The following is a 72,089-nucleotide window of genomic DNA, read 5'->3' as shown; positions in this document are numbered from 1 at the left end:
TGTAGATTTTTTTTTATTGCCTATAGATGTCTATTCTTTTCAAAGTACCATTTGTTGAAAAGACTTTCTTTCCTTGATTGAGTTTATTTTTCGTCTTTGTCATATAGAAGTTGGGTATATCGGGGTGGATCTGTTTTGTTCCATTGATCTATGCGTCTATCCCTTCATCAATACAAAGCAGTCTTGATTATGGAAGCTGTGTATAATAGGTCTTCAAATCAGATAGGGTGACTCCTCCCACTTCATTTTTCTTTATCAAAACTGCTTTAGTTATTTTAGTTCCTTTGCTTTTCCCTATAAGTTTTAAGGTAATCTTGGATATCATTTTGGGGAGAACTGGTACCTTTATTATGTTGAATCTTCCAATTCTTGAATATGGTATGTCTCTGTTTATTTAGATCTTTTTTTAAATTTCTTCCATCAGTATTGTATAGTTTTTCAGCATACAAGTATTGTACATGTTTTGTAGATTTACATGTAACTTTGTATGTGTGTGTATTTATATTTGTAATTTTAATTTCATTGCCCACATATTCATTTCTAATAATAGAAATAAAATTGATTTTTTATGTTCATCTTAAATCCTGTGACCCTGCTGAACTTACTTATTATTAGTTCTAGGAGTATTTTCTGGATTCCTTGGGATTTTCAGTGTAGAAAACCATGGTATCTGCAAGTACACAATTTCATTTTTTCCTTTCCATCTGTGGAATAAAATTCTATCCTTTTCATATAACTAATTCTTTTGGCTTGAACTAGTGAAATCATTTGTGCTCCCTTCTCCCCTTCCTCCACCTCCGTCTGCTTTTTCTATGTCATAAGTGAGGTATGTGCCATTTCAATATATAGAGCAATAAGAAATATAGTAATTAGTTCCAAAATGCTTCTCAAGAGAGAACTTCAGATGATCTACAGAGTTTTTAAATGCAGACTTGCTATTGAATAAATATGCACTTTGGAAAAAATTTACCAAGCCAATCTGAGATCTGTTATGGCTATTGACAATAAACATCAATACACAGTTTTAACAGAGAATTGGGGTTAGATAGTAAAACATGCTTACATTCTCACTGGTTCTTTTTCTCTTATGAATGCTGAATCCAAACCTGGTGGCTGATAAATAGGGAGTGGAAGAAAAGAAACATAAACTAATGACAATTGCAGAACTATTTAAGGGTAGTGACAGATAATTAAGATTGGAGGTATACTTAGGGAACAAAAGCTATGAGTACCAAGATCATAAGATAGTTTTAATAGTAATATATTTTCTACAAATTATTTAGCATTTCAAAAATGCTTCTCGCTGAGCGCAGAGACCTATGTGGGGCTCCATCTCATGACCCTGAGATTGTGACCCAAGCCGATGTCAAGAGTGGGAAGCTCAACTGACTAAGCCACCTGGGTGCCAAACAAAGTTTCTATAGTTGAGTGGTTTTGAAACTTGACTGATAGGGTATTTTTTTTTTTTCTGAATAAACTCTAAGTATTACCCATTTTGCTAGTCAATTGAATTTTAAGATAGTAAAAAGACAGTTCAGTAGACATTGAATGCTTAATTTACCATGTTTCATGAAAGTTTTTTTTTCCTTCTCTCCCCATATGGTGGCCAATATGTTATAAATCAAACCATATTAATGGAACACCTTCAAATGAAAAGAACAAAGCTAAGTAATCTAAACCCTGATAATAATTTAAAAAGAAGTTCTTTTTAAAAATGTTTCTGAATTTCAATAGGAGAGATAATAAGCTCTGATAATAATTAATTTTAAAAAAAGGAACATTGTGTTTTTTCCTCCCCCAAATAATCTTAAATTCCAATAGCAAACTAACAAAATAACGTTAATTTTAAGATTATAGTTATCTGCATTCTCTTCTGGTTTCCCAGACCAGCCATTATTATTTCATAATTACTTCTCAACCAGGAGAATCAGTGTAAATATCAATTCTTTCTTATGTGTGATCAAAGTATTCATTCATTTGCTAATATTTTATATAGATTCTAGTTGAATTTGATAATAAATACTTGAGAAAAATTGAAGAAAAGAAAATATGCTCATTAATTTATACCAAGGAAATAAACCTTTAATGACAAATAAATCCGCTCTGCTGAACACTTAGACATTTTAAGACACCCACCATATTGAACCATTCAATTGAGAATACAAAACAGCCTCAAAGCTAGAGAGGTGCTTTAAAAAATAACTCTTCATAATCACAATGTAGATTTTTTTTTTAAGATTTTATTTATTTATTTGACAGAGAGAGACATAGCGAGAGAGGGAACACAAGCAGGGGGAGTAGGAGAGGGAGAAGCAGGCTTCCCCGCAGTGCAGGGAGCCCGATGTGGGGCTCGATCCCAGGACCCTGGGATCACGACCTGAGCCGAAGGCAGACGCTTAACGACTGAGCCACCCAGGCGCCCCCACAATGTAGATTTTTTAAATGGAGGTTTCAAACTTGATTGGACTTTAAAGTTTCTTTCTTTCATGTACCATTTTGCTGAGAAAAAGTCAAATGTTTGTCTGTCAATAGTGGATTGGTTAAATCAGTTATGGAACATCCCTGTAATAGAATACCATGAAGACTTTAATAATTGGAAAGGGAATGTCTATGTCAATGTTTTTAAGGTGGTAACAGCAAAACAGAATGTAGAAGGTGATGTGATTTTAGTTTACAAACATGTACCTATTTTTCAATCAATCTACTGATCTGTTTATCATCTACCTATATACAATGTGTGAAACAACAACAACAAAAGCCTACATCACTGAAGGAAATACACCAAGGTGTTAACAGCAGTTATTTATATAGGTAAGGGGTCGGGTTATAGGAGTCTGTGCAGGAAAAGAAGCTTAAAGGGACTTTTATTTTTTACTTCATATACTTAAGGACAATTTGAATACTTTATGATTAGCAAGCACTGCTTTTATAATCAGAATTTTTTGTTTAAAAAAGAAAACAGAAGATGTTTGTTGTACCTTTGTGAGAAGGTACAACAAACATCTTAGCTTCATTTTTAGTGCCTGTAATCCTGATGTCTGAATCAACTTTGTTTTTAAATGTTTTTAACATCTGGAAACTGTTGGGGTGCTCTTTTTTACTGCATAAATAATATTAAACAATAAGTTATTCTGAATGTAATATGAGGTAGGAAGAGGAATCAGAGCCACATGAATATGATATATTTTTTGCCTGTGTTCAAAGGTGTATCAGGGGACCACTAAGACAGTGGAGATACGGAACTCTTTGTGAAGAGGCTAAATTACTCTCAACAGAAAAGAATCAAGTATGGTTTTCTCTGAGGGAATTATGGAGGAGAGATAGGATTAAGTAAACGTCAGGATTTACTATCTCCTCAAAGGCAACATGCCAGGCCTACTTAATTTAATTGGCAAAGTACCTAGCACAATGATACATTTTCATAACTGTGTATGGGGAATCCCAAACAATGAATTAGTTGATGCCTTTCTTTATTTAGCAGTTCTGCCTCACATAATTTTACTTATAGTCCAGAAGACTTTTTTCTAAGCTCTGTGTTTCTGGAAAATTATGGGAGTTTAACATTGAAAATGATTAATGTTTTTCACTTTGTTTTGTTCTGGTATGATGACAGCATTTTCACTCACCACTTTTGCAGGCTTTCTCAAAGACTATTCAGGCCTTCTCTACAAATAGTTGACCCTACATTTCTAAGTCTGCTCTAGGCTCTGCTCTTGAATCCTTCACTCCTTTCTTCTCCTGACAATATTGACATGATCTCCCTCTAAGTCTGAGAACAAGCCACACCCTATTCCAAAGTGTGAGATAAGTGGAATTTCTCTTTAGTGCCCTGTCCCCACAAAGAGCATCTTCGAAGGGTCATCTTTCCTTTCCTTCCCCCAAACTCATTAACTGTAGAATTTTATTCCCTAATGTCATTAGAAGAAGGTCCATACTTGGCTGGCAGGTGTGTTTTTTGCAATGAAAAGGTTTTTCTTTGCTTTTCTTTTTTACTTTTCTTTCTTTTTTGCTTGCTTGTTTTCTACTATTATTATTTTTTTAGTTGAACCAACATTTAAATAGGAATTCTTTGGAGTATTGAAGAAAAAACAAATAAGCAGTCAAACAGTAGGTTATCACTGGGCCCCAATCTTGGACCTAACAATCCACCTCCCTGTACATAGTCTAGTTCAACATCATGTCCATTAGTCCCTCTTGTCTAACGTCTATCCATTGGGCTCATTTGTGAATTTCAAATTAAGTGAAGGGTATTGAATTATAAAACTTTATGAAATTATTGAGTTCTTAAATCAGTCACATAAGAGAGAAACAATCTCCTCTGCATAAAAAGTTGTTAAAAAACCAAGTTTTTGTTTACAAAGTCAAATTATCTCCTAGAAAACCAAGGGCAAATCTTAGGAGATCACTAGAAGCAAACTGTCAGAAGGGTTTGTTGGCTTTCAAGTTCTTTGTTTATACCTTCACCTATTCTGTTTACTCAACTTCCCATACTGAAAGATCAATTCCCTATGTTTGAGACCTTAATTATATGCTTATATCCTTCTCTGCCAAATTCACAGGAGTAACTATACTTTCAAGTCATGTTGAAGACCCTCCAATCCATCTTTTTGTCTTATGTGATAAATTTATACTTTCATTTTCTTCAACTGGAGACAATAGTTGTCTTTGAGGTAGGCTTTGGCAGATAAATTTCCAATGCAAAAGAAGTAGATTTATATGATGCATAAGTCACTCACTTATTCAGGTTGAACTTCTATAATCTATTCAGAGTTTGGGACATTTCTATAGCCTTTAATTATTTTGCCTGGAGTGTGGCAAGCAATGTCTGTGAACCTAATAACTTCTCATTTTAGGGCTGCATCTTTTATGATTTTTTAAAAGAGGTTTAAATTGGTAGTTAAATGAGAATTTTAAGTTAAATTACAATCTTATGTGATTCCATAGTGCAAATAATTCAATTGCATTGATAAGCGGCACATGGCCAATTTCATGTGCATGCAGAGAACTTAGGGTATTGTCTGATAGTCAGCAAACAATTCAAAACTGTAACTATGACATGAGGCTGTCATTGAAGATTTGAGCTCATTGTAATTTAGAATTTTCTTTAATATGACAAAGAAACTAGGAGGACCAAAGTGATTTGAATTGAATTGCTTGATGTAGAATGATACAATATATAAGAGGTTTATCTATACTGTGAAATATGTGGCAGTTTATTTTGGCAGGTTCATCAAGTCTAAAATAGAGCTAGGGTGAATCTACTTTTTACTTTGACATCAATGCAGTCTTTTAGAATAAGAGACCTTGTTTGTTTGTTTTTTTCTTTTCTTTGCCCAGTTTCTTTTTTTCCCCTTTTTTATTTAAATTCAATTAATTAACATATAATGTATTATTTGTTTCAGGGGTACAGGTCTGTGTGATTCATCAGTCTTATATAGGTGCTCATTACAACTTATACCCTCCCCAAAGTCCATCACCCATTTACCCCATCCCTCCACTCCCTCCCCTCCAGCAACCCTCAGTTTATTTCCTGTGATTAAGAGTCTCTTATGGTTTTAGGAGCTGCAGCTGATATCAGGAATTGATAATGAAAATAAACTATTCTGAAAATGAGGCTACTGTACCAAGGCAGGGTATATAGTGGTCTGGAGAACTGAATATGGAGCTGACTCCCTGATTTCAGATTCCAGCTCTATCTCTTATCAACTGTGTATCTTTCAGCAAATTATTCAAATTTCCATGCCTCAGTTTCTTCATTTGTAAACTGGGGATAATAGTACCAATTCATAGAGTTGTTGGTAGGACTAAAGGAATAATAAAGTCTCTGGATCAGCGCTTACACATAGTAAACACTATATGAATGTTAGCTACTATTATGGTTTGCCTCGCTGGTTTGCTTCCTCTCCCAAATACATATATACAGTTGGAGAGTTGTATTCATCTAATCACTTTTATCTAGTTATCTACTGGGTAACAAAAAACCTCATATTCACTGTTGGTACCTCCTTATATTTCACTCACATGTCCAGTGTATCACCAAGTCCTATCAACAACATTTTTTTTGATTAGCAAACTCTTAAATATGTCCACTTCTCTTTATTGCCATCAAAATCGTCCCTGTCCCAGCTGCTATCATATCTCACCTAGATATCTGGACTAACATGTTAACTTATCTCCCAGAATCCACAGTTTGTCTTGTCATATTTATTCTCTACACTGCAGCCAGAGTTACCTTCTCAAAATGAAAATCATCTCATACTTCCATGGCCACCTTTTATTATTCCATAATGACTTCCTATTATCCCAAGGATCAAAATCTAAATCTTTGACACTGTCTTTGTGGTCCTCCATGGATGGACTCTACTTCAGATTCATTTCAAACCTTCTTTTTCCTGTGCTCCAGACATCCCAGACTTTCAATTCCTCAAATTACCCATGTGTTTTCCTGCCCCCAACCCATTTGAACATGCTGTTTCCCCTCCAGAATAAATTTCTTCTACCTACCATCTATCTCACCTTCATGTAGATGATCCATTGTATGGATACTAAGATAAGCCATCCTCAATAGCTTCCCCATCTCAGTTAGAGTCCGAAGGCTTTTGTTCATTTCTCAAAGAATCCTATTCTTTTCCTTCTTAACACTTGGATTAGGTTGTAAATTGATGTTTGTTAATGCAATTATTTAATTAATGTCTGTCTTTTTTAATGAAAATAAGGATTTTGTCTGTTTCCCTCACTATTTTATCTTCAGACTTTGGCATACATTGTGAACTATAGTGACAGGCTGAGTAAATACTGAACTGTAATGTGTTGTCTTAAATCATGCATTATACCTGGGGTGAGGAGACCTCCATTCTCATTTGGTATCTTCTGTTGTTTGGTGCATGATGTTTTCAGGAGACTTAGCTTCTACATATTCACTTATTGTGTAACTTTGGGGAAGTTACTTGACTTTTATTGAGATCATTTTTTTCATCTTGTGAAAAAGGACTAACATTGCCTATTTTGCAGTTGTCATGGATATAAAATGAGGTGATAAACATGAAAGTGCTATATAAAAACATCGTGGTTTTATAGAATATAAGTTATTAACACAATTAAGGCATGGCTCTGCCCTAGATTGTTCCAACCAGAAATAATTCAATACTCACTAAAGCTTGATGATATTATTTTCCCTAAGAGTTTTTAAAAATCTTTGTAACATTTCTCTAAAATAGATTTTGAATATAGGCCAATACCTCTGGTAATTGTAATCTAGAGTAATAACACTGTTATACTATAAAATTTGAGAGTTCAGAAGATAATATATTTTAAAAATAGTCAAATAACTTTAATAATATATGTCAACTGGGTATTTTCCTTAGTGAACAGTGCTAGAAGATAGTCATTACTAAATTAAGTGAAATGGCCAATATATAGCTGACACTATTTTTATAGACCTCTAAGTATGTAATTTATTGTGCTCACCACAAGTATATGATTATGGTCTATCAGTAATTACCAAATGAGTGTGCAGTTCTAATATCATTATTTTTGTTTTGAACCTAATATTCTGTTTATTTAGCTGATGTTTAGGCTTTTCCTTGTTAGAGTTTTCTCCTCAAGTCTAACTATTTTTGGCAACATGTTGATGTTCCAGAGGCATCTAAAGATAAGTTATATAGAACAAAACAACCATTAGGTAATAGGAAAGTATCAATGTGAGCATAATGTATTATTTTATGAATCATCGACAGATACCAATTCATTTAATAACATTAACTACAACGTTGATTGCTCAAGATTTCTTAATGAGAAAGGGATTTGTAATTTATGTATTAAAAATTTGTAAAAATGATATTGGTCTAAACAGATGATTTTCCTGGCATATTATCCACTTAGTGATTGCCAAATTCTGAATCATAAGATTAAAAGTCAGGACAGAAATTGGAAATCCAAGGGAAAAAAAATAAAGCTGAGTAGCATTATCCAAAAGATAAACCTCAGATTGATTAATGATATTTACCAAGAGGGATGAGAGGAAGAGTAAAGGGAACTCCAGACATTTTCCTATAATATCTTCAGAAATGACAAAATCATTAGAGTCTCACAAATTGAGATTATTTGGGGCGCCTGGGTGGCTCAGTTGGTTAAGCGACTGCCTTCGGCTCAGGTCGTGATCCTGGAGTCCCTGGATCAAGTCCCGCATCGGGCTCCCTGCTCAGCAGGGAGTCTGCTTCTCCCTCTGACCCTCCCCCCTCTCATGCTCTCTCTATCTCATTCTCTCTCAAATGAATAAATAAAATCTTAAAAAAAAAAAAAAAAAATTGAGATTATTTGGCACTTGGAAAAAGCTCTCTTTCACAGGAAAAGCAAGCAAGAAAAGACCATTAAACAAGAAGACAAAGTAAAATAATTTCCTTTGGTTTTGCTAATTCAACAGAAGATACTTATAGACAGGTACTTGAAGAAAACACAAAACAATATTTGCAGCAAAACTAAACTCCAAATAAAGGAGCTTCAGAGAAAAGCAATCATGACTTTGATTAGATACTTGCAAAAAGAAGTTATAGTAGACCTTGGAAAATATATTTTTATGATAGAACTACATCTTATTTTCATTTCTCTTTTCTCTGTCACATACATTCTCTACTTAATACAGTTGTCCTTAATAATGAGGATTTGGAGGATGGTGAAAAGTATGAAGCAACTCTTATATTTGGGATTCAAAGAGATGATTGTATCTAAGCATATTTTAAGAAAAAATGGATGGGTTCTACTTAACCCTAATTAAAATATTTATTTCAGTTGCAAAGATGGACGGTGTCTGGGTTGTGGGTAACATTAGGTAAAATTTAAAAAGAAAAATGATATGATACAGTCTCTGCTTTTTTCCCCACATTGGTTTTTATTAATTTATATTATTGGTTATTTATTTTTATTGTTAACTTCCATCCATCTTTTCTTTAATACCAGGACTATACATTCATAATAATCAAATTCATCTGGCACTTCAATTCTTTGATCTCACCTCGGCATCTATTTCTTCCATCACTAGGCTGCACCACTGTCTTCAATCCCTGCCTAAGGGTACTTACTCGCAGCAGAATATCTGGGAAAGCTTGTGAAAGTTCTTCATGCTTTAATGACATAAGACTTGTCCCAGAAGCCTTAGCAGATCACACTGAAATTCAGAAAAAGTAATCCATCCAGCTCATGCTGCACTTCATGCATTTCTGGAACAGCACACAGAGAGTTTTAGATGATGATATTTATATCTTTGCCAATAGAAAGTTTCCATATCTGGATGCTTAATGTGGAACTATTTCAAAACAGAAACACTGAGAACCCTCTATAATAAATATTTGTTAATATATCACTGAGACCAATAGTATATGGACTAGTTTGAGTTGAAGAACAATGTGGCAACAAACTGTAATTGCAAGTAAGCAACTAAGAATCTAAAATAAGACGAAAATGCTACGGTTTGTTTTTGTTTTTAAGTAATAAGGGAGACTATTAAACATTGTTTATGACAGTTTAATATATTTTCTTTAATACAGAAATTTGTCTTTGACTTAATTTGCCATATTATAAATCTATAAATTGGTTTTACATAGTTTTGGTTAAGATAGTAAATTATAAGTGATTTATTTTGAAGTGTGAGTTTAGTTTCTCACAACTAATTTTTTTTTTTAAAGATTATAGGGAGAGAAAGAATCTCAAGCAGACTCCCTGCTGAGTGCAGAGCCCCGTGTGGCTGGATCTCAACCCTGAGATCATGACCTGAGCCCAAATCAAGAGTTGGACGCTTAACTGACTGAGCCACCCAGATGCTCCACAACTAATTGGTTTTTGAGTTAAAAGAATTCCCTCTCTTACTTTTAAGAGAAGCACTTTGAACCGGGAAGGTCCTAATCTCTATTTATAGCTGCCTTTGTGTTACTCTGAAGAAGACATCTAATAAGCAAATCCACAGGCTGAATTGTGCCTGAACAGGCCCATCCCTATGCCTATGTGCCTTCCAAGTCAGGGTAAAGTGCCTCTCATGTTCTGAACAGGAAATTCAGAACAGCAGGCCCAGCCAATTTCTGAATCTCTTTTATTTTTCTAATTCTCTAGTAATCATTTCATTCTCTCTTCTTTATCTCTTTTATGTTTTAGTTTTCATTTATTTTTAAGACAGATTATTCAGGCTGAATAAATGGCATTACATGCAGAGTTTTTAGAAATATTTAAATAAGTTCTCTACTTCTCCTGTTAAACACTGATCATAAAAATTAAGTAGAATGAAAACAAGGCTTTGACAAAAGCCACTCAACTCTTGAATGAGAGAAGGCAATAAACATAAAGAGTATGTACAGTTAACATGAGGACTGTACTTAGTAGCATCACCTGATGAAGATTATGAAATCTAAGTTTGATCGGAGACTTCTTTACACATTTAAATAACAGGCATCTAAATAATTTTATTTATTATATTACCATTGTTAGTATGAGTATTAATACTACCATTATTTCTATTACCATTATCACTTCTACTACTGCAACTACTACCTTTATTATCACTTCTGTTGCCTTTTACAATCATTACTATTACTATTGCTACTGCTACTACTACCACTGCTAGTACTACTACCAAGGCTGCTAATACTATGATTGCCACTATTATTATTACTATTATATACTGGTTTTCAGTGAGCTCTTATTATGTACTAAGTGCATGACACTCCATTTTGTGTGAAATATATTATTAGCCCTTAGAACAAACATATGATCTATTTATCCTTATTCCCACCTTTTATGATGAGAAAAGTAAAGTCAGAGGGGCTAGCAACATATCAAGTTCACAAGACAATAGGCTAGGGAGTATGAACCCAGATCAAGGCCCATAACATTCTAGATCCTGTGTGCCTATCACTATGTCCTGATGCATCCCATGATGAGTTTCATGACCAGAAATGTTTACCTTTATCACCACCAGCCAGCTTATACAGGCAAGCTTTAATATATGAACGAGGAAAGGCAATTGCTGAAAAATATATTTATTCTTCAGAAGAACAACATAAGTTTGCATGAATATAAACTGTTTTATTATGAATCACATTTCTTTTATTGTGGTAAAAAATAGAGAATATGAGATCTTCCCTCCTAACAAATTTCTAAGTGTGCAGTGCAGTATTGTTAACTATAAGCAAAATGTACAGCAGATTTCTAGAACTTTTAATTTTGCATAATTGAAACTCTATTGCTATTGAACGGTAACTTCCCATTTCCCCTACCTCCAGGCTCAGCAATCACCAACCATTCTGCTTTCTGCTTCTATGAGTTTGACTATTTTAATTACCTCATGTCAGTGGAAGCATGCTGCAGTATTTGCCTTTTTGTGACTGGATTATTTCACTTAGATTGATGTTCTCAAGGTTCATTCATGTTTTAGCATATGACAGGATTTCCTTCTTCTTAAATAGCTGTATCATATTCCATTGTATGTATATACTATATACCTTGTTTCTTTATCCATTCTTCTGTCAGTAGACATTTGGGTTGCTATTATAAATAATGCTACAATGAACATGGGCATACAAATATCTCTTTGGGTTATTGATTTCAGTTCTTTTGTATAAATACCCAGAAATAGGATTTCTAGATTTTATGGTAGCTCTTATTTTAATTTCTCTAGGGACTTCTGTATTATTTCCCATGGTGGCTGCACTATTTAACATTCCCACCAACAGAACATAAGATTTCCAATTTCTCTATATCCTTGCCAACACTTGTTATTGTCTGGGTTTTGTTTTTGTTTTACAATGACCATTCTAACAGACGAGAGGTGATATCTTGATGTGGTTTGATTTGCATTTCACTCATGGTTGTGATGTTGAGCATCTTTTCATGTACATATTGGCCATTTATATTTCTTCTTTTAAGAATCATATATTAAATAGTGTATAATACTATTGGAAAATATTTTAGTGAATAGTGTGCATTCATATATGTGTGCATATCACAAATATGCTACAGATATCAGTGACTTCTGCAAATTGAGTGTCAAAATAGTACCTCCATTCAAACTTATTTTAAAATTGTCATTATTTTTTGTCAGAGCTTGAAAATGCTAATTAATAGTATTATTATATATATAAAATAAGGAGTTTAAATTTTGACATTGGTTAGCTATTTGAGAAAGTATATAAAAACATCAAGTAATCATACAAGTCTTAGGTTTTTGGAAACAGTTGAGTAAGAATAAAATTATTATTCTGAAATTCACAGGATCTATATTTAGGGTAATATCTAATTAAACCATTTCTTTATTTTAACAAATAATATTATAATGATAATTTAAAGAATCCAATTTTTTAACCCAGAAATTAATCTTTACTGTAACTCACTAATTAAAAAAAATAATGGAGTGAACTTCAAGTAGAAAATCATTAATATTCTAATAGAATGTATATTTATAAACATAAGTCTGAATAAACAAGTTCAGTCAATCTGAAACAAAGCAAAGCTCTTGGTTAAAACATCAGAATTTCTGTTGGGAATTGGAAACATGTACATCAGTTTACATTAAAAATGTAACTAAATGAAATCTTGGTATATGTGTCAGCCCAAGTACCCTGCAATATAGAAAATCACAGGAAAAAAGACAGACTAGTATGACAATCCTTAGTGGTTCAAAGGCTATAAAATATCAAGTTATAACTTTAAAACTCAGTCTGACTTAATCCAAGAAATTTCTAAATTGTTTTGGATGGTTAAGTGGTATGTGACATTAATATACATTTATAAATGACTCATTTATGCCTGAGATATATTTTTGGCACTTTTACATTCCTTCCTATCCATATTCTTTATTCTTCTAGGCATCTGTGGGCTAGGGGCATATGTACCACCCAAACAAATTTAACATTATATTACTGTTTTTATGCATGATCTTTTTTTTTTTTAAGATTTTATTTATCTATTTGAGAGAGAGAGTGAGAGAGAGCGAGCACAAGAGGGGGGAGCGGGAGAGGGAGAAGCAGACTTCTTGCTGAGCACGGAGCCCAATGCGGGACTCAATCCCGGGACTCCAGGATCATGACCTGAGCCGAAGGCAGTCGCTTAACCAACTGAGCCACCCAGGCGCCCTATATTATTGTTTTTATATACTTGTTTCTATTTGAGTGTATGTGCCCATGCATACCCATATCTATGCATATTTATGCATCAAAAAACAGATCATGAAGGCAAGTGATGTTCAGTGTAACAGAGCATGGGTTTTGGATCAAACAGAACTTAGTTTTAACTTCAATTTTGCTACACTTACTAGCTTTGATAATTTACCCCTCTGAGTCTTAGTTAGCTTATACATGTAATGGAATTGATAATCTTACTTTTAAACTTGTTACAAAAAGCAAATAAAATAGCATAGAAAACACTGCCTTTTCTTTGCACATGGTAGGGTTAAATACTCATAATTGTAAGTATGAAATGGTAACACTGCTAAGTATTAACTAAATCAGTCTAATATGTTAGATAAAAGTAAATATAGTCTAAATATATATTTTACCTTTTACACTATTGAAGTGTATTGAAGAAGTAATAATACATTTATTAAACACTCTACTTATTTAAACTTCATTGCTTTTTATAAATTGCAAAAATAGTACTATAATACATGATTATGGTGACTAAAAATATAGTGTTCAGTAAAGAAAAACTTAAATTTCTTTTCTCTCTCCCCCTCAATACTCCTTAGATTCCTTCTTGTGTAGGCAAATATAAGTATAAACATGCACTTATTTGGTTTTTTTTCTTTACTTCCTTTTTAAATAATAAGTGCATGTTATAGATGTTACTCTCTTCACTCCAGGTCAACGTAATGATTTAGCTCATTCTTTTTAATTGCTATGTAATATTTCATTTTGTGTTTATTTCATAATTTAGCTAACTGTACTCATAGACATTCCACTTATATACTTATCTTAAAGAAAATGGATTATATAAAAATAATATCAAAATTAAGTGTAAAAGTCAAACACATATTTAGTTATAAACGTGAACTAAAAAAAATTACAGTTAATTTATTTCCTACAGACTAATACCCTTAAGGATATATTAAATAAAACACTTTTACAGTTTTATGACATGAGAAAAATTACCAGATTATATATTCTGGATACTGTTATCTCCCACAGATAAAATGTCTTGAAAGAGTCTGAAGAAAATAAATTATTAGCAAAAAGTTGTTGACATAGAAAAAGCTATAATTTCCTAAGTGGTATCAATAATAAATTTGAGACAAGTTGATGAGGGTGGGGAGTATTGATTAGACCTTCAGAGCATATGCTTGGATTTCCCAATACTAAATGCATGAGTTTGAGTTGGGGTGTCAGTAAGTAAATAAACAATCTAATTAGAAAGTGACTTATCCTGAGGTGTCTTGTTCATTCCTGTTACATTAGCTCATGGCATGCTTAAGCTGTGGTCAAATATTACTGAAATTACTCTCCAATTTGTACGCCTTTCTCCAAGAAAAACAAGGAGGCATTTCCACTTGTTTGTGGAAATGGTGTGGAATAGAGAATTGTACAACACCCCAGGAACACTAGTTAATCAAGGCAGTATAAAGGGACTCTGCTACCATGAATAGGAAAAATAAAATGAGGCAGTCTGGGGTATATTCTTTCCTCTCTTCTCTTTATCTCTTTTTGTTCTTTTTTGTCACCTTGCTTTACCTATTCTCTTCTTCTGCAGCAATTTATTTTTTTTCCTCTCTCTCATCCTGATTTTTTGCTTTGTCCTGCTTATGCTTATTTCTATCCAGGAGAATTTACACTATTTCTGTCTTTAAATAGTGTCAGAGAATGGCTGACTCCAGAGGTGAGGTCAATTAAATTGTGAATTGTCTGCCCCTAAGGAAGGATGCATTTCCTGGAAGGACCTCTAGGTGTCTGACCTGTGCACAATTTCTGCAGTTGTGCCCCTTACACTAGCCTCAAGCGAACACTTCCCTTTTGAAAGAATATATTTCCATTCGTAACACTCATCCACTGGTCAAAGTTCTTTTCCTTCTGAGATACACAACAGGTCAAAAATGTTTTGTCATGTGTCTGCCATTGCTCTTAAAATGCCGTTGGATATACTGGAGGAATGCATTTCAAATCAAATCATGGAATTACATAAAATAGCAGCTGTTTTTGACTTACTTCACAATACTATGTAAATAAAACAGTTCTAGCAGCTGGAAGAACAAAATAGTCTTTGATAACACTAATTATTTATTATGACTGCTTTGATGTAGCATTTATATGAACACAAGTTATATTTTTAAAAGCCAGAAGGAAATTAAAAGTAAACAAAAGAATTGCACTTCTGACCAACTTCTTTGCCTTGAGGTTATTATAATCGGGCAGCTGCTGGATATTTGTTCATATTCTTTCAGTTCATTCTGCCTTCTCTATCAGATGTGCACAAAATTACTAGGATGTTTAAAATAACAAGACGTAGAGAAAATGTCATTGTTTTCCTCTCAGTAGAAATAAAATCAAACAAGCAAAACAAACCAAATGTTAAAGCATGTCAATTATGAAATTATCCTCCAATCCTCATTGTTTACATTGTATAAATTCGTGATGGGTATTTTCCTCAAGCACTATCCTTGCTGAGTGTCTAAAGTTAAATGTTCTTTAATATTGGGACACAAGTGGGAAAATAAAATGAGATCCTAGTAAGGGAAGAAATGTCCTTAACCACTTAATTTCCTTTGGATGAAATCCTTACAAGTAAGAAGCCCCAAATATGGGAATGAATTCTCACAGTTTTTATCACTTGCATAGAGAAAACAGACATAATTGAAGAAATGATTGATTGAAGAAGAAACGTGTGGTTACTGATGGCTTGGGATGGTATGTGTGTGCCTAATAGTATTCTGTTTTATATATTAAATAAAACCTTTATATATGGCTGAAGATGGAGGTTTCTTAAAACCTGGTAATCATTCTCATTTCAACACTTAGTTGCAGGTGATTTATTGAAATGGGCTTAATGTAATGTTGGACATTTCAGAGAAATGTAAAGTCACTATCCCTGTGTCTGGTGAAATTGGTATTTAAAGAAGAGGATTCTTCATGTGTCCACATTAAGCAAAGCATCAGGATGGGAGAGTGGAACTCTAAGGATGCTAGAGCTCTAGTATTTGTACAGACAGGCAGACTAAAAAGAGAAATTGTGGGTCCCTAAAGGGCAATGGAGCTGAGGGGAGGCTGGATTAGTGGAGCAGAGTCACATGACTAGATGCTTTTCTAAGGATAGAAGGATAAAGAGGATGGAAGAGGACAGGGTAACTGCAGAAATGAGAAAGAAAACCCAGAGTGATCTCCTCACTGTTCCTAAACACTGCTTCCAGGCTTTTCATTCTTTTATTACTGCTCTTTATATTAACATTTCCCCTGCCCCTACTTTTCTCATATTTTCTCTTGTGTCTGAAATACATGTCTTCCATTCTTGAAATGCAAAGCCTTCACTACCCCCTTGGTCCTAATGATTCCTTGTTGTGGGGCTGTCCTGTGTATTGTCAAATGTTTAGCAGCATCCCTGGTCCCTACCTACTGGAAACCAGTTGTAATTCCCTCCCCGCAAGCTGTGGCAACCAAAAAATGTCTCCAACATAACCAAATGTCCCTGGTAATTTGGGGGGCAAAATCATCCTGATTGAGAACCACTGTTCTAATTTACTGCCTCTAGCATTGATTTTTAATTTAATATATGCTGACTTCAACTGAATACTATAGATTTTTTTTTTTTAAGATTTTATTTATTTGACAGAGACACAGCGAGAGAGGGAACACAAGCAGGGCGAGTGGGAGAGGGAGAAGCAGGCTTCCTGTGGAGCAGGGAGCCCCATGTGGGGCTCGATCCCAGGACCCTGGGATCATGACCTGAGCCGAAGGCAGACACTTAACGACTGAGCCACCCAGGCACCCCTATAGATACTTATTGAATATTTCCTGAATTAGCTGCTGGGGATGCAAAAAGAAATTAAAAATAAGCAAAACATGTTTCCAATATTGAAGTTATTATTAGGTATCTTAGTGTGTGCATACCTTAAGCTTCTGAGAGAAAAATAATTAAGGAAGACAACAGACATTTACTGAACTCTTCCTATATATCCAGCTCTGCTCTGAGTGTTTTTACATATACTAAATCATTTAAGTCTTAACAGTCCGTGGGGTCAAATGATTACTACCTTATATTTCCTATCCTCTATTCTTTTTTTCATCATACAGTATTTTGTTTGTTACTTAAGGGATATTTATTGCTTGACTGATGGGAAAAGAAAGGTTCTATACCTGGGAATCTACTATTCTTTGACATGTGTGTGTATTGCTGTAAAAAATTTCTTTTCTTACCACCTTTTCCCCTTTCCTGAAGGAATGGTAGCATTTAACAGCACCCTTATAAGTGCATGATGGCTATTTGTAAACTACTTCTAGGTTTTTGGAAACAAAAGCACTCATCAGAACACCTCATGCTTGTGTTTTGTCCAAACTGAGTAAGTTCTTCATTGGCAATAAAAAAGTTCTTGCAAACTTGAGTAGTCATAATATCTTCTTCGATTGCTTCCTTCTGTCACATCAAATCAGATTTACTTCTCTTTCAATTATTTGCATATTCCAAAACAGGCATCTCATAACTTTGAAATGAAAAGCAAGGCAAAATTTATAGATGATTCAGAGAATGCAGCCAAGAGTCTAGAACTGGAAGAGCTGCATAGACCGAGATTGAAGTTGGAGCAAGAGGAGTGGATGGAGTTCTGACCATTGCCTGGAGACCTGGTAGAGGCCAGAGCTGCTGCTACCCTGAAGCCTGTCTTATCTGCAGTCTGTGTAGAGGTCACAAGGAGATAAGGGAGCAGCCGCTGTGCTGGGAGAGTGGGCGGCTTGTAAACGAAGTCAGCACTTTGACTCGCTGCTTTATTGGTGTTTTGAGACGGGGCAGTAGCTGCGCAGTGTTTAAATGGGTCCTAATTGTAATTGCCTTGACATTTGCCTAGTAGATACCCCTTGGGATGTGGGAGGATATTTCCTCCCTAAGCAAGACTGATCATAATGTTCCTTCCAAAATGTATGGCTCATTGTGCCGATCCTACCACATGTTTTGAATTATGCTGGGTCACTATTCAGGTGAGAAGGAGCAGAGTATATCTATTACTAATGAAACGGAAGTCCCCACCACCGAAATATGCTTATAAAAAGAATCACTTGTGTTTCTATAAATATATAGACATCTGGGTTCTAACCCAGACCTGCAGAATCAGAATTTCCAGGGGAGAGGCTTAGCAAAAACAATTACTAGCACATAAGCAATCTTATTTATTTATCAGGTTTCATAAGTGATTCCTACAAGAATTAAAAAAAATATTAGTGGAAGTAGAACTGTATAACAAATCTTAATGAATGGCTTTAGAACTATTTCATCTCTTCTTTTACCTACTCATTACTAAAGACTGTAATTCAGAGGTTAGCTTTGCTATACCCCAGTGCTATAAAAAGATTACACCATTATGCCTGTTATATATAAATGCAATCCATGCCATTAATTATTCATATCATCTCTTATACATGCATATAATATACATATTACATGCTATTATATATTATATATTAAAGGGAGAAAGGAAACAGTTGTAACTTTCAGTTTTAATGTAAAAATGTTTTGAACAAGAAACAATTGGAGATTGAAAAAGCCTTTGAACATAGGCCTTGAAATCAGGCAGCGCTGGGGTCAAATTCTTTTCTGTTCACTCATGGACTATTCTTGTTATTGTTAGTATTATTTTGTCTTGGTCAAGGAGAAAATAATAAAGTACTTTGGTAGTGATTGTTCATATCTAATATCCTGACAACTAGAATATCTGAATAACCTCCAACCCTGCAACCTCTTTTAGCAAATAGGGAGAGAAGGAAAGATAAAAGGGGGAAAAGGAGAAAACAAAGGTAAAAAGACCTCTTTAGGTTACTTTGACTTGACAGAAAAGAACAGAATACAAACCAAAGAAACCAACAGAAAATCTGGCACAAGATACGACCAGGGAATTAACAGACAGCACCAATGGGGCAGTGGATTTATGGAGAGACGCTCAATCTCATGGAAATGAGGGAAATGCAAATCAAAACAATAATGACCTAGCTTTTCACATCTAGCTGACTGGCAAAAATTTGAAAAGACTGATTTCTTTTGGGATTGCATGTTGATATAATCACTTTGGAAAGCAATTTGGGAATATCTAATAAAGTTGAAGAAGTGTGTGTCCTTCCCAGCAATTCCATTCCTTTTTATAGACCCTAAATCAGTGCTTCTCCAAGTCAAATGTGCTTCTGAATCACCTGGGTATATTGTTTCAAAGCAGAAGTGCAGCCTATATTTATAAGGTCTGAAGCGGGGCCTGAGATCTGAATTTCTAGCAAGCCTTCCAGTCAGTGCTGGTGCTGCTAGTGTACAAATGAGCAAGAGTTAGAGGCTCTCTTGCTGGGTGCACAATGGGAGTTGTGCAAGAAAGGTTATTGCAATATTAATTACAAGAGTAAGAAATGGGAATTACACATATTTAATAAGGGTTTGAAAACATGTATGGGAATACATCCCCCAACTTCAGACAATGGTGTTCTTTGGAGAGTGATTTAAAGGGATTAGATGAAGAGAGACACGCAGGAGGCTATAAATCTGTGTGTGTGTGTGTGTGTGTGAAAACTTGTTCAGTGAGAAAACATGTAGCCCTTCTTAGGACACATGTTGATAACTCATTCATCAAAAAAGTGGACAAATATGAGAAAGTTGTAGTGCACTCCATGACACAAAGGCCAATGTGTCTTATTCTTCGTCCCCAAGGACTTAAAAATGTGCTTAAATGTCAATATTAGGTTCTTTCATCTGAGATGTGATATAGTAGAGAGGGCTGCAGAAAGTCCTATCCTGATCTTGGCTCCAAAATCCAGTTTTAATGTCTACTAGCTGCTTGGTCTTTAGCAAATCATCCAGACTTGCAGAAGCACAGTTTTTTAATCTTTAATTTAGGAAATCACAATATCTACCATCTTAGCAAAGTGAGAGACACATTTGTAAAATGCCTGACACTCAGTAAACATTCAGAAGAAAGGCAAAAAAACACTCTTAAGAAATAAGACAATTAAAAAAAAAAAGAAGTAAGACAATTTTTAGGGACAGAGCACAATTTTAAAGTAGTGAATAAAGAGTAAGGTACAAATGCTTCTCTTGCCTACATCAGCATGGTTAGTTGGGAGAGAATAAAAACCCCAGGCTGCATTGCCAAATCAAACCTAACCCAAGGGTTTTGTACACATTAGATATAAAATCATGGCATTTAAAAAAAAAAGAGATAAGATGACTTTTACCCACATTTAAATAATCATATAAACTGGATGAACCTGTGCTAGGCAAGGGCTTGCAGGGGGCACAAATGAGAGCTGGTGTGTGTCTAAGGCATAAAGTGGACTAATTCCAAGAGGAAGATAGCTTTTTTGTCAAATCAGTATCTCTGGATGGAGACTTATCCATTCCCTGTTAATATACTTAAGTGTTTGCAAAGTATATTGAAGAGAGGGAAAGATGCTTATACTGGAGAGAATTATCTGCTGAATATGTCCACTGTAAATCTATTGAAAATTCATTTCTCTGCATGGTACAAGGTGAGGTCAAGGTGATGGAAAGTCTCTCTCCCTCTCTTTCATATCCTAGCCATTAAAAACAACAACAAAACAAACACATCAACAAAACAGTCATAGGGCTGGAAGCAGAGAAATAATTTGTGAGCCCTCAAAAAAAGTTTTAGAATTTTTGTTGAATAACAAAAGTCTCCCATGAAGAAAGTCTCTTTTGTTTTCCCTTTCTTCCATGCAGTACATGCTTATAGTGAATCATCTGAACCAGATTCTGCTAATGTAATGCTACATAAAACAAAGCACATATGTGAAATCCATCTCAGCATTCTCTAGCTCATGGGGGCAATACAATAGTTGGATTTATTCCCTGGCGGATGTCCCCTCTGGAATGCGTTACCAGTTCATGGGCTTCTCTGTGCTTGACTTCACTTTCAGTACCACACTTTCAGTACCCGTAGGACTCCATGCCTCAGGACACTCCATGGGGCCATATACCTTTTGGAACTTTTGCTAAACACAGCAAACGGATTGCAAATCTCCAAATCCTCTTCCCCCTTTGCCACACTGCTTCTACAAAATTTACATTACCAGGTCAGATTCAACTAGTAAATGTAAATTTCTTTATTGAAAACGACTGTTCAGTTTCAGAATACGTGCGGCTCAATGGACAGAAGTATCAGAGTTTGAGCTAATTTGGCTTTTCTTAACTCTCCCACAAGAAATTGAAATTCATGGGAGCGGGGAGGCCATCCCAAACAAAATCTTCCTTTATGTTAACCTGATCACCTAGATCAGCTTGACATACATTCTCCAAGGATCTGCTTCAAGTTTTTCTCTCTGAAAATTCTGCCCTTCCACCACAAATATTTCACCTCATTCCCAAGTAGATGCAGTGATTTTTGCAACCTCTCTGCAGCTCACCGGGCATTTTAAAGTGTGAGCCAAGTAGCATCAGGTTTCACCTGATGTGAAAACATACATTGAAACTCCCATTTTAGTTTTCCATTAGTGAGCTCTATAGACCTGTATGTTACCTTAGCCCAAGGGTTCTTCAACTTTAACATGGATTAAGAGTCACACTGAGGACTTGTTATAAATACATTTTGCTAAGCTCAGTCCCAGAGTTTCTGATTCAGTAGGTCTTGCGTAAGATGCAAAAGCTTGCATTTCTGGTCAGTTCCTGGTGCTGCTGGTGCTGCTGGGACCTGGGACACACTTTGAGAACTGCTGCTTTAATGTAAACATAGCTACCAAAGACAGTTTGTGTATTGGTTGAGAGCTCAGATTCTGGTTTAATTTCTAGAGTTCCTATTTATTAGCTATGTGATACTGGCCAAGTCACGGACCTGTGTTTCAGTTCCCTATCTCTAAAAGGAGGAAATCATAGTGTCTTCCACAGAGAATTGTTACGAGGATTAAATGAGATCATAGGTGTAAAGCACTTAGAACAATGCCTGGCACAGTACTGACTCAACCAATACTGAGGTAAGATTCCATTTTCAAGTAGCAGGACATTTCTCCTGCCCTTTGAAATCAGCATATTCCTTTTTTTTTGTGGATTTTCCACCTAGTCTACCATGGGGACTTTCATCTTCATAAAAGTGCAATACTGGCTTTATTTTAGAAAAATTTCAAGCTTACAGAACACTGTAAAAACGAATGTGGCAAAGACTCATAAATACAGGTACCATGTAACTTTGTTGAATGTTAGCATTTGGCCACATTTATACAGAGGGGACTGTTCTGATTTTATTGTTCATCATTATCACACGTAATTTATGCCATTACTATATATATATATATATACATATATGTCAACATGATATATTGTTTTGCCAATTTGCACACCTTTATGTAATTGATATTAAGCTATACACATATGTCTTCAACTTTGTTATTCACAAAATATGGTTTTTGATTATTCATGCTATTAGATATGATTTATCACATTATGTGAAAGTGACACAATTCCTTTATCTATTCCCTTTTAGTTTATGGGATTTTATTTTTCCATTTTATTACTAAAAAATTGCAAACATTCTTTATCTCTCTCTGTGTATACATACATACATATATACATATATATGTATATATGTATGTATGTATTTGGAATTTGTATATCTAGATTGTAAGTGCTATTGAAGAACACACACATCTAATTTACTAGATTATGCCTAATTGTTCTTCAAAGTAGTTGTTTCGATTTATACTCATAACATCAGTGTATGAGTCTCCATTGCTCCCATTCTTACCAATATTTGGTATTGTTACATTTTTTTATTGCTATTTTTATTGATCAAATTGGTGTAAAAGGCAGTCTTACTATTATTACCATTATATTTAATATAACCGCTCCAGGTATGTAGAAAGAGGATTTCAAGTTATACAATGCATGGATTGCTCCTGGATTTAGAATCTATATAATTACATTAATGGATATTCTCTTTTTGAGGGTAAAGACACTCATCTTGTTTAAATACACTGGATTTAAAGAATCCTTTTAATAGCAAGGGTATAGGGAGTGGGTAGTGTTTTTTTCTGATTTTTTCCTACCACATATGCTTTATATATATAATAAAGTTGATTCTCATAGCATTTGCATTAAATAGAGAAGAAACAGTTCCTCTTATAGCTAACAAACTTAAAGGTCGAGGGATTTGACAAAAGACACCCACTGATTAAATTGAGCTAGCTGGCCAGCTAAGAAGTTATTCATTTCTTGAGTCAATTGAGACTAAGAACTAAACCTGTCTTTTTGCCCAGAGGCCACTGGCCCCAGAGAGCCACCTGGCTCAGTCCCTTGCTTCCTTCAAACCTTTGCTCACATGTTCTCTTTTCATGGCCCTTCCCTGACAACACTGTTTCCATGTGTACGTGTGCATGTGTCTGTACTTGACAGTGTACTTAATACACTTATATAAATATCAGATATCAATGTGTAAATTGCAAGTATCTTCAGAACAAAAGATGTTAAGAAGTTTTTAAAAATAAATATTAAATGACTATATTCACTAGAATGGTTTTTAATTTGAAAATCCTTCATATGTAATAATTCTCTATATAAAGAAAAAATCTCCAACCTTCTTATATAACTTTATCATTTCTAAGAAAAAAAAAATTAGCATCTAGAATATATTTTACTCACACGGTCAAATTGTATAAATAAAAGGATCAAAGGGTAGCTGTACACACATCAACTAGAATTGTTGGTAAAATTATAAAAAGCAAAAAAAATAGAAAAAAAAATTAGTGTAGTGATATATGGATAAAACCACTAATCCTAACTGTGTGTATGTAAAAATTGGTCCTGTGTAAGGACATATCTATGGAGAATTCTGGAGTGCTCACAAATCATATGTGCTCAAAGAGTAAGTGGCACTTTCTGTAGTGACTTCCACATGAAGTCTTGTGCAAATCAGTTGACTTCCACTCTATGCATGGGCAATTAAATACAGGGGACAAGGAAAACGTCAGAAACAGAATGATATCTTCCAAGTTACTGCAGAGTGTTAACAGGTGGGACTCACTTAATAAAACCTATTCATTGAGACCATATATATACGTGTGTGTGTGCACGCGTGCACATGTTTGCCTCATAGTACTAAAACATACTTTCTTCTCTTATCATAGTTCAGAATGCTTCTCTTTTGATTTAGGACTCATTAATTCTAACATAATTTTTGATATCTTTCTCCCTGGCTGTTATTTATCTTGGTGGACTTTAAGAATCTGGGTCCTGTTTTCTATCCCTTGATATATTGCCATTCTTGAGTAAAAGTCCTCGTGCAGTGAAGAAAAGTTGTTAAAAATGGATGACAGTTCTCTTCCTTGTCGTTGATTTGCCAGTTAAAGAAAAAGGCTTATATATAATAAAGTTGATTCCATCTTTTCTTCTGCTCCAGCATCCCAGATATTCTGCAGTCACCTTTCCATCACCTTAATGTACTCAGGTACACACCTGGGTAATGATAAGCTCCATTACTGCCACTTTGACACTTTTATGTGCTGCTGGAAATGTTTCTCCTTAATTTCACAGTTCAGTGCCACTCTTTGGATTTGGGACTTTGAAATTTTCTCTCCAGTTTATTTTCTGAAATACTTTTTTACTTTCCATCCACAATAACTTCATAAAACTGCCAACACCTCTAAAATCAATCTTTTTCCCTTAAACACACTTCTGACATTGTCTCAGGATGTACTTGGCTCTTAAATTCCTTTTCTCTGCTTAATAGTTTCATCCATGTTTAAGGAAGACTTTGTGGATTTCTAGGCAGTGTGTGATTAGGGCAACATTTCATTTTCTATCTCCACTATTTTAGTTCTGGTAATGAAAGTGGCAGGTTTCCTGAAAATTTAAGAGGACCACCTATCATAAATATATATACAGCAAGTTCTTAGGAAAATTAATGTATTGAAATCCTCTGCTCAAGACAGTGACACTGAGGTAGAGGCCAGGATCTCAGGGCTCCTTTTCATCAGTCCAGGTTCCTCTAGATTCCTTTGTTACTCAGTTTTATGGACAAATCTCTTAACATGTGACAGTCTCATCTGTCTAATAACGATGCTCAAATTTCTTCTTCAAGTGTCTGTGTGGTATCAAGTAAATCCGTTATGTTTTTAAGGTTCATTTTAGGGGTCAATATTGTGACTCGAAGTAATGTGGCAGACTCAGAAATTTAACTCAATCCTCAGATATGCAAGGGAAAATGAGTTTCTTTGTTTTTGTCATTTATCTAAGCTTTCAAGAGCTTCTATCTCTTCTTGGAAAGCAATTGGAAAGTGGAGGCAAGTGGAGGTGGCTTCAGTGAAGAGCAAAGGGGAGATAACATTCTAAACAAGGTTATCAATGGCATTTCTCTTCAGTTTTAAGTAGTCTCTTCAGCATGATTCATTCTCTTTTTGAGAAAACCTGTCTCTCATATTACCTCCTCTGTTCCCTGTTTTGTTCCAAGATGGTGTCCAAGTATGTAGGTTGGTTTAAAGATTTAAAAAAAAAAAAAATGCATCAGCTCTGTGGTAGGTAAAATAATGGGCCCTCCCAGAATACCCACACCCTGATACTCAGAACCTGTGAATATGTTAAGTTACAATGTAAGAGGGGATTAAAGTTGCAGATGGAATTATGCTTGCTAGTCAGCTGATCTTGAAATAGGGAGATTATCCAGGATTATCTTTACATGGTGGGCCCAATGTAATCACAAGTGTCCTTAGAAGTAAAAGAGAGGCAGGAGAGTTAATGTTAGAGTGATGCAGGATGAAAAAGGCTAAATATGGAAAGGGACCATGAGCCAAAGAATGCAGGCAGTCTCTAGAAGCTAGAATAGGGAAGGAAATAGATTCTCATCTAAAGCTTCCAGAGTAATGTAGCCCTGCCAGTACCCTGATTTTAGCCCAGTGAGACCTACTTCAGACATCTGGTTTCCAGAACTATAAGATAATAAACTTGTGTTCATTAACAGCAACTATAGGAGACTCATACAGGGTTGATGTCATATCTTCTTGGTCTTTGTGGGTCTTTGTGGCAAATCTATCTGACTAAGGGCCACTGGGGTACACAACTAGTTCTCTCTGGCCTTTCCAAGCATCATGCTTGTTCTTATCACGGAAGTCTGTGGTCTCCACTATTTGTCTCTGACACAAAGTCCCTACACATTTGTCTCTGTGTCCTGATCTCCAGGCCATCTCAAGACCTCTACTTTGTCTTATTGAAGCATGACATGTCTAGGCTACATGCAGACTGGAGATCCAGGTGTGATCTTCATGCTCATCTATCTAAACAGCTTCATGCTCATCTATCTAAACAGCTCTCTTGGCTGAGCTGGGCCATCATCCCTCAGGTCTGGGCTGTGCCACCCTACATGGTGGTCCAGGGTTTTAAGCAGTTGGTCTTTTCGTTCTAAGTTTCCAGTCAATCTATCGACATGCTAAGGAAGGTCAGGCACACAGTTTTAACTGTCTGCTTCCCAAATCACTGTCTTGTTTCTCATTCTCACAATGCTCAGAATTAGAAGAAATGTGCTTCCCTCACCAACCTTTCTTTTTGTCATGTTCTGTATTCCTTATGTCTCTAGTTTATAGATAGTAAAACCAATGCTGTAGTGGGCAAGCTTGAATGTTGTTATGTTAAGGCAGTTAAAATAACTCAGATTCTCTCTTTCTCAACATAGTCTGATTTTCAAAAGTATTGTTTTGATATGGGCTGAAGAAATTTGACTCCAGGTCCCAAAACCAGAATTTTGCTACCTCTTTCACTGTGCATATATGTTGCATAATTCTGATCCTTCAAAGAGGCAAATCCATGCCTCTAGAATATTGATGAGAACGGCCAAATTCAAGAAAAAAGAGAAAAGCCATTGAATATTATTCCCACCACACCAAAAAAATGTTGGATTTTTTTTGGTATTATATATGCTAATTATTAAAAAAGATAGATTATATAAATGTGAGAAATAATGGTGAGGTCTATTACTTAAAATGCTCACATGTACTTAAAATGTGTATTGATTATTGTGCTTATTATTAATCTTTAAATTAAATCACATGCCTCAGGTTTGAATTAGGAAATTCAAGAAAGCTTATTAAAACTTGGACTCTGTGCTGTTTATTATACCAAACTGAATATTCTAAGACACATTTCTTAGGGGTCCTTAGGGTCCTTGATTAAATTGGATTTGTGGAATGGTGGAGCTAGGGCAGACCATAAGAAATCACTTAATATGTTCCCTTGAATCCCCAAAGTACCATTTACAAACCTATTTAAAATATAGCCCTCGATTCTTTAGCCATCACTATCATCCCCTCAATGTTAGGAAGATATTTCTAAGCAAATGAAAGCTTGCTCTTTTCCGTCATTTGTATCTCTCCCATAATGTAGCTATTGGCAATTAAAGATCATTTTGTCTCTGCTTTTTCTCTCTATTTTCTTCCTCTGTAGAAGAAATTACTTTTTTTCTTGGAAATTAAGAATCAAATGTATCTAATATTGCAGAAAGACTATATGACAACAATAATTACCTCTCAATCTCAATTATATTAAATGGTCCTTTCGTTGACAGTCATTACTTAGCATCAGAAGCAAAATAAAGTAGATTATCGACAGTGTCAGAACAGTCCTGACTTCTCTACATGATTACCATGAATGATACCACATAAACCTATGGCTTTTTAAGTTAATTTCCATGTTCCCATTTTTGCTGTTTTATTTCTGTCAACCTCCAGACCTGTATTTAACTTCATATGAGATACCTCTCTACCTATCTTACTGCAAGTTCTATATGTCCCAATCGACACTAATATTTTCATTCCTTTTGCCTCTCAGATATTCTCCCTTCTCTGGTTTTTGATATCTTAATTAATAGTTATGATCTATCTCACTGGCCATTCAAGCAAAAACCTCAGTAATCACTGTGTCAGTATCCTTGGATTCATGCTAACGCCCCACACACATAAGAAAGCACAGCCAAGATCAGCAATACTAACACAGCAGCCTGCCAGGTGAATGCAGACCCTGGGCAAAGCCATCCTAGGTCAGCCATCTCCCAGTGAGCTTGCAGATCTAAGAGTTAAGTAAGTGCTGTTGTTGGAAACCACTAAGGTTTAGGTGTTTGCAATGCAGCAGTAGATAACTAATACAACCATTTTGCTCTTCTCTGTTCTTTATGTTCCATATCCAATAGGTTATAGAGTTCTCATTCAACTTCTGCTGGTTATTTGAATCTGTCCTTTTTTCTCTATTCCTGGCCACTGCCTTATTCAAAGTCTCGTTTATTTTTTTTCCTTCTAAGCTATTGTTAGATACCCATCACCAATATCTCTGCTTGTGGTATTTCCCATTCTCTTGAATCCTCTATAATAACCTAAGTGGTAGTGTAATGTAATGGTTAGTATTTTCAAATTATGGACGTGAATCCCAGCTCTGTTACTTGGGAGCTCTATGATTAGGAGCATTACATAACCCCTCCTGCCTCAGTTTTTTAATGTGTGGAATTGGTATAAAGATAGTACCTGCCTGGGGCGCCTGGGTGGCTCAGTCGTTAAGCGTCTGCCTTCGGCTCAGGTCATGATCCCAGCATCCTGGGATCAAGCCCCACATCAGGCTTCCTGCTCAGCGGGAAGCCTGCTTCTCCCTCTCCCACTCCCCCTGCTTGTGTTCCCTCTCTAGCTCTGTCGCTCTCTGTCAAAGAAATAAATAAAATCTTTAAAAAAAAAAAAAGAAAAAGAAAAAGATAGTACCTGCCTCATAGAATATTCAAGCATTTTCTGAATTAGAACAGTTTTTCCCAATAGAAGGCACTCAGTGACCATTATTTTTGAACATACAGTGATCATGTTGTCGAGTGTAAGTATATTTCATGGAATATGTTTGAATGAAATGTTCCCCCAAAGGGTTCCATAACCAAATAAGTCTAGAAACCATTGCTAAAATAGCACTTCTTGAGGAAAGTTGTAGTACTGAACTACTTCCTTCTGGTTGGTGCTGGGAAAACAGTAAACGGGTTTCAGATGCTGCTACTGGAAAGAATTGATCCTGCTGGGCTGAAGAAGCATGAGCGGAATAGAAAGAAAGCAGGGAGAGAGCAGGCAGTAGCAAGCCTCTTTTTTTCTCCTCTTACCTGATTTTCTCTCTCTAGCATGCCCTAACAGGGCGCCAGCTTAGGGAGGAGGAAGGCATGTCACAAAGCAGAGTATAGGATGGTCGGTTTAGGATTGAGAGACAACAGATAAATAATTTGCACACAGTATAAAGAATATGTCTCAAATATTATCTCTAATCCTAAGTATGAAATTGAGAAGATATATGAAGCTTTAGTTAACCATTCTATAAGTGCTAAAAGATAAATATTAAGACATTGACAAAGAAGTCCCAAAATGTTTTGAAAAAAATTAGTATGTTTTACACTATCCCTTATGCAATGATGAATGTTGAATATATTCAGTACCAGAAATTGAATATTCCCGTGAAAGCACTTAAAACCCTTCCCAGTAAATCAGTCATCAGAATTTCAGAAAATTGATTATATAGCAGAATAAATTTTAAGAAACTAATTTTTGTGAATTGACCTAGTTAGTCTTCAGTAAATGTTTACCATGATCATCATTTTTATTACTGCCACTATTACTATTAACTACAGAAGACAGTCCAAGTGCACTGGGATAACATGCATACATATAATGTTGATTTGGCCAGTCTTCCCTCTACTTCTCTCTATCAATATCTTTCTTCATGCATTTGGCTCTACTAGAAGTGACTAACTTTTTTAGTAAACAGTAATGAAAAATTCTCAGTTCATGTGACTTTTTCCCCTGCACATTTTCCTGAAACACTTTGGGGAAGTTAATTAGTCCCTCTTCTGAATTTCCACTCTGTGTATGTTTTTGTGAGTGCCCTCATAGCATAGCACTAGAACTTTAGGGCTGTTGTTTCTTTCCTCTTTTTTAAGTTGTTGGATTTTTGAAAGCAACAATGTCTTATTTTTCTTTTTATCTCCAGGCAGAAGCATCCTAACTTAAGCATAGTAGAAATTAAATAAATGTTTGGTTTTTTTTAAAGGCTAGTTTAATCTAAGCAGTCTTCAAAAGTTTAGCAAGTCGTTGTCTTTATATAATGTGCATCATCAGTCTAAAGTAAGAGTCTGCAAACTGTAGCCTTCGCATGGGCCAAATCCAGCTACTTGCCGTTTTTGTAAATCAAGTTTCATTGAAACATAGCCACACTCCATTCATTTAAGTAGTGTCCATGGTGGCTTTCAAGCTAAAATGGACTAATTTAGTAGCAAAAAAGATTTTTATGGCCCTCAAAGCCTAAAATATTTATTATCTTGCCTATTACCGGAAAAGTTTGCCTCCACAGACTTATGATTATAAAGGTATTATTAATACCAGGTTTTTTCCTCCTAGAAGCCTGGAACTTGCCAGAAAATTACTATTTCTGGGAAATTGAGATCAACTTGTTGAAAGTTAATCACCATTAGAAGATAAATAATTCCGTATCTTCATAGATTTCTCTCCCATTAACTTAAATTACCTCCACTCATGTTTTCCTCTCCACGTATCTTTCCACCCATAAGGAACTGCTTTCATTTGTATTTTACATGCAATTAATATGACCCAATTTTCTAGCTCATAAATTATTATTATTTAAATCAAAACTAATTTGAGCCTCATTTATCCCTCTCTCCTTCAGTGGGTCAGCACTCCTGTAATAATCTCAGATCTCCAGGATATTTACTCACATCATTATATCCTCATCAGTCAACCTCATGAATGGAGCTAGAACTCACAGGGAAGGTGGAAGATTCCACAAGCACTGTCTGAAAGCACTATTGTTCCAGAATCAGCCACCACCCTGGTATGTTACCAGAATGATGTAAGCAGCAGTTATCTGGCAATCCAAAGTGATTCTGTACTCACTACTGTCATCCTAATTGCCATTGGAATGTGAAGCCAATGGAAATAACCTGAGAATTAGCCCTATGTATAAGTCACACCTTGCCTCTTCCCTCTTTTTTTTTTTTTTAAAGATTTTATTTATTTGACAGAGAGAGACACAGCTAGAGAGGGAACACAAGCGGGGGAGTGGGAGAGGGAGAAGCAAGCTCCCTGCGGAGAAGGGAACCCGACGTGGGGCTTGATCCCAGGATCCTGGGATCATGACCTGAGCCGAAGGCAGACGCTTAACCGGCTGAGCCACCCAGGCGTCCTGATTGTCTCTTCCCCTTAACTGTGTCAATCTCCTAATAGTGAGGACTCCTCAACTAAGCTCTATGGCCCAGCATTCTATCTAGAACACTTATTTGGCCCAAAGTGTCTGGCCTTATATTTAAACAGTGTACAATGAAGGAAAAGAGGGCCTGTCCTCCAGCGCATTCTGGCTAATAATATGCCTGGATTCACAAGTCTTGGCTCTTTATTTACAGTCACATGCAGTATTTTACTTCTCAGCAAGCTCACGATTCTGAATTGACCATGTCAGAGGTGTGCAGATTTATCCACGTACTTGCTCACTGTTTCTCTGCTCTTATAAAAGTTTAGTCTCTGATGGTCATAATTTGAGACTCTGTACTTTCTTCCTTGACTTGTCTTTTGGTAGATTTTTGGTTTTGTTTTTTTCTAGGTAGTCTTATTCAAGACCAATCTCAATCCATCAGAAATATTCTAATAACCCTAACTCCTAAAAGCAAGGGATTTTTATCTTTTTTGTTTATTTAAGATCCTTCTTCATCCCGTTTGCAGTTTTATCTTTTCAACAGCTTTAGAGTCTTGCATCACATTTGGTAAAAGGTGGGATTCCCACTGTTCAGCCAGAACACTGCTTTATTATACTCTTTCCTAGGACAGGATGCCAATTTTATGTGCTGAAAAGAATGGAGGTGATTTCTTCCCAAACAAAAGAAACTGCTCCAAATTAACTTGTTCTCTTGATCTCTCAACATAGTAGGAACTACAAATTTAAAATGCAATTCTCTGTAACAACAATCACCAAAAATATATATATATGCTCTCTCATTTCAAGAGCGCTGCTATGTAAAGAAATTGAAGCAAAATTCAGCAAAAAATTTGTTCCAAAGATCACATGAAAATGTCCCTCTATATACAAACATATTTAAAATTAACTCACTGGGATTTGGACAAATGTTTAGTAATTGGTTTGGAGCAGCACATTTTTCTAATCCAATAATTCTATGGACTTGGATCCTTTTAATCATTCATTCTTTGGGATTCTTTTGCTGTTTCTTTCTTTACTCCTTCCTATCTAAGGTTTGTTGGATTATTTCTACAAGTTCTGGATTCAGCTTGATATTGCAAAGATGTGATTCTTTTTTTAATCTATTTTTTTTATTTTAAGAAATTACTTGAAAAGTATCTTAATTAATTTAGAATTTTGAACTGCCTACTTGTCCTCACCATTAAGTGGTTTGTTATAGGCTCCCAATTTGGAAATTGGGAAAAGAAAATGCAAATGGAGTGTGCATGCTCTGTCTGGTGGATTCTGTTGGCAGAAATTGTTCTGGGGAGTAAAGAGCTGTTGCTGCCTAGAAACAGATTGAAATTGCATTATAAAAAGGATCCAGATTGTATGTTTTCCAATACATGTATTTTCCCCACATTATCTCTTATGAAATGAAGTACTTTGTATTATCCAAGGAAGTCACCTTCTAAAAACCCCATGTAGAAATGCTTGAAGATGCCTTAGATCTTGTGTTTTTGTTATAGGCCAAGCCAGGCACATTAGGATTAGTTTTTCTCCATCCTTTTCATATTTTGACAGTTTTCTTATTTAATCTTAAAAGCATGAGAGATAGGCCACCTACTTTTATGATGTTTGCCATGTCACATAATATTTTTAGATTTCAGTTTCCTTTTCAATTGAGTGAAAGGATTTGGTAGCCAATAATTATTTGTGCAATTGATCCCCTAATAAAATCTGGTGTATCTCTAAATTAGATGATTCTATAAGAATTAAAAGATGTTGAAACTTCTTACTTATTACTGAAGATCCAAACGTTGTATGCTAACCAAAACATATGTAGCAAAAATGACAACTCCTGAAGAATTTAACCTTACCATTGCTTTGGAGGAAATTTATAACAGCACAGGTAAAATGCAGATAGTCACTGGGCAAGAAAGCAAATTCGAACAGATGCTATATAAATATCATCAAGCTCCGAGGGGATAAAACATAGAAAACCCACGAAGCAAACAAAGCTCTATAGTCCAAAACTGAAAAAAGAAAAGGAAAAATTTAGAGACTACATAGAATTGTAATGTTAAGGAAAACTAATGGAGAATATGTTGATGGCACAGGAAGCATTACATAAATATTAGAAGATAATGACAAATGTGTTGATGAAATATGAGCCTAGGGACAAGGAGCAGTCAAGTCAGCCGGGTCCTGGTCTAGATTCCTTTCACATGATAGAAAGAAATAAGCTGTTCTTGAATTTTTCCTGTGTACCATGAATTGTGCTTGATGCTTTCATATATATAATCACATTCAATTTTCAGACCAACTATAGAATGTATGTTGAATTTCTGTTTTATAGAAAAGAAAATCTGAGGCTGAACTAAAAATTTGAGGAACATGGGGAAGGTCATACTACTAATTTGAAAACAAATGGTTAAGAATTTGAATCCAAGTTTGTTGGATCTCTAAACTTATTTCTCTCCTACTCAATAACTTTTGTTAACAGTGGAGATGTTTTCAATGTGTTCAGGTTAAATTGCATTTTCCAAATTAGCAAAAAAAAAATATTCAGTTCTGAGATATACATTGTTTTTCACATTTTCACATAAATTTTTATCTGTCTTGATAATTGTGTGTTATAGTTTAGGAATCTTAAATTTCTTCATGGTACATGGGGCAGTATTTTTGTTTTTTAAATGGTGTTTTAGGTTTATTGAAGTATGGTAATGTTTATGTTCTTAGAATTGAGTTCAAACTAAATAAACAGCATTATTTTTTTTAATGTAGCAAGTCATGAAAAGTAAGGTGTTTGCTTCTCTCTTCATAGAAAAATAAGGAGTACAGAATCTATGTTCCTGTTCTCCATTGCCTGATACTTAACAGCAATAGCAATGTTCTTACATGAATGGGATGCTTGACCAAAGGAAATGAAAGGTACCATGGACCAAATTATTTAAGTTTAAATTTCATTCTAAATTATGACCCCTCACCTAAATGTTTTGGTTTTAGGTAAGGCAAAATTATTAATGAAGTATTTTAAGTTTCCTCCTGTGAGATTTGAGAATGGTCATGATTGCTTACATTAAAAGGTGAAAGAAAGTACATAAAATCATATTTTTCTTCAATAAATTATACTTTCCTCCTCACATAAAGAGTCTGCATTTAAACTTACTATAATATAGGTTACAGTTAATCCTACATATCAGCTGAATTAACTCTACTACCTAACTACCAGGTCTTCTGTAACATTCAGTAAAGATTATGTTGACTCAAAGAAGAAATTTGGAAGATTCAAGTTTCCCTTAGGTAAACCAGAAGCCTACTATATATAGCATTGGCCTACACACCATTAACTTTATAATAAGGGTGAAAAACAACAAAATCAACACTGTAACATATTGAGTACTTTCAATGTGTACATGGCACTATGGTAAAATGTTACTTATCTTACTAATTCCTCTCAATCCTGCCCAGTCAATATCCATTTTACAAAGCAGGAACTGAGACTTAGAGACTTCAGGTACCTTGCAAAGTTTCCTCTCTCATTCCTGCATGATTTATTAGGAATCTATGAAGAACCAGTCACTGTGATGGGCACTTCATAAAGCATACACATCATGTGTCTGATAGCCAGGAGTCTAGCCAGGTCTATCCCACAGCATTGTCTATGTTTAAACTCTGAGTATTGAGATGATTATCATTTGGGAGTAATTTACTTGATAGTAATTACAACACTAATACCAGCTTATAAAGTTGTTTTGGTTGTAACTAAAGCAAACTATGGCCAGGATCCTAAAATACCTGCCATTTCTGATATGCCCTTAATTGACATGCAAGAAATATTTTAGTTTAGTAAAGGCAAATGTACAGCCATCATAACTACTAGCTAAGGCTTTGAGTCCAATACTTGTCTGGTCACCTTTTTAGTGAATCTCCATTTTGCTTATATATTATGTCAGAAGTTTTTTTGTTTTTGTTTTTGTTTTCCATGAGAGGAAGCCTTGACTTCTCTTGATGTCAGATTGAGGCTCATACTTCCATATAGGCTGTTCTTATCCTATTGTAGCCCAGTACATTTATTATTTAGGTTTATAGTTATTCAGGGATGATGTTGTCCTTTTTAAGAGATCAGTTGCATACCAGAAAGGCAATACATAAATATTTTTGGGTCACTTTTCCAAGCCTGTCAGCTGCTTCTGTGAATCTACCTGAATATGTAAAATGGGAGGTCTATTAGTTATTTCTGTGACATTAAACAACTCCCAGATCTTAGTGGCTTGCAACAATAAATGTGGGACTGCACATCAAATGTAGGTCAGCAGGATTTGGCTGAACATGGTTGGGCTTTGTTTAGTTCTGGTCCACATGTCTTACATTCTGGAACCCTGGCTGAAGGAATAGCCACTATATGAACATGCTGTTCTTAAGATAGATGGTGGAAGCAAAAGAGCGACCAGCAGAAGCACATGATACCTGTTATTGGCTCTGAATGGCATATGGTCACTTCCCACATGTTTAAACCCAAAAGAAATGGGGTAAAGTGATATACGTCACTTACAGTGAATTAGAACAAGGTTGGGAAAGAAGGAAGAACCATGAAGAAATGATACAATCTACCACAGGAAATTTAACTACTGAAGACCTTTCACTAATATCTCTTTGATATTGCCCAGAAGCCAATAAAGTGTTGTGAATTTGATTTTCTCCAAAATTATGAAATCCGCTAAACCAAGAAATCATTGCTTGCATTTTATTTTCTACCTCAAATTTTACTTGTTTTGTAATGTGCCTGTGCCCCAATAATGGAATCAATTTAGTCAAATCCATAAATTACTAGATGTCAAAAATACATCATTGAAGCATCTGAAAGGTCAATACTACAAAACTATTTTCTTCAAGGACATTCAAGTCTTTCTTTGCCCACAGATAAGTAATAATTTTAAACAAAATGTCCTTGCCCTCCCTTGTTCCCAATGAGAATGTAAATTTCCAACATTTACATATAGACACTTGTGGAAGAACCAGTGTTTTAAATTTATAGAGATTGGAAAGCTAAAATTCTCTCTTTCCCAAGTTCCCTTATGGCAGAGTTTTGGCCAATGAAATATAAGTGACATCTGCTGGAAGGAACTTTCATGAAAGATTTTTTAAAAAAGAAAACTCAGCTAAAATAGCCTCTTTGGCCCATATCCTTGCCTGTCATATGGTGCAATGCCTAGAGCTAAAGGATGAGCAAGCAGGAAGACAGAGGGGCCTTGTTCCTGATGACACTGGAAAGCCATCACAACCAGTCACCCACTGCTATCTCAAGATTTTATTTGGCATGTCTCCTCCCATGCTATAGTTAGAACTGGACAGGGACAATATCATCAGTGCTTAGACAGAATCTGGGTTTCTTCAGAAGCTCCAACCTGAGAAATCTTTCTCCTGCATTTTATGTTGCTGCTTCACCTCCAAGAACCCTGTCCCACTTTCCCGTAATTCTGAGTGACTGTCAAGACCTATAAGACATCCCACAACAAAGAAATTTAGAATTATAACTAAACCCTCAACCACACATGACCACTGCAACAGATTTCAACCTTTGCCCTTTCCTTGGTTTGCCTTGGCAAAAGAAAACCGTCACTGCTATATTAGTTAGGACTCCAGTTGATAATGTGTTATTTCTCATTCTTCCCTTTTCGTGCACATAGCCAGAATATAATAATGCCTGGCTTCTTATGTTGGTTGGGGTCATATCACCATTTCTGAACGAAGAGTTGGGAATGGAAATGATGTGTGTCATTTTCTGGCTTGAGTTTAAAGCATTTAATTGCTACTGTGAGACCCCCTAAAGATTTCTCTCTTCTCTCTGGCATGACAACTGACTATATCATTTACTTGAACTCCCAAATCACTGTGATAAACAGAGCTCTCCCTGCCAATCCCTGATTGTCATGAAATATGAGAGAGAAATAAATCTTGCTTTTTTTTTTAAGTCATTATAACTGGGGGTTGTTTGTTACTGGACCATGATGTAATCTATTTGGAATGACTCAAGTCCAATCAAGGGAGCTTCAGCACAAGGGGATATCTGGGCATCAGGAAGACTTGGAACCAAGAATCGAGTGCCGCAGTTACCAACAATAGCCAAACTATGGAGAGAGCCCAAATGTCCATCAAATGATGAGTGGACAAAGAAGATGCGGTGTTTAGTGTTTATTTATATATATATATATATATATATATATATAATGGAATATTACTCAGCCATCAAAAAGAATGAAATCTTGCCATTTGCAATGATGTGGATGAAGCTAGAATCTATTATGCTAAGTGAAATAAGCCAGTCAGAGAAAGACAAATACAATATGATCACATTCATATGTGGAATTTAAGAAAGAAAACAAGTGAACATATGGGAGGGGAAAAAGAAAAAAAGAGAGAGGGAAACAAACCATAAGAGACTCTTTTTTTAAAAAAAGATTTTATTTATTTATTTGAGAGAGAGAATGAGAGAGAGAACATGAGAGTGGGGAGGGTCAGAGGGAAAAGCAGACTCCCTGCTGAGCAGGGAGCCCGATGCGGGACTCGATCCCGGGACTCCAGGATCATGACCTCAGCCGAAGGCAGTCGCTTAACCGACTGAGCCACCCAGGTGCCCCAAGAGACTCTTAATAATAGAGAACAAACTGAGGGTTGATGGAGGAAGCTGGGTGGGGGGATGGGTGAGATGGATAATGGGTATTAAAGAGGGTACTTGTGATGAGTACTGGGTGTTATATGTAAGTGATGAATCACTGAATTCTACTCCTGAAACCAATTGCCCTGTATGTTAACTAACTAAAATTTAAATTTAAAAAAAAATTGAGTTTTGTAGAACTCTCTCTTTCCCTCTTGACCATACTTTTCTTGATCTATTTAGCATTATTTCCTCCCATTGAAAACTTGTGTTCTTCACATGGGGAGAAATACGACCTTTGGCCATCTGAGTTTTACAACCCACAGCTTCAGTGAACAGGGGAATAATGACTGACACTTTATCTGGTCTCAAATTCAAAACTCTTAGGAAATGTGTCTGTTTGGGCCGCCTTGAGTAACCTTTAAGTAACTATATTTAGGAAAATGGGGTCATAGAAGAACATGACACAGATCTATGTGAATGGAGTTAGGGGAGGAAATATTCCCAGGAAAAGAGAGGGGTGTCAGATTAGTAGCTCATAAATGTTAAAGTGTAGAATATATATGTATGTGTGTATATGTGTGTGTGTGTATATGTAGTCAAATAAATTTTTTCAGCAAGAATTTATGGTATTCTTCCATTAGTCTACATAAAATTGTCAAATTCTTTAATGTGGAATATGATATATCAAAGAATGAGCAACAAAAATTAAAGATAAATGAATTGTACTAGAGATATATATTCATAGGCAACATTAAAAATATGTATGCAATTTGTAAAATACATGAAACACATTAATTTATTATATGTTTCTTGATAGTATATTAACTAACATGTGCTTAACTCAATCTGTGCTAGCTTATTATTTACTAATATATATTAATTCACTCTTGTAATTGTAAGTGGTTGTAAGTGGTTTTTCTACTTGCTATTTTCTTGAGGCTGTGTGGTTGTTAAATGTGACAGTTGTGTCTTATTTCTTATTATATACCAATGTATAAATTAAGAACCTAGAAAAAAAGTCTTACCATAGGAATATCTTAATCTTCCCCTTCAATCAGGAAATACCCAATTTCAAAGTTGAAATCATATTCATATTGCAGATTCAGTTTTTTTCTAAGTTTAAGGACTTGAATCTTAGAAGGCTGCTCATATTGACATTTTGTCTTTTCATGAAACAGTGCATATAAAAATATATAAAAGCCATTTTAAATTTAGACAGCATTATAGAAGCAAAATCAAGTTTTAATTAGTGTTGCTAATTGAAAGCAGGAAACAGCATAGATGATCTTTAAAAATTACAATAACTTGGCTTAGGAATTCACGTCAACCACACATATTGAATTTTTTAAGATTGAGTTTGGCTGTGAGTGACAGAAAAACTCAAATAACAGTGTCTTAAGTAAAATAGAAGTTATTTTCTCTCTCCCAACACAGTCTGGAGGTAGGTGGTCCAGAGACAGATGGGATGGCTGTCCATGGTATCAGGCACCCAGGCCCTTTGTTAGCCTGTTATGTAGAGCCTCCCTTCCTAAGTTCATTTCATCTTCCACTCTTGGCCATTGCCATTGCCATTCATTTGCATTGTACCTGACAGAAAGAAAGAAAAAAGAAGAAGAAGGGTGCTCTGTCTTCTTTTAAGAACACTCCCTTGAACTTGCACATACAGTTTTTATTTATTTGTCTTTGGCAAGCACTTGGTGTTATAGCCAAAACTCCAAGCAAAGGAGTGTGGGAAATGTGAAATTTGTTCCAGATGGTTATTCACCCAACTGAAAATCAAGGACTCTGTCACATAGAACAGGGAGAGGGAAAAAACATGAGGCAACTAGCAGTCTCTACACAGCTAGTATATTCACTGACAGCCTGACTTCTGCCTATTCCCATAATGGGCTTGCATCTTGTATGCCCATATTTCAGCCTTACTCTGGCCTGTTCCCGTAATGAGTCACACCTAGTGTACCTATGTCTACAACTTGACTCCTGTGCCAGTGAGATTATTGCACTTTCCTGCAAAGGTGGAACTGAGGGCAAATGTTCTTTCAGGGTACTCTCATTTCATGGAAAACCAAGTTTTACTCTGCACTTAATGAACAGGGTCACTGTGGACAGTTGTGCAGGTTGTGCACACAGTCTGAAAACAATAAGGGGCTAAAATCCAAAGGGAAAGAGTATCTTTTTGTAGTTCAAATGCTTAGAAAGTCAATCTGATTACAATTCTTACCTCAATTCTCCACCCAAGTGGAATGTCTTTTTTCTAATTTGTGTAATTGGACTACATGTGCTGGTTGCAACTTTAGTTAGGTGGCATTATTCATTTCCATTTAGGAACTAGAATAATTTTCCGAAGTATGGATTTAAGAACATTAAATCCTCGGAAATATTGAGACTGTCAGATGAGAAAATATGTTTCATAGTAAAAATGTAGGTCAAGCAACTTTCTTTGCTATTAGCAAGACATTTAAGAACCTTTATTATGTTAATCCATGTTCCAGAATCTTCTAGGAGGGGATTCTTATATGAAATGATTGACAAGACAGTCATTTCTTTGTAATGCATCTTTCAGGGCACTGTAGTAAAATACCGATTTGGTGCAATGTTCCTGGAACGTGCCTGAAGAGAAAATAAACTCCCCTTCAACACCCCCAAATTTACTTAATTCAGAGTCTCCAGATGAAGGTCTTGGCAACCTGTAGTTTTAACAAGCAACGCAGACCACTCTTATCATTAAGTAATTTTTGGAAATATTGATATATAGAAATATTTTTACTAGTAGTACACCAGAATCACCTGGGAAACTTTTTCAAATACGTATTTACTTTGTCCCTTCCAAATTTATGAATCAGAGTGAGGTGTGCTTTCTCTACCATCATTTCTTACACTAACTCATAGTTAAGAACCATTGTTTTAGACCTAAGTTTCTGATTCTTCATATATTGCTATTTAGTTATACACCAAAGTATGCCCACATAGATGTTTTCATTCTTGGGTCCATTCCTTTCCATTTATCAGGTTCTCCCTGGCATTAACTACTTCTTTCATGGCAAATGGGAAGAGGACTCCTAGCTATGCTTTATCTCAGGGCAGGGTTGATAGCAGGAAGAGGAAAGCCTTTGGTTGTGGAATATAATCTAGCCAGCAGATAAAATATTGGAGAATAATGAAAAACTGATTGCTTAAGCAAGGGACATTTTTATGGCTCATATGCTTTAAATGCATACAGTTGGCATGAACAGGGTGGCCCATTTTTAAAAAAGAGCAACTGAATTAAGTAGATTCCCTTGCGTAAAATGCTGTCTGTGTGATCTGTTTTCCAGATGTTTCCATGGTAAATGTTTTCTTAATGTGAAATCCAGCCATAAAAAGCACCTGGGTAGTAGACAGCTCTTCCAGACACAAATCATCTTTTTTTTTTTTTAATCCAGAGACTTATAGAAAGAAAAAACTGCATTTATTTTAAACACAAGCAAGGATGAGCCTACTTCATATTCATATAAAAATATAAAGTGACAAAAATGTTTATTTAAACATCAGTCTTAATATGTAAAGAGGTCCATTCATGTCTGTAAACAACACAAATGTATATACTTTCTACAATGTGTACAGAACTGTTTGGCAACCATATTTGAAACATTTATTTTCAGTATTAATTTTTCTGCATGGATTCTGGATGAGAACACAGGAATAAAAGATAATACAGTGTAGCAGTCAACGCCTGAAGTTTTTGAGCCAAACAATTTGGTTTTGAGTCCTCCACCACTTATCAGATATGTAAACTTGGGCATTTTACTTCACCTTCTGTGTTTTATTATCCTTTTTTGTAAAGTAAGGATTAGAATAGTACCTCAGAAAATTGTTACGAGGATTAACTGTGTTTACACACATAAACCCTTAGAACTTTGGGGGCCCGTAGTAAATGTTCAATGAAGATTAGGGTCAATAAAGTAAATATGTCAATTGGATATTTTCTGCAAGACTAAAAGAAAGAAAACTCTGATTATTTTGAGCCTGATATTTCACTTCGTTAGAAAAAAAAATAATTCGTTCACAAAGGCCTCCTTGGACAAAAGCAATAAGTAGGAAATGAAGTGATAAGTCATAAACTCATGCCCACCTTAAATATGCTACTTGATTCATTAATGGAAATACTCATCAATTTATTTAATTTGTTGAAATATATTAGAGGAAAAATAGCTGATATTTGCCATATAGTTTAATCACAAAAGATCACCAGAGAGATTGGGTGCTAAGAATGTCATTGGCGCAAGAGGTGAGGCAGATGAAGGGAGAAACACAGGCGGGAACTGGAGGGTGGAAGAATAAAGAGAAAGGGGGAGGTGAGAGAAGCAAGAGAAAAGTTTGTAGAGGCGTTGGTGGGAAAAAGATATGCTACCAGTTGGGTACGACTTTGTGCCGGTTGTACACAGTGCCACGGATATTTCTTACAGAAATGCGCTAAGAACCTTCCCTCAATTATCAACTAGTCATTAAGGTGATATTTGCTTTAAGAAGAAGGTACCATAGGGGTGCCCTGGTGGCTCAGTTGTTAAGCGTCTACCTTGGTTCAGGTCATGATCCCGGGGTCCTGGGATCGAGCCCTGCATCGGGCTCCCTGCTCAGCAGGAAGCCTGTTTCTCCCTCTCCAACTCCCCCTGCTTGTGTTCCCTCTCTAGCTCTGTCTCTCTCTGTCAAATAAATAAAATCTTTAAAAAAAAAAAAAGAAGAAGGTACCATATTTTAAATGCTTCGCTCATTTGCGACTCCAGATGGGCAAGCCATTCTAAAAGGCATTTACATAAACATTAATGGCTGGTGAAAGCTCTGTGGATAGCTCAAATTTGGGGCTAAAAAAATTCCTCCCCCCCTCCAAAGACGGGTATCTCTGTTAGTTGTCATTCTGTCACATTAAAGGAAAGAGGCCAGAAATACATGACTACACATTAGATTTCTCCCACCCACCTTTGCATTTTCTTCAAATAAACCTTCAGTTTCATGGTGGCTATGGATTTCTTTATTGGTTTTCTTTTCAACATGAAATAGACATTCATACTTGCTCTTAAAGTATTTTCTTCAAAAGAGAAACATTCTTTTTGTTCAAAGTGTAAAAGAAAAAAATGTCATATAGAGATTTTTACAAGTGATTATTAATGCTTTGAAGTTAAAATATTCAAATCAACATTTGATGAAGTTTAAATTGCAGGCAGTCTTCTAATAATTCTGTGTAAGTGAGAAAGCTAATTTATATTTAATTGCTCTCAAAAGCAAGATTCCTATAAAGCATACTCCTATCTTATTCTAAATATATTTTTTAAATTAAAATAGTAGATCTCAGTATAGTATCTTCAAGAGAACAAAATCCTAAATACAGCCCACCCAGATGCATTTACTTTCACATGGCAGACGCTCTGTTTCTATAAAGATGCTTGGACATTCTGGATACAGGCACTCTAGCAAAGCTACAATGGTTTATCATATAAAATGCACTACAATTCCCATTGATGTACTCTATGTAAAAGAGAAGCTACCTTCCCATGGCAAAAAACTAGAAATGGTGAAATCTTTGAGAAGGAAGGAATTAAAATGGCAGCCTTACCTTTGTGATGCTGAAATATTTACTTTGTGTAGCTGTACTTTTCACATTTTCTCTCAGTTGTTGATTACTCCAACTTATCTGAGTAGTAAGGATTTCAAGTCATGGGGAGATTTTCTTCTCAGCATTTGTGATTGTAAAGAGTACTGGACATTTTGTCAATAAGTGACTTCAATGAATATATGACGTAGTTCAGTGCAAAAATTCCCCTGAGAATTCATGACCATTAAAATAAATTGGCATCTTACTAATTTGGTCAGTTTGAGAATTTGTGTATTGAATTTATATTAAATGAGTTAGAGAGACATATTTCCTAATCCCAGACTCAGCTCTGCACAGAGTATGCTCTAAGGCTGCCTTCCTGAGCTTTCTGAGGAGCTTCATGGGGAATAACATAGAGTGTCCACCTTGGGAAATAGGAAGTTAGAGTTGTCAGGTCCTTTCATGTTGCTGATGGCAGCTACTACCCCTTCTCCTGACATAGTCTGGAGCCTATCTGCTTGGGTTAAAATCTTGACTTTGTTTCTCATTTAGCTGTGTAACCTGGTAATTTAATTATCTTCTCTGAGGCTCAGTTTTTGTCATTTGTAAAATGGGGTAATACCTGTACCTGCTTCATAAATACCAAGAAAATAAAAGAGTTAATAGAGCTTCTATAAAGCTTGGAAAATGAGAATGGCATAAATGTCAGTTAATATTATCATCATAAATATTATTAAAATAAAAACTTCATTGAGACATCATGCCATATACTAGCCTCCCTTCTGCTCACTCCCATGGATTCCTGAGTGCCCATTCCCCATCCAGTTAGCCATTTTTCTAGCATTGGAGCCTGTTTTTTAATCACCTTTTTGAAATTTTATTCTATTCCTCATGTATCCCAACTTCTGCCACAGCATCCATTGATTTTTTTTCAAGTTTGCCTATCAGGTTTTCCTTGGGTCCAACTCTTAGGATATCGATACTGACAGAGGTCTGACCTCAACTGGATTTGCACATCCTTGCTTAGACTAGACTCTTAGTTTTGTTTCATCCCAAGCACTTCTATTTTGTCCTAAAGTAATTATAGGGCAAACTCTTTCTTTTCTGAAGTCTTCCCTCTTTTACTCAAAGCATTACATGAGGTGAGGATAAAGAGACAGCATGAAGCAATGTATTATTTTAACCTATCTTCTTTTGTGTTGGAACAAAAACCTTATACACCTCCTCAAATACTCTGAACTTTTTAATTTCTCTCTTTTTGGCATGATACTCCTACTGGGTCATCACTCTTCTCTTGGTCTTGGGTAAAACGCCTCAATGCATGGCGTAGTTTCTGGCTTCTTAGCAACAAAGGGGCTGGACATGCAGCCCAGTTGTTTAGGAGTTGTGTCTTGACAAATGAGAAGTGAAAGGTAAAAGGAAATTGAACTCATACATTTCTCTTTCTTACTGTATTTGATGGACTAGTCTGAGTGGAGTTCTTCCTTGCAGCCCTTTTGGAGAAGAACCACATGCTGAGCAGAGACATGCCGAGAGATTGTTTTTGTCCTTTCCCAGCTTGTCATGAAGCCATGGCTGGCACAATGGCATATTCCCTTTTTTCACTTTGATTTCTTTTTTTCTTACCTTCACCTCCCTGTGCTGGTATAGCCCAAACATACTGGCACCAAATTAATCTTCAATTTGACATCCAATACTCCAATTCTGCCTGAATCAACTGGCAAGAGCATTGCTTTCTTCCAACTTTAACTTTTATGTGTCCTTTTTTCTGTATGACCTATTCCTGTTGCCCCTTCCCTCATCATTTGAATAATGGATTCTGTTTTGAAATTTTGAGATGTGATATCCCCCCTTGTGGGTAGGGAAAGAGTAAGGACCCCTAATTGCAGATACACAGTCCCTTCCTCAGTAGCTCCATCTTGTGTCCTCTCTGCACTGAAACCAGAGTCTAAGAGTTACTTCTAGTCACTCTGTAGTTCAGCTTCTAAACAACCATCTGTTGGGCACTAATTAGATCTGTGGATTATTCATCTACTTTTTCTACCATTCTATACCTCACTCAATAATGCACACCTCACCTTTCAGACTGGTAAAAATGAGAATTATATATAAGGTTCTATATAAATAACTGATTTATGTAGTCTGCACAGCTAACCTTCTAGTCTTTCTATAGGATACTGCACACGCATTACTCATCTTTGTACAATTATCTTATTTTCCATTAAAAACAGAGACAACATACTGGTTAAGAGCTTAATTTCTCATCTCTGATTTTGATATAACTCTGGACTATCTTATTGGTTCTTTGTGTGATTTTGGGCAAGTATCTTAACTTCTCTAGCCTCAGATGTCATAATCTGAAAAAGAGTTATAAAAATATGTTTTTCTTCATGAAGTTGTTTGAGAATTAAAGAGAAAATTTATGTCTTCTAAATGCTTATTGAGCATCCATTATATATATATCAAGAATTCTTCTAGTCCTTGGGGATAAAAACACAATATCCATAAAATGCTTATTTTCATTGACTTGCCCAAAGTAAACAATAAAAATGTTAGCTATGTTATTATTAACATCATCTTTTACTACCCCAAATGACTTCTGTTTCACTATACTGTCTAGTTCATTGTTAGGTGCTGCCCTCTATTAATAGAGACTCTTTTTTAACAATACCAAAGTAAAACCTTGGGGAAATCAGTATCTTTTATCATTCTCTTTTGTTGTTCTTTGTGTTTTTCACAAATACATATGTATCTGATTTCCAGGTCAGAGAATTTTCTTTCTTGATTTTTTTAATTTCAAGAAATATAGTAAGACATGATTATAAGTGCTAGTCTATCTTTTTAATTAAACACATCCTTTATCGTGTGCCTGTTATGTTCTAGGTATAGTTTTTTGTGCATGGGAGGTCTCAGGGAACAAGAATAAAAACAAATCACACCCCTCATAGGATTGCATTGTAATAGAGGGACACAGATAATAAAAATAAGCATAATGAATAAATGTTTGTATGATATATGTCCAAACCTTTTGACTGTACCTCCCTAGGAAAAGAATTATAAATATACTCCTATGTATATCTACTGATATAATTAAAAATTATATCCATGTACTACTTTAGTAAGAGATACTAAATTTTATATTAAAAAAGAAAAGATAAAAGTAGTTATTAGCTGAAGATCTAATTTTTTCCCTTGTAATCAATGTGTTATCTTTCACACTGTCTCTGGTTGCACATCTTGCTTTAAAGGTCAATTCATCGACTACTGAAGATAAATCAAATATTTCTTTAATGATACAAAGGATTAGTTGACAGAAAAAAAAATGACAGGCCAATTCTTAGCATGAAATGCATGATACTTATGTGATTTAGGAACAATACTATCATAAACAATACCAAACAAAAGTACTGCAGAAGTTAGTGATTCAGGGTATTTTGAGTGATGGCCTGCCAGTTTCTGAAACCAATATAATTTTTTAAAAATAAATTGCTAAAATTTTACAACCCTAGTTTCACAGTTCTCAAGTTCATGTAAATAGATTCATATTCTGAGTTTCATTTTGTATATTTTTGTTCCATTAATGGAAAATAAACCTGATTTTACTTTATATTAATATCTTCCCTGAGAAGTAGAGTGTGACTCAGTATTGACTGTCAGAATCACCTATGTTTAAATTATTGTGATGAGATTTTTTGCCGATGCATTTATCACCATTTGTGGAAGTGGCAGTTTTAAATATTAAAATGTCTCTGAAGTGACATGACCATATTAATCTCAAATTTGTTAGACCTGCAACAAAAGTCCATGTGAATCTCAAAAGTTGTCTTATCATACACTTAACCCAATGTCTTGCACTAAATATTTGAGGAAGTGAAGAAAGGATAAATGAAGACTGATATTCAGTCTCATAAATCACATCCAATTATCAGGGAGAATTATGTTGGTTCTATCTCAGAATTTATCCAGGATCAGATCTCTTCTCACCACCTCTGTCACCAACACATCTTGCCAAAATGGGGGGGAAAAAAGGAATCTTGACTATTCTCTCTGCATCTGCTCTAGCCCCTAATCTCAACAGTGTCACTTTTATGATCCTTTAGAAACAGAGGGGATCACATCATGCTTGCTCCAAATTTTCTAGTGGTTCTTTTCTATCTCACTCAGCATGTAAGCCACATCCTGGAAGAAATGTAGAAGGTCATACATGATCTGCTCCACATTACTTCTTTGTCCTCATTGCTTCCATTCCCTCCCCTTTCCTCCACTATAACTCACTCAGTTTCACCCCCAGTGATCTTCCTGCTGTTACTTGAACTTGTCAAGCACAATCTTATTTCACAGTTCCCACATTTCTATATTTTTCTTGTTTGCTTTATATATCTGTATGACCCACTATCTCTCTTCCTTTACATCTCCACCTAGGTGCCTTCTCAACCACTTTGCCTCAAACCATCAGTCTCTAACTTCTACCCAGCTTTATTCTTGTAAGATTCATCAAGACATGACTTACTATATATATGCATATACATTAAGTGTATGTGTGTAGTTATTATTATTTATTTTTCATTTCCATTATGTTAAGTATAATTCTCTAAAGTTTACAGAATGTGACTCTTAGACAAATATAAAAGAACACATGCCAAAAATGTTATCTTATTTTTTTGTTGTTGTTAATAAGACAACCAGTATATTGTAAAAATATGTTCAAGAACATTGGGTGAAACCAGGCACTTAATAAAGAAATGTCAGGATAGGATTGCTGGGTTATATACAGAACTGATTAATGTCTTACAGGGAAATAAAATATAACCTTTGGCACTATCTATTCCATTGGACAGAAATTATTTGATCTCTACTGGGCAAAATTTACAAATTAACCTCTGCTCCAACAGAGTTGTAAAATAGCTCAGTCGATGATGAGTCAAGTTCAGGATTTTATTGAAAGGACATTCAGTAATCAATTTTGCCAATTTCCAAGTTGCAAATAAATTTTTTGACACATACAAGGTCAGACAATTTAATTTATTTTGCTGCTATATTTTCAGATCTTTCAACAGTAATAGGCAGGTAGTATTCTTTGATCTTAGTTTAGGTGCTCCAAGAAGCAGATCTTGAGGCAAGGATTTATATGCCTGTAATTTGGGAAATCCAGAAAAACTAGTAAATAAGTGAAGAAGTGAGAAAGGGAATGAAGAAAGCTGAAAAGAGTGTGGCATCAGGCAAATTTTCAATCTGGAAAATGGGAACTCAGTCCCATGGTATAACATAAGAGATAGGGCAGAACATACTGAACAATGAAGGTATTCCAACCTAACAATGAAATACATGGGTTATTTATTTACCAACTCTGACTATCATATGTTGGGGGTAGTTCTAAGAAAGTTAACTTTGTCTAGTTTTCCCTGTGTGAAGGTTGAATATGCTTCTTGGGCAAAACAAAAACAAAATTACAACAAAAATAAAATAACAACAACAAAAAAAAACAGAATTAAAAAAAAAAAAAACCTTTCCAGTAAAAAGGACAGATATTTCCAGTAAGCAGCCTTTAGAAAGTGAGTCCCAAGGGAATGAGAGGGATATTGGCATATCTGTTGTGGTACTCCATTAAAAAAAAAAAAAAAAGGTGTTGATCAGGGCACCTGGGTAGCTCAGTCAGTAAAGCACCTGGTTCGGTTCTTGGTGTCTGCTCAGGTCATGATCTCAGCGTCGTGAGACAAAGCCCTACCTGGGGCTCCAGGTTCAGTGTGGAGTCTGCTTGAGATTCTCTCTCTCCTTCACCCTCTGCCCCTCCCCTGCCTCAGGCTCGGGTGCTCTCTTTCTCTAAAGTAAATACATAAAATCTTAAAAAAAAAAAAAGTGTTGATTGAATAAATAAATAAATGAAATGTTTCCAAGGATCTTGTAAGTTGCATCCTTAGTCTGACAGGCCCCTATAGAATAAAAGGGGCAAGGTAAATGCACAGGAAATGATATGAAGATCTTGCACATATCAGCTTTTCTGCCTAGGTGGTAGAGCAGGAAAAAAAGATAGGATTTGGTATCAGGCAGACGAGGTTTCATTATGTTATCTCGCTATATAACCTGTATCGGGTGACTTAACTTCTGTAAGTTTTTATTTTCTCAACTCTAAAATTGGGATAACTGATCTCAATTCTCCAGTTATGAAAGTATCGCCAAAGTTCAAATATATCATTACCACCACGGGATAGAACTTACACCTAACAAAAGCTAGACTCTATTTAAAATGTTAACAAATCTAAATAGAGAATATGACAAGCTGAATGTGTTGGTCAGTCATAGACTTTGAACATTAATGGTCTAATTGACAAGCCTGTTCCTTAAGTAGGGAAGGTTACCTCAAACTATATTAGATGAAGAACATTTCCAAAAATCATCCAACTTACTTCTTTGGTTTGGCAAAAGACTCAATAATTATATTTCTGATTGTAACTATCTTCCAATGCATATGTGCTTGCAGTGAAAAGCTGTGTCATATCAATAAGAGTATTTTGTTCCTAGAGAAAGTTAAAAGTTTCATACATTGATAATTTTAAAAACTGGAATTTTTGTTTGTTTGTTTCTGTGAGACAGTGAGACTTAGGAATATACATGCTGAGGATAAGAGCTGAACTTTGTTAAATGCCATCCTGCAAGGACTTTTAGGAGACCAACAACCACTTTTGCCTCGTGCCTTCATTTAAAACTTCAACAATAAATAGATGCAGTGCCCAAGAAATGAGGCATTCTCCCAATTTAGGAAGGAATGGATGGAGGAGATATGTACGCATCCCAAGGAAAAGATGTAGGAAAAACACCAACATTATTTCACCTGATATGAGACAATTAATACTCAGTAATCTGGACTTTTATGTTTTGGAGCTAAGCTGAAGAGGAAGGGAGAACAATCAAAATCATGCAGAAGAATATCTAGTACCAAATAGGATCCCCTCAGGGGATCTTCAGGAAAGAAGAACAAGAGGAGAAGGACACCCAGAATCTTAGTTGCAGATTCTGTTCCCAGAGAATAATGAATTGGGGTGAAGTTATTATTTAAATATAATGATAACAGGTACACATTCTCAAATATTCAAGATTTCATAGCCTGATAAACCCTTGAGCTCTTCCTAAAAAAAGGAATAAACAAACAAACAAAAAACCCCAACAAACTACAGACTGACCATAGTCATGATCTAATGTAATGGTGACCACTGGATCCACTTGAGAAGAGCACTAAGTCAAAATATGGTTATAGAAAATAAGTATTATAAATGTTGACAATTTAAAAATCATAACATAAAACCAAAACTTAGCATACAGAGGGCTAGTGAAGGGAGGAAGGGTGAGGATAAAAATTTCTAGTATGGCTTAGCAGAATATAGCTGTTACCCAAAGTGGAAAAGTCAAGAAATACAGGTTAAATTTGCCTTTTAAAATCCTCAACCAAACATGTGATTGAAAACTCTATTCATTCGGCATCAGGGAAATCCAAATCAAAACCTCAGTGAGATACCACCTCACACCAGTCAGAATGGCTAAAATTAACAAGTCAGGAAACAACAGATGTTGGCAGGGATGTGGAGAAAGGGGAACCCTCCTACACTGTTGGTGGGAATGTAAGCTGGTGCAGCCACTCTGGAAAACAGTATGGAGGTTCCTCAAAAAAGTTGAAAATAGAACTACCATACGATCTAGCAATTACACTACGGGGTATTTACCCCAAATATACAAATGTAGGGATCCGAAGGGGTACGTGCACCCCGATGTTTATAGCAGCAATGTCCACAATAGCCAAACTGTGGAAAGAGCCAAGATGTCAATCGACAGACGAATGGATAAAGAAGATGTGGCATATGTATACAATGGAGTATTATGCAGCCATCAAAAGGAATGAACTCTTGCCATTTGCAATGACATGGATGGAACTGGAGGGTATTATGCTGAGCGAAAGAAGTCAATCAGAGAAAGACATGTATCATATGATCTCACTGATATGAGGAATTCTTAATCTCAGGAAACAAACTGAGGGTTGCTGGAGTGGTGGGGGGTGGGAGGGATGGGGTGGCTGGGTGATAGACATTGGGGAGGGTATGTGCTATGGTGAGCGCTGTGAATTGCGTAAGACTGTTGAATCACAGACCTGTACCTCTGAAACAAATAAAACCTTATATGTTAAAAAAAAAAAAAAAAAGAAGAAGATAGCAGGAGGGGAAGGATGAAGGGGGGGAAATTGGAGGGGGAGATGAACCATGAGAGACTATGGACTCTGAGAAACAAACTGAGGGTTCTAGAGGGGAGGGGGGTGGGGGGATGGGTTAGCCTGGTGATGGGTATTAAAGAGGGCACATTCTGCATGGAGCACTGAGTGTTACATGCAAACAATGAATCATGGAACACTACATCAAAAACGAATGATGTAATGTATGGTGATTAGCATAACATAATAATAAAAAAATTAAGTTAAAAAAAAGAAAACTCTATTCCTCATGGGGGTGATGGCAGTCATATTGTCTAAAAAAAAAATGAAGAAATATTTTACATATACATAAAGTTTTTACTTTTACATTTTATACATATAAAGTTTTAAAGGTAACTACTATAAAATGGAAAAAAAATAGATTATGTAACAATCTAAATTACCATTAGAAAAATCACACAGCTCCAGAGGTAAAGAGACTTTTGTCTGTTTGCTTAACTTTTATTCCAGCACTTAAATTAGTGCTACCCACAAATAGTACACAATAAATATTTAATGAATTAATTAATAAACAAGACAAAACAGGGTCAATTCAGTTAGCAAAATATAGAAATTGGACTATTAAAGTAAGAAAATATAAAATAACATGGTAAAATTAAAAGTCAAGAAATACATTTTATACCAAGATATGTAAATGGGATAAACTTGCTTCCTAAAATTAGTCTTAGAGTAAGTCGGAAACCAACATCTAAGGATATCCCGTCTCATTAAGCAGGTATCTAAAACAAAACAAAACAAAATGCTTAAAAACATAAAAAGAAAACAAGGCCATAGCTTATACATTGGGAGGGAGGTGAGGAAAAGAAAGAGAATTAAAGATGATTCAACGTGTCATTATTGTATTTGCTGCTTTTTAACCTAAGCAACTTGGAGGATCATAGTATTATATATTTAGAAGGGAAGATGACCTACCTTGAGGTTCTAGAATTATCAGTACTTTATTTTCCACCACTTTGCCAAAATTCCTTTGCCAAGGCTATGTTTCTGTGGAAGAATAATTGCTTATATGGTAGGATTTTTTTTTTTTTATTTCACAAACTCTTTTCATCTATCTCTATTTCCATGACATAGTCTACAGATGTGAATTTCGTAGTGTCTTATTCTGTACCAAGAAACAAATGCAGTATGTTTGCTCTGATAAAATATAACCAACAATTTCTATCTCCTCATGTTGGTTTTTTTCTTTTTTGGGAATAGTGTTAACTCTTTAAAACCAAGCAAAGCAAAACTTTGTTTTAATAATTTATACTATTCAGGATTTAGCTATTTAGAACATTGACAATTACAATACAGAGAAAATATTGAGTATTTATTTTTTTAAATTGTTTTTGCTTTTATAGGTCCTTTGTTTCCCCACATGAATTTTAGAATCAGCTCTCCAAGTTGTACCAAAAAAAAAAAGCCTACCAGGACTTTTATTGGAATTGTGTTTCTTGGGGGTGTTGAGTTATACATAGATTATTATGTTATATGTGAATAAAGGCAGTTTTACTTCTTCCTTTCTAATGTAGATGTCATTTATTTCTTTTCCTTGTTTTATTGCAAGGACTAGAATCTCCCATCCAATTTTGAATAGAAGTGGTAGGATCAGATACTTTCTAATCTTAAGGGGAAAATATCCAATTTTTTACTGTTATGTATGATTCTAGCTGTAGGTTATTCATAGGTATCTGTTATCAGATTGACATTGAGACAGTTCTCTTACATTCCTAGTTTGCTGAGAGTTTTTTAAACAGAATAGATGTTGGATTTTGTTAAAGTTTTTCTGTGTCTATTCAGATGATAATATGTTTTACTTACTATTGTAGCAAACTATGTTGATTCATTTTGAATGTTAAATCAGTCTTACATTTCTGGGATGGATACCACATGGTCACAGTATGGCAATTGTATACACTGTTGGATTTGATTAGCAAAAACTTTATGGGATGCCTGGGTTGCTCAGTTGGTTAAGCGTCTGCCTTCGGCTCAGGTCATGATACCAGGATCCTGGGATCCAGTCCTGCATCAGGCTCCTTGCTCAGCAGGGATCCTGCTCCTCCCTCTATCTGCCACTTCCCCTGCTTGTGCTCTCTCTCTCTCTGACAAATAAATAAATAAAATCTTTAAAAAACAAAACAAGACAAAAACAAAAAGCCAGCTTTGTTTAGGAGTATTGGTTATTGGTATGTTGTGTTTTTATTTTCATTCAATTCAAAATAGTTTTCAGTTTTCCTTTTTTTTCTCCTCTGACCCATTGGCTATATAGGATTGTGTTATTTGGATTACGAATAATTAGGAATTTTGAAATATTTTTATTGATGTCTAATTTAATTGTGTTTTGCTTTATGACCTAGAGCTAAATTTGCCATATAAAATGCAGGATGTCTAGTCAATTTGAATTTTAAGTAAACATGGAATAATTATTTAGTATATGTTTCAAGTATAAGATGGAACATAGTTATACTAAAAACATTATTTGAGGGCGCCTGGGTGGCTCAGTTGGTTAAGCGACTGCCTTCGGCTCAGGTCATGATCCTGGAGTCCCGGGATCCAGTCCCGCATCGGGCTCCCTGCTTGGCAGGGAGTCTGCTTCTCCCTCAGACCCTCCTCCCTCTCATGCTCTCTGCCTCTCATTCTCTCTCTCAAATAAATAAATAAAATCTTTAAAAAAAAAAAAAAAAAAAAAAAAAACATTATTTGAGGACTGCCTGAGTGACGCAGTTGGTTAAGCATCCAACTCTTGGTTTTGGCTCAGGTCATGATCTCAGGGTCCTGAGACTGAGCCCCACATCAGGCTCTATGCTCGGCATGGAGTCTTCTTGGGATTCCCTGTCCCTCTCCATCTGCCCCTTCTGCTCATGCTCTCTCTCCTCTCTCTAAAAATAAATAAATAAATCTTTAAAAAAATAAAATTAAAAACATTATTTGATAAAGCAAATGAAAAGACAGGCCACAGACTGAGAGAAAGTATTTGCAAAAGACACATCTGTTAGGAAACTGTTATCTAAAATACACAAAAAATTCTTAAAACTCAATAGTAAGAAAAAAAGTCATAAAATTAATAAAAAATAGGCCAAAGACTTTATTTAATAGACACTTCACCGAAGAAGATATACAGATGCCAAATAAGCATGTGAAAAAATATTCCACATCCTATATCATTAGAGAAGTATAAATTAAAACAACAGTGATATACCAATACATATCCATTAGAATGTTCAAAATCCAGAACACCCACAACACCAAATGCTGGTGAGGATGTGGGGGCAGCAGAAACACATTTACTGTTGTTAAGAATGCAAAATGGTCCAGACACTATGAGAGACAGTTTGGTGGTTTCTTATACAACTATACATATTTTTTTTATTTTTAGTAAATTTTTAGACTTGGGCAAGCATCATCACAATCAAATTTTCAAGAACTATACATATTCTTATCATACAATCCAACAATCATACTCCTTGGTATTTACCTGTAGGAGTTAAAAATTTATGTCTACACAAAGACTTGTACAAGGATGTTTATAGCAGCTTTACTCATCATTGCCAAACTTGGAAGCAACCAAGATGTCCTTCAGTAGGTAATAAATAAACAGGGGTGCATCCAAACAGTGGAACGTTATTCAAAGCTAAGAAGAAATGGAATATCAAGCCATGAAAAGATATAGAGGAACCTTAAATGCATATTGCTAAGTAAAAGAATCTAATCTGAAAAGCCTACATACTATATGATTCCAACTATGTGACATTCTAGAAAAGGCAAAACAATGGAGATAATAAAAAGACTGGTGGCTCCCAGGGGTTAGTGATGAGGAAGAGATAAGTAGGTGGAACACAGAATTTTTAAAGCAGTGAATATATTCTGAATTATATTATCATGGTGGATACATGTCATTATACATTTATCTAAACCCACAGAATGTAGGACACCTAGAGTGAACAGTAATGTAAACTATGTACTTGGGTGATATGATGTATCTATGCAGGTTCAGGAATTGAAAAAAATGTACCACTCTGGTGGCAGATGTTGAAAATAGAAGAGGCGGTGCATGTGTGGGTGCAGGGAACATATGAGATATCTCTGTACCTTTCAATTTTGCTGTGAACCTAAACTACTTTTATTTTTTATTTTATTTTATTTTTTAATTTTATTATGTTATGTTAGTCACCATACACTACATCATTGGTTTTTGATGTGGTGATCCACGATCCATTGTTTTCGTATAACACCCAGTGCTCCATGCCATACATGCTCTCCTTAATACCCATCACTGGGCTAACCAGTCCCCCCTTCCCTCTAAAACCCTGTTTGTTTCTCAGAGTCCATAGTCTCTCATGGTTCATCTCTCCCTCCGATTTCCCCCCCACCTTCATTTTTCCCTTCCTTCTCCTGATGTCCTCCATGCTATTCCTTATGTTTCACAAATAAGTGAAACCACATGATAATTGACTTTCTCTGCTTGACTTATTTCACTTAGCCTAATCTCCTCCAGTCCCATCCATGTTGATGCAAAAGTTGGGTATTCATCCTTTCTGATGGCTGAGTAATATTCCATTGTATATATGGACCACATCTTCTTTATCCATTCATCTGTTGAAGGGCATCTCGGCTCATTCCCCTAAACTGCTTTTTTTTTTTTTTAAAGATTTTATTTATTCATAAGAGACAGAGAGAGAGAGAGGCAGAGGGAGAAGCAGGCTCCCTGCTGAGCAGGGAGCCTGATGTGGGACTTGATCCCAGGACCCTGGGATCATGACCTGAGCCGAAGGCAGACGCTTAACCATCTGAGCCACCCAGGCGCCCCCCCCTAAACTGCTTTTAAAAAATAAAGTCTTTAATAAGAAATAAGTATCATTTGATGTTTGTCTGAAATTCAAATATAAGTGTGTGTCCCTTTTTTTGCTGTTGTTGAACGGGGAACTACGTAAATATGGTTTATCTTGGTAAACAGTCTGTGTATATTTGAAAAAAAAAAACCCACAACATTTTCTGTTATTTTTGAATGTAGTGTTCTCTAAAAATTAATCAAGTTAAGTTTGGGTGATAGTGTTTTTCAGTCTACCATATCCTTGCCGATTTTCTGCCTGCTTGTTCTATTAACAATTGAAAGAGAAGTATTGATACCTCTTATTACATTTGTGAATTGGTGTATTTCTCCTTGAAGTTGTATTAGTTTTTGCTTCAAGTATTTGAAGCCCTGGTTATAAGTGCATAAGTGTTTAAAATTGTTTGTTGGTTCTTCTTGATCTTCTTTTGGAAGATCTTTTTGGATCTTCTTTATCAATATAAAGTGAGATTCTTTATTCTGAGTAATATTCTTTATTCCGAAATCTACTTTGATATTAATATGACCTTGCCACCTTTCTTTTGATGAGTTTTAGCATGGCATATTTTTTCTTTATTCTTTTACTTTTATCCTATTTGGATCTTCATATTTAAATTGAGTTTCCTAGAGCTTATAGTTGGGTTTTGTCTGTTTATATCCAATATGCCTATATCTTCAAATGTAAATAGATACATTTACATTTGATGTGATCATTAGTATGATTAGGTATAAATCTATAACCGTGATACTTGTTTCTGTTTATCTCATCTGTTCTTCATTGTTCATTTTTTTTTAATTTTCCTACCATCTTTTGGATTTAGTGTAGTTTATGATCCATTTTAATCTCTGTTGGTTTATTACTTACAGCTGTTTTGTTACTATAGTAATTATTCTAATACCTTACATATTTAATTTATCACAGTCTACCTTCAAGTGAGTCTACCATATTGTGTAGAGTATTAGAATCATAAAGTAGTATACTTTTATAATTTCCCTCCCTCATAGATTTTTACCTTTATATACAATATAAACTCCATGCCATATTGTTATTATTTTTGTTTAACCTAAACTGTAAGCCCTCTGAAGATAGTCACATGTCTACTGTGCTTCCTATTGACTGTCCTTTGCCTAGTATACAGGTCTATATGAAATAACTACCTAATGAATATTTAAGCATGAAAGAATAAAAAAGAATGAAAAGACAATATTTTTAATTAATATTGTTTTTGTATTCTTCCTCATAATATACTCTGAAGGGTTTGATGGACACATTTTTTTAACCTATAGAATGCAGTGACAAGAACTATTTTAATATCCTGTTCAAGCCTTTCATTAATGTCAGTTCTGGATCAGTTTTGATTGACTGATTTTTCTCCTCATTATGGTTTATATTTTCCTGCTTCTTTGCATATCTGAAAAACTTTACCTTGTTTGATGACACATGGTTTTGTATTCCTTTATAAGGTGACCTTTGAACAACATTGGAGTTACAAGTACCAACCCCCTGCAGTCAAAAACCTGTGTGTAACTTTAAGCTCCTCCAAAACTTAACTACTAATAGCTTACTGTTGACCAAAAGTCTTACCAATAATATAAACAACCAATTAACACATGTTTTGGATGTTACACGTTTATTATATACTATATTCTTACAATAAACTAAGGTAGAGAAAAGAAAATGTTAAGAAAATCATAAAAAAGAGAAAATACATTTTTAATACTGTACTGTAAAAAAATTAGCATGTAAGTGGACCCATATAGTCTAAGCCCATGCTATTCAAGGGTCTAGTATACATTATGAAGCTCTATACTGGGGCATGGTTGGGTTACATGTTAACTGTTTGATCCTTTAGGTCTTTTAATATTTTTTTGGTGGGACCAGAACAGCATTTAATCTAGTGCTAATTATCTCTCATTTCTGAACTAAAACCCTTCTGAGTATTCTAATCAATGCCATTAATTATAAAGTTTTTCTTTATGGCTTTTTGGAACATGCTTTGTTCCTTATATGAGCCCAGTGTACTGTTCCCTGTAATTCTTTTGGATGGTACTTTCTCTGCTTAAGGTAGCATCCTCAAATGCAGGCACTGATCATTACTCTACAGATTACTTGAGTGAACTGTTGATCTCCAGAATTCTCTCTCTCAAGCTCTTTCTTTTCTAGCACTCAGTTCTGTGAACTCTAGCTTCTTGGGTTTCCCTGGACCCTTAGCTCTGTCACTTCCAACTCAGCCAAATCCGCCTAGTGCTGAATTCCCTCTCTCTGAGCCATTGCTTGGAAACTCAAGCCAGTAATCTGGGGCAAGTGTGGGGCTCACTGTAATTGTCTTGTCTTGTGCATGTTCTGATATAATGGTGTCATCTAATATATGTCATTCAATAATTGCTTTTTTTACTCAATAATATAACTAGCAACTCTTTCCATGTTGGTATATGTGGAACTAACTCATAATTTTTTAGTGACTACATCATATTACATAATTTGAGTATAATATGGTTATTTTGCCATTCGTCTTTTTGATGAACATTTTTTCTTAATATTTTGCTGTTGTAGCTAGATGTGATGAATACCCATATATATGCTTTCCTATGCAATGATGTGGGTATTTCTCTAGGACAGGTAATGAGTGTCATTCAAATTTTATAGGGTCAAATTGCTCTTTCTGTAGCTGTCCCAATTACACTGTCCCAACAAAATATAGAAGTATCATTTCTTCACAGCTCCATCCCCAATTAATATAAGAAAGGATTATTGAAACTTAGTTAAAATTATGCATAAAATGGGCGCCTGGGTGGCTCAGTTGGTTAAGCGACTGCCTTCGGCTCAGGTCATGATCCCGGAGTCCTGGGATCGAGTCCCACATCGGGCTCCCGGCTCAGCAGGGAGCCTGCTTCTCCCTCTGACCCTATCCCCTCTCATGCTGTTTCTCTCTCTCTCTCTCAAATAAATAAATAAATAAAAATCTTTAATAAAAAAAAATTATGCATAAAATATCATGTTTATCTCCTCTCCAATGAAACATATATTCACCTACTTGCCCATTTTCAATCAGGATGTTTGTCTTATTATTGTTTTCAAAAGAAAAGACCCTATATATCTCTATATTTCTAAATATGCATGTATGAAAATTGTTATATACTGCAAATATTTTCATCCAGGGTTTCACTTTTTGTGTCTAATTTAAGAAGGTTTTTTTTACTTGGAATTCATAAACATATATTAAAATACCTTCTTCTAATATGTTTTGGGTTAAGAGTTATACATTCAAGTTTTGGATATACCTATATTTTGTTTTTGTGAAAATTGTGAGCTAGGGCTCCTAATTCTTTTTTTCCCATCAAACATATGGGCAGTATTCCCAACAAAATTAATTGAGCAAGATATCCTTTAAAACAGATGTGAAATGGCCCCTTTCTCCATGCAATGTCCTCATAGACACAGCCATGGTTTTGAAGGTTTTCCCTGATGTTCTCTCAGTTTATCCTAGCTGTGGCACTATGAGGTAAGCCCATTAGATAATATTACCGCCTTCCTTTTCTATGTGAAGAAACAGGCTCAGAATTATTTGCTTAAGGTTAAAATAGCCCTCATGAAACTGAACAAGCATTCAAATTCCAGTTTTTGAACTTCAAATCCTATGCTCTATTCCATACTCTAAGGTCATGTCCAGTTTGTTTTTCTGATTTCTTGGCTCAGTGTGATTTTTATTTTTATTTATTTATTTATTTTTAATATTTAATTTATTTATTTGACAGAGAAAGAGACAGCGAGAGAGGGAACACAAGCAGGGGGAGTGGGAGAGGGAAAAGCAGGCTTTCCTGTGGAGCAGGAAGCCTAATGCAGGGCTCCATCCCAGGACCCTGGGATCATGACCTGAGCGGAAAGCGGAAGCTTAACAACTGAGCCACCCAGGTGCCCCTCAGTGTGAATTTTAAATAGATTCCAGCTCTAGACAGAATGGTTCTACTTTCCCCTCCTGAAAGAACCTAATCTCAGATAACTTTTGATCTCAGATAACTCAGGCGTTTGACAACATGTCAAAAACTCTACATTTCCCTTTAGATTCCACCCTCCCCAATCTTTAAGGCATAGAGATACAAACACAAAATCAATATGCTCAGTTCCCAGGAGTATACATAAAAATTTAAATAATAATAACTCAGGGTTTTCTTATTTCATGTACAATGTAAACTCCTTTCCTTTTCTGTGAGGGTTTATAGAGCTTGAAAGATACAGCTAAAAGAAGTTGGAAGAAGGAATGAAGCCATTTAGCTGCCTCCTAAGACCACAGTCCCAGAAGCTTTTTATCTTTAATGAACATGCCCCTGTGAATGATTGTGCATCACCATCAATTTTCCCCCATATGTGGCTGATGAGTATGTGAAAAGGGGGTTCATTAAAAATAAAAGCAAAGCAATTAGAAAGACTGCAAAACAAAGATCGACACCCATTATCAGACAGAGGAAATGGTATGCTAAAAGAAGTATTTGCTTTTCAACTAGTTTCAATCTACTGCAGGCTATGAAATGATAATCTCTGCTTATTTTTTTTCTAGTAAATGTCATCTATGTCATTTCTGTTTACAGATGAGTGGGTTTCAATCTTGAAATGTTTATTCTCTGCCTCTATTAGAGGAAGAAAAAGATTTACCTAGCTTGCCTCTGGGAAAGCAATATTGTCTGCATTTGTATTCTGTACTAGACTAAGGGAAAAAGCATTGAAACAGGGAATTACTCTATGTGTCTGATTGGATTGCAGCTTTGGGAACTGCAAAGAAGGTTTCATGCTAATAGAGAAAGAGCGAGCAAGTGAGAGAGATTATATACTCCTCTAGTGTGGTAGGAAGGTGGCATCCAGGACATAAAATGCATGGGTGAATGGTAGCACCACTTTGTACCTTTCGATCTCAACTGCCATCCTAATATATTGAGTAGAATGTCCAGGCTTTGGGTCCAGATATGGAAATATTTATTATTGTGAATTTTTTGGAGCTAGATTTTTAAAATCCACGTATTAAATATCCAGTACTATATAGGTGAATTTGTACAGAAAGAAAATGGATTATAATTATATTATTGAAATAAATTTTACTACTGCAAAGACAGTTCTCTCCTACCAAATTGTAGCATAAGACACAAGATAATGCTAGCAACCATAATGACAAGCATCTTGATATTAATAAGAAATTAGAATTGTGGCAAATAAATGCAGATACACACCTAACCTAAAGTTTTCTTAGCTTGTAAGAGCCAACCTATGGCTAAAGAGCTTAAAGTTTGTCAGACCTAGACAGATTATTTGCTTAAGTGTCTTTTGTGGATGGACTTTGGATAATAGCACGGAGTATGCATTTGCAGAAGAAAACAATTGTTTTTCTCTTCCATTAATGAATAATCCATCTCACTTTAAAATATATTTAAACTACATAAGAAAGAAAAAATAAACTTACTTGTTGTATTAGCTTTCAGAAATGAATGCTGTGAATAATGTGGTAAAATTCCCTTAAGTCTATATATTTATTATTTTGAGTTTCTTGGATAACTATTTACAATGATAAATCTTGCTAATTATACCTTCCTTTATGATATAAATATTTGCATGTCAGTATAAAGTTTTTGTAATCCACCAAGTATTTCTTTTGTAAAGACATAAATATTTTAATGGAGTGGTTTCTATCTGGAGGCTCTGTGGTTTTATCTAGTCCTTTTATTTGAAATTGATTTCCACTATATTTGCTGCAATTGTTTGTGGTGTATGCTCTGGCCTTGCTTGTGTGACAGAATGAAACTGAAGACAGTTTTACAGGTCATTCTTGAGGTCTCTTCTCACAGATACTCAGGAACCTCCACCGCTGGAGAAATAATGGTAGGAGAGTTCATGCTTTGACCTTTCAAAATAACAACAACAACAAAAAAAATGATAGCAGTGTGTTGAAAGCCAAACTTTTAATTTTCAAGGGTCATGCTTTTTCAGAGAAGAAAATAATTCAAAACAAAAAAAACAAAGCCCCAAACACGGGAACAGTAACGTATAGTTTCCACATCACAGTGTACTAGCTGCCCAGGTGTATATGCAAATAGGGTCTGGGGGTGCATGTCACTTCACACCTAAGTTCTATGTCCCTTTCACATTAGGATTTTCACATTCTATAGGTTTTTAATCCAATCTTAATTTTAGTTTTAACCCAACTTTCCCTCTAGGGAAGAGTGGGATTAGTTCACAGGAACATTTTCCTTGGACCATTTACCTTCAGAGAAGGTTGTATCCTCCCAACAGGAACATAGGCACTTTTAGGGCAGCAAAGATGTGATACAGAACTCCATGCTCATGGTAATCATCTGATAATTGATGTAATGTTATTGAATTGAATAGCATTTTTATCATAAGCAACTTGCATCAAGGCTATATCTATATACACCCCAAAATTGAAGAAACAGGAATTAATTGAATAAAAAAAAATTCCATGGACATTTCCCCTTGAATTGCTAGACATAGGAGAAGACTTTCTATTTGTGCCTTATGATTCTGCTACATTATGCGTGCCCAACCAGCAGAAAATTATAATTGTCAGGATGGAAAACCTCTTCATTACAATGATATGGTATAACTGTGAATTTGTTGGGTTTTAAAAAATGTATATATCCACAAAACTACTGATGTGTCTAAATATATCTCCACTTATTTTTTTCAAAATAAAAATTTTATATCTATACAATTTACTTTCTCTTTTTTAAAACACATGAATCTGCGGGATGCCTGGGTGGCTCAGTCATTAAGCGTCTGCCTTCAGCTCAGGTCGTGATCCCAGAGTCCTGGGATCGAGCCCCGCATCCCTGCTTCTCCCTCTCCCACTCCCTCTGCTTGTGTTCCCTCTCTCGCTGTGTCTCTCTCTCTCAAATAAATAAATAAAATCTTTAAAAAAAAAAACCCACATGAATCTGCTTAAACAATAAATGGTCCTCATTTCGTGTATCCAAATATAAAAAAAATTAAGCTTCAATACTGCCATGCATTGGATAATTGGATATGTCATATTGAAGATTAATTGTTTTTGTTAGTAAACTGTTTTTAGCACAGTGATTTCTAGATTTCCATTTTTTCTATAGAAAAATGCATTTTAATTTGAAAATAAAATAAAATTTGAAGCTCAAAAGGCTAGCATATTGAAACATCACTTATTAATCATTATTATTAAAACTACGGAGAGAAAACCAGAATAGCAGAACCTATGTTGAAATGTATAGAAATTGGATAATGGAACTCTTCACTTAGAAAACCTTCCAGAGCATTGCACCAGGAATTGACACTTAGTAAAAACCTTTTTAAGTCTCTCTACTGTTCTTTGAGGATGAGCAGATTTAACAGTCAAATGTCCCAACCTGAACATTTTTGTTCTCCTTATCCACCAAACCTGTTTCTTTTCCATTGTTTACCATCACAGCTAGAGTTGGCACTCCTGCAATTTGACAGGCATTCCAGGTACTTCCCTTTCCCTTCCTTCCCACAGCCAAATATCAGTCTTAGTACTGTTCTTTTCACCAGGCATTAGATCCATCCACTGCTCCGTAGCCTCCAAATCACTCTGCTTGAGCAGGCCATCTGAATTACTGCTAACCTCAAGCCTCCAATATTGATTTTCCTCTCCCATTTGTAAAATACAATCAGAACTTTTCTCTAACATGCAACCATGATCATATCCTCCTGCTTAAAACCATTTATCAGGTAACAATTGCTCTGAAAATAATACCCAAACTTCATGGCATGGCTTAGAGTATTAAGCTTTATACTCCTTTCTGCCCTGAATTCAGCCACCAACCTCCCTCACTCATTCACTGCTGTTCCACTCAACTCTTCCAGCATTTCTGAACTTCTTGTATCTTATAGAATTACACGAATGTTTATACTTCTGGGCATTTACACATGTTTTTCTCTGCCAGAAAAACTCGTGGTCCTGCCAGAAAAATTCTTATTTCTTATTTTTGATTACTTAATTTGTATTCATGCTTTAGACTAGTGGATTTCAAACACATTTGGAGGCATGATTCCTCTTGAAATATATATATATATATACTTTTTTTTTTTACTTTAAAACCCCAAGATCTCTCACACACAAACACAACTGAAAAAAAAAAATTTTCATGAAACAATACTCACACATTTGATGTGCCATGCAATCTATAATTTCATTCTCTTCTACTCTTCTTGATTTGCTAAATTGATTTTTACAGCCTCCAATTTGAAAAACATGACTTAAGATCATTTACTTCAGGAAGTCTTCCTTGATTCTTTTGAACTAACTTGTTGCTCATGGTCTATGATTCTACTGGATCTTATGCTCCCATATTATAGCCCTGGACACATTTGGGGTTATGACTTGCTTAACTTTCTACCTTTGACAAAGACAGAACATACAGAGAGGGCAGCCACAGTGCTATCCTGCTCAACATCATGCATTCTGCACTGAGTATTGTACCTGCCATATAAGTGCTTAAAAAATTGAAGTTGAATTATAACAAATTGAAAAGCAAAATTCTGATCTGTTTGAATTACTCACACTTAAAAAGCCAAGTGTTGTTTTTTTTTTTTTATCCTAAGTAAAAAACTTAGGGGTAAGTGATTTCAAGTATGTCTTCAAGAAAAGAAAGAGGTACAAGAAAGTTATAATGAAAAAGTTGAAAATTGTAGTAATGAGGAAAAGAGAAACATGTCTTTTGGCAGTCCTAAGGAGGGCTATATTTCATCTTGTTTATACTGTTGTATATCAGTTATGAACTGCAAAATGCCAACTTGCACTGGGAGGATATCCTGAAAGCAACATATTATCTCTAGCTATTGTTCTGATGGAATGTGTCCCCAGAGAAATAAGGCATGTACTTTAACATTTAAAGCTTAAAACAATTAGTCTTTCTTTCTGTACAAACATTTCAAAAAAGCTACATTCCCAGTTTATGAGTCAGAGTTGATCATAAGTTTGCTTACTTTTAATTCTGAGTGTGAGGAGAAGTGTTACTCTTTACCCAGCTTCAGTCTATATTTTGGTATGACTTGCCAAGATTTTTCATACACATTTGTGACCTTGATTTAGTTATTTCTAACTCCACCTTAAAGTTTTACAGTGAATTGATTAAACTTAGAAAAAAAGTTGGGGATATCCTCAGTGATTTTTTTTTTTGAGATATCTGTTTTTTGGTAAAAATATTTTCTAATCATTTTCATTAGTTTAAACACTGACTTATGGGAAATTTAATCCATATGTTTCTACTTCACATATCATCAAAATATTGTTACAAAAGAACTTTACAAACAGCTGTTTCCTCTCCAAATAATGCAGTCAGGCTTTGAATAACCTATTTTTTGCTTTATGTTTATTGCCGAACACCCAGTGCACGGGCAGATGTATCAGTGCACCAAATAGGATGCAGTCCTACACTATATTTTTCTTAAGATTGCAATGCACTATGTAAGTGATATTAATGAAAATCTACTTCCTCATATAAAGGAATAATTTGAGAAGGCCAAACAAACATGGGAAATTTTAAGTGAAATTCTTCAACTCTAGCTAAATAATAATTATCCCATCTGTATCACTTAAGATAACGTCTGCTTCAAGAAATGAAAACTTTACTGAAACTTGCTTAAACAACGGGGAATATATTATCTCACATAACAGAAACCCAAAGATAAATTGGAGTATAAGTTGTTTATTTGAGAAATTTGATGATGTTGTATAATATGTGGTTTCTTTCTATCTCTCAGATCTGCTGTCTTCCTTCTTTAGGCTGAGAGCAAGGTAGAGGCAGAAGTTTCTTCTATGATAATGCCCAGAAAAAAAACTCCATCACTTGTTATGCATCTCTTTTAGCAGGGAAGAAAACTTGTCTAAACAACCCCTCTACCCCAGCAAATTTTTCCTCAAATCACATTGGTGAAAATTGGGTAGCGTGTTCTTTTGTAAACCAAGAGCTGGCAAGGGGAATAAGATGATTGTCTTTAGACCAGTAAGACTTATACTTTGGTTGGAGATGAAGGAGTCTTTCTCTAAGGCTCTAGTCTGTTCATGAGGAGTAGATATCTGAACAAAACTGGAGATTTGGGGGAAGGAATATTAGGAATAAATGCTGGGTAGGCAAAAGAAACAAACAAACAAAAAAAATAGGATGCCTGCAGTCTGGTTAATTCCTTATATATAAATATATAAGTCTGGATAAATATTAGTAAGGGTTCAAGTAGCTAATATTTACTACACACAGACTGTTTTTTGTAAGATGCCATAAATTTCATTAAGTTAAGGAGATTATTATTATTATTTTAAAGAAGTTAAGGAAATTATTAGCTCCATGTGTATTTTTTTCTGCATCCTCTAGGCAGCTTTTTGGGCTGTGGATAATCAGTTGCAAGTGAGAAAAGAGAATAATTAGGTTAAGCTGAGAAAAGAATTGGTGAAGGCACTCGAAGTCTATGTTAGAAGTTCAGATTTTATTGAAGAGCCATTATTAAGCTTGATTTGTAGTGAGTATAGAGTTGTGAAATAGGGAATTTTATTAACTAAACATCAGAATTAGATGAGTCTTGCCACTTTCATCAGCAGAACAACACTTATCTTGTCTGTTTCACCCATCTGAATCTATCTTTAGCTTCAATTATTGATTTTTATCTTCTGATAAGAAAGAAGTGAGAACTTTTGGACAATGACCTGATTCTGTTCTCTCTCTCTGTCTTGGATAAAAAGGAAACTGAAAGTATAAAATGAGAGGGTGGTTTTCAGGTTACTAAAACATTCTTCCTGTCCTATTAGAGTTTTTAGATATTTTGAATGTTAAAGCAATAATAACATGTTTCTTCAAAATAAAAGGTAAATATGAATGTCTTCCATATTATTAATTAGTCCTTTGATAGAAACTAAAGTCCATAAAAGAAGGGGGGGGGGGGGAAAGCAAATGGGGGGGGAGGGAAAGCAGATTTTTAAAAATGGAAAAGACTGCTCATCTGTAAAATGTGGAGATTTGATTAAATGATCACAGCTCTCTTTCAGGTATAAAATTTGATGATTCCATCTGAGTAGGCATATTTAAAAGCAAAAAAAGAATATTATGCATTTTCACATCTTTCACTTTTATTCTATCTAGAAAAGCTTTTCAAGTCAATTTTGAAATTTACTTTACCAGATGATTCATGCTTTACATTAAAAAATTTGATTTAGCTTAGTTGGTTTGAGTGAATTGAAACGTCACCTAATAAGTGGGAAAAAAAATAACTGCTATTTTCAAATTCATAATTTTGTTCCAGTATCCAAAAGAACTAAGTATAAATAATAGTTATATTTGATTAATCATACTTACAATGACATATAGAAAAGTACATGTTTAACACATGATTAACCTTTATTATAATTTAAAATAAAAAATATAAAGCTTATTAAGTAAAAATTACTATCATATTTATAGCCTCGTTCTAGCATGGTTTCTTTGGGGGGGGGGGTGTGTGTGTATTTATGCAAGCACACGTTTGTTTTTTATTTTTTTTAAAGATTTTATTTATTTATTTGACAGAGAGAGAGAGAGAGCACAACCAGGGGGAATGGCAGGCAGAAGGAGAAGCAGGCTCCCCTCTGAGCAGGGAGCCTGGTGTGGGGCTCTATCCCAGGACCCCGGGATCATGACCTGAGTTGAAGGCAGCCACTTAAACCAAGTGAGCCACCCAGGCGCCCCACATTTGTGTTTTAAACAGGGCTTTTGAAAAAGTAATTATAAATTATTCAGTTTTATTTATTTATTTTGTACTTCTTCCTTTTATTTTTCACTGTTAATTAATGGTAAATTCAAGTCAAAATGACTAACATATTTTCAGGGATATGCCAAAGGTAACTAAGCATAGAGAATCCTAGTCACCAACAGTTCACCATTGCAATGGTATTATACGACCACTGAAAGTGAACAGAAGACATGTTTTTGCCTGAGGTACTCTTTCCTCTTACTTCAACCAAGTAAATCCTTATCATCTTCAGATTTTTCATTATGAATCTTTCCTAAAGGACTAGCTTAACTAGCTTAACTTTCCCTAAAAAGTATCTTACAGAACCATTTCATCCTTCTTCCTACCATTTACTTCTTTTCTCATTTAATTATTTGAATATCTGTTTCACTCACTAACTGTAAGCTTCTGAAGACAACCACTATGTCTACTATGCTTACTGTTGAACAAACATTGCGGGCCATACAGCTTAATATAAAATAATGTCCCCCAAATTTGGGTGGATGCAGCAGTAATAAGAGTAAACAAAACCAGAATATTTTGTGTTGGTCTTCACAAAAACAATCTGAAGTAGTTGGTGCATTCTTTACCTTGTAAAGCTATAGTAAACAATTTTCTTACATTTAAAATTTTAATGTTCTAGTACCCTTAATACCAAGCACAAATAAATGCTGGATGAATGCGGTATAAAATAAATCTATCAACTTAATAGTTTATAAATAAACAAAACTAGTTATTTTCTTCATCCTTCCCTTTTCACATTCTATTTTATCTCTTCCCTCACTTACCCATTGGGTTGATTTGATCTTGATTATCTCTTTAGTCCATCCATCTTCTGCTTTCCTGGTTTCTTCATTTCTAACCTGGACTCGAAATAAGAACAGGCTATCTGATCTCTGTGTCTCATTTCTTCCCTATCCATTAATTACTTCTTAGTGATGCTGAAATTACTTTCCTAACACATATATCTCTTCAATATTTTTTCTTGTTTTATGTACAATTCACCATGAAGTTCGTATTTGGAATGGTTTAAGGGCGAATCATAATTTAAACATCTACCCTCCTCATTTCTTCTAATTTAATACCCTTCATTTATGAAGTAACAACCAAATGACATGGGTTTTAATTTCAGACTCTGTATCTATGTGATTGAATCTTGGAAGATTGATTCTTTGTACAATCTGAAACCCACTTTTCTCATGGATACTTAAAAAAAAAAACAACATAGTTACACTTTCCTTCTCTAATATGCTTCAGTGAGAGAGAATCACTCCCTTCTGTCTCTAAGGTTTTTATTCAATATCTCTCCTGAAGTTTTTGTTACATGTGTATTTTAAAGACATTTCTTTTTCTGACTTCACTGGATACATTGTGAAGAAAATTCATATCTCACACTTGCTTAACTTTTCATTACTATGAGACATATAGCAGATATTTAATAAATTACTGTTCAGTTAAAGAATGAACATTAGTTTGTCCAATCAAAATATCAATATATGTTGATATATGATGAAGGTAGTCAAAATATTTGATTGACAGATCCTAAATTCCTTTATATTATGATTACTTTAGAATGTATATTTTTATGAATTACAAATACTTTTTATGAGTTGCAAACATTTAGGGCCATAAAATATGGTTTCCACAGTAAGGATCTGTTCTGCAAATATAAACTCTAAAATCTTATAAAACTTTTGAAAAGTGTATTCTTAAACTTATCCATATATTATTTTTTGAAGACACATATTGTCCCCATAATGATATTCTACAATACCTTTATTTGACTTCATGAAATGATATATTGCCTGATTTTATAATTAATACAGTTTAAAATAGTCTCTAACATAATGCAATATAGCTTTCAAATTACAAACAATAGTGCCCAGAGGATTCTGTGTGCTCCAACATAAATGGAATTATAAGATATACAATAACTATGATTGTTCTGCAAATTAGAAAGAGCAAAAATACCACAAACTCAAGAAATAGCATGGGAAATGGCTATTTCTTTTTCCATGTAGGCCTTCAGGGGACAAATTAAATGCAAGATCTAGACTAATTTTACAATGATTACAATCTATTATTTTTACTGCTGGGGAAGAGAAAAAAAAAACATGATTGGATTTGGCTGAACATCTTCAGCCATATTGGGTATAATAATAACAATAATAAATGTTTCTCTCTGAACTGAAGTTGTGCTAATTATTGAACAGTGCTCTAAATTATAATACTGATGATCTCCTATACTATTTCTATACCATAAATTATTTTCTCTGACTTTCGTTTAGACATCAAGGCCAATAGGATTTTTTTTTTTTAAAGGTTTTATTTATTTATTTGACAGAGAGACAGTGAGAGAGGGAACACAAGCAGGGGGAGTGGGAGAGGGAGAAGCAGGCTTCCTGCCGAGCAGGGAGCCCGATGCGGGGCTCAATCCCAGGACTCTGGGATCATGGCCTGAGCTGAAGGCAGATGCTTAATGACTGAGCCACCCAGGCGCCCCAAAGCCAATAAGATTTTATAGTCAATTATAAAATATATTATTCTAATATACCATTGCCAGCTTACACTAGAGAATTCCTAAACTACCTACACCAGCACCTCAAGTCCTTAGTGTCGACTAGGCTTACAAATAAAAGCCAAGCAGTGTACAGGGAAAAACAAGATAAAAGAAGAAACATAACATTTCTGACAAATGTCAAGTTTCTGATTTCAATTTTTCCTACTTCTTATATGTCTATCCTTGGACCCTATTACCCACCCCTGAATCCTTATAGCATTTTTCTTAACCTGGATCAAGTTGTCTTCTGTTACTTGGAGCCAGTCCTAATATATTCTCTGTATCTGTGTGTGTGTGTGTGTGTAATTTGTTTCAGGGGTACAGGTCTGTGATTCATCAGTCTTGCACAATTCACAGCACTCACCATAGCACATACCCTCCCCAATGTCCATCACCCAGCCACCCCATCCCTCCCACCCCCCTCCACTCCTGCAACCCTCAGTTTGTTTCCTGAGATTAAGAATCTCTTATGGGGGCGCCTGGGTGGCTCAGATGGTTAAGCGTCTGCCTTCGGCTCAGGTCATGATCCCAGGGTCCTGGGATCGAGTCCCGCATCGGGCTCCCTGCTCCTTGGGAGCCTGCTTCTCCCTCTGCCTCTCTCTCTCTCTCTGTCTCTCATGAATAAATAAATAAAATCTTTAAAAAAAAAAAAAAAAGAATCTCTTATGGTTTGTCTCCTCTCTGGTTTTGTCTTGTTTCATTTTTCCCGCCTTTCCCCTATGATCCTTTGTCTTGTTTCTCAAATTCCTCATATCAGTGAGATCATATGATACTTGTCTTTCACTGATTGACTTATTTCGCTTAGCATAATATCCTCCAGTTCCATCCACGTCATTGCAAATGGCAAGATTTCATTTTTTTGATGGCTGCATAATATTCCATTGTGTGTGTGTTTGTGTGTGTGTGTGTGTGTGTGTGTACCTCTCACATCTTCTTTATCCATTCATCTGTTGATGGACATCTAAGCTCTTTCCATAGTTTGGCTATTGTGGACATTGCTGCTATAAACATTGGGGTGCATGTGTCCCCCCGGATCACTACATCTGTATCTTTGGGGTAAATACCCAGTAGTGCAATTGCTGGGTCGTAGGGTAGCTCTATTTTCAACTTTTTGAGGAACAAAAAAACCATACTGTTTCCCAGAGTGGCTG

This window comes from Neomonachus schauinslandi, chromosome 5 (assembly GCF_002201575.2).
Source record: "Neomonachus schauinslandi chromosome 5, ASM220157v2, whole genome shotgun sequence".
Classification (NCBI taxonomy): Eukaryota; Metazoa; Chordata; class Mammalia; order Carnivora; family Phocidae; genus Neomonachus; species Neomonachus schauinslandi.
Note: the sequence above shows the minus strand (reverse complement) of the source record.